This window comes from Vitis riparia, chromosome 17 (genome assembly GCF_004353265.1).
Source record: "Vitis riparia cultivar Riparia Gloire de Montpellier isolate 1030 chromosome 17, EGFV_Vit.rip_1.0, whole genome shotgun sequence".
Classification (NCBI taxonomy): domain Eukaryota; kingdom Viridiplantae; phylum Streptophyta; class Magnoliopsida; order Vitales; family Vitaceae; genus Vitis; species Vitis riparia.
This window is the reverse complement of record NC_048447.1, coordinates 11109426-11177519: the sequence shown is the minus strand read 5'-3', so window position 1 is coordinate 11177519 and position 68094 is coordinate 11109426. Positions and strand designations below refer to the sequence as shown.

Genomic DNA, 68094 nt, shown 5'->3' with positions numbered 1-68094 from the left:
TTTGTTGTTTATATTTTATTTGTTGATGGGAAATTGAGTTGCTTTTTTATCTACTTATTGAGACAACAGAGGAAAAAGAGGAGAGAATTGATTGTTTTCCCCTTTCAATTTCATGTTTTATTTATATTTGGACAATGAGAATTTCTTTTTGGTTGAGAAAATGGAGGAAGGGTTTATTTGATTTGTTGCCACACAAATAAAGGAACGAAAGAGAAAAATAATTTTAATTCCTTTTTTGGTCGATAAAAAAAAATGAAGATTTTATGCTTGGTTATTGAAAAGTGGGGTAATGTTGAATAGTGGTACTATTGAAAATACATTTATTTTCAAATCAATTTCGACCATCATCAAAGGTTGAAATGAATATAAGAAGTTATTCATACTATTGATTCCTAAGGTATTTTAAAACATAGGAATGGAATTTGAAAAAATTCATTCTGATTCTACCATAGGAAGAATTGGAAAGAATATCCATTTCTGATCTTTTATTGCACCTAATCAAATAAATGATAATATTCTAATGGTTGGACTTATAGCCATTTGATGTGGACTGAATCTATTGGGGCTAAATTCTCGAGCACATAGAAATATTGAAATCACCAAAGCTTAGAGTACCAAGGAGTCTTTGGACCAGGGATCACAATCTCGATCAAGACCGGTACGACTCGGCCATGGTGGATACTAGACCGATACCTGAGTTCATTATTTGGTTGTCTTGCGAATAGGCATGATTGAATTGAAGATAAATTAACCGTCTTGAAGCAAATCACGCAGCAACTTTGAGACAACTCAAAGATTATGCCGATATTGATCTATTTGAGTGCATCTGGGTGATAGGTGATGGACAAAATGGTAATGGTGGAGCAAAAATGTGGAGAAGAGGAGAAGATCAAAACCCACAAAAATAAAGAACTATGTATGGAGAGTTCGAACCCTCTACATCTTCATCCTTATATTTGCATCTGAAAAACCTATGTTCCAGTAGGGTAACACCCAAAGATATATGAATGAGTGTATTTTAAAGATTTTAATATAAGAATTGAAATTTTTATTCCAATTAAACCTTATAAGAAATTAGGAATGATCAATGACAATTTAACACATAAGATCAAGAGGTTTTTTATGTGGAAAACCCTCATACTAACTGTGGGGATAAAAAACCATGGGGTTTAAGACTTGAGATCTAAATCCATTATATGAGACTATGGTACACAATTTTATTTGGTTGTTTACCCTAAGACTTACTATCCAATGTTTTTATCATGATCTACGTTTGCTATGTAGTACCTTGAATGCTCTAGTGGATTCGAATGCTTCGGTGGATTCACCTTAGCTCCTAAAGGGATGCAAGTCTCTTCAACAACTCAGAGTTCATTCAAAGAACCTTTGAGAACTTTTGAGAATGGTAGGACAAGTTAAGGATGTTTTCTGAATGAGAGCATCCCTTAAAACACATTTAGGTAGGAAATAGAATTTAAAAAAAAAAAAAAAATCCCAATTTTCCAAAAATTAATTAAAACATTTTAGCTCAATTTTAAAACTTCCAATCCAACCCTACCTCATCAAAAAACTAACTTACCTTTACTCGAACCTTTTTAGACCTACCTATGATGGTCTAGTTGATGAAACGACAACCTCAAATCTTCAATGGAAAGTAAGTTACTGTTTAAAAAGACCTTATACTATAATGCAAAGGAACAAAATTGCCAACAACAAAAACAAAACAGTGTCCTAACGACATCTTCATCCTTCAAACTTTGCATCTTCATATGGTTGCTTTGTCTAGTTTAGAGCCTTCAAAAATGGGTATTGTGCAGAGAAATAAGGAGTCATCCATTTAGAGGTGAAATGGGTATCATGCAAAGAAGGGGATAGGTGTTTGATGGGGTGTATGGGTAATTTGATAGGATTAAGAATTTAGGTTTTGAATCATGAGCATTTGTCTTTGAATCATGGGCATTTGTTTTTAAGTAGATAATGAGTATTTGGTGGGTATTTGTATTTAAATGGATGATAGAAATTTGATGGAAATTAGGATTATAGCAAATGAATAATAAATATTTAGGTTTACATCAAATAAATAGGAAATGAATATTAATATAAAAATTAAAATTAACGAATATATTTGATAGGAAAAATTATGTTTATTTTTTTAAAGACGATTCATGGTTGTATTTCTTTAATAATTCAAAATATTTAATTTAAGCAAATCTGTTAGAAAAAAATAAGTTCACTTTTTCTTATTTTCATCTTCAATAAGAAATATTTACTATTAAGTAATTGAATTAAGAATTTTTAAATTTTAATATTGTTATAAATCATTCTAAAGGTATGCTTTTATCACAATTTGAATAATTCTATATGCAATAAAAATTTATTGTATTAATTTTTTAGTCTATCTATTTGTATTTATTTTTGTAATAATTTTTGTAATCTTTTTAAAAAAATTTAAGCTTTTAAACCAGAATCTTTTGCATATCATCCGATACCAATCTAAGATGTTGAGACTAATGTGTCTCAGGACCCTCAAGTTGGTGATTGATATTGTGACTTTCAACCATGCTTAGGACTTCCATTGAGGTTGTCGATTGATATATGGCATCCATCATTATTTTTGGGGCCTCTCAGTTTTCATAGAGTTTGGAATTTTTTACCTTTATATTTGAGTTGCAATAGGTTAGTGGCATGATTTTGGTACGCTTGTTTTTTTTAACCTTTTTCTAATCAAGCTTTTATCATCTGACAATAAAGATAAGGTCTACTCTTTCTTAAATGTTGATTTATTTGCACTTCTTTTGAGTACATGTACTGGAAATTACGGTTGTGGGAGACAATGGTTTTTAGAGAATGTTCTCAGACGTTATGAATTTCAACAAGAAGATTTTATAAGGATGCTTTTAGCATATAATTGTGTATACTTTTATTCTCAAATACTCATGTGATTTTCACTATTGAAAGTATAAATGCCATTAGATGGGAGTCTCCACGTATTGAAGTAGTGAAGATAATGTTCAATTATCTAATCAGTTGTTACATTGGCATACCAATATCCTCTGTTGTGTGTGCATGCTGACAGATTTGATACCCTGGAAGTTATATCATTGGTGAAGGAGATGTTTGAGGGCCACCATGAACTCTTGACGGGTTTCAACATCTTGTTGCCAAGAGGATACAGTATTAATTCTGTTGCACCTACAAAAGACCCACCAACAGCATTGGAAGCTCGTGTGGAGGCTGTCAACTTAGTAAACAAAATCAGGGTATGATCTAAGAACAGAAAAACAGAACCATTTTCACTTTCTATTCTCCTAATTTGAGTCAATGTTTTATGATTGCAGACCCGGTTGCAGGATGACAAGCTTTACAGATCCCTCGTTGATGTTATGTGCAAATATGGAAGGAATCCCCGTGTTAACATTCTTCTCAAAGAGGTGCTCACCATTAAAGATTCATGTCTCCCTACTTATATGTCATAGGTGTACCATATTCAAGGCCTGATGGATCCAGACAGGCCATTGTATCCTGGCTTTTAACTATTTTGTCCAGTCTGGGGATAAAACGACTAGAAACATACACATGTTACCTACACAAAGACAAGGGTTTCCTATAGTGATTATCGTTTTTATTTTTTAAAGAACTTGGTATAAAAATCACTACCACTCAAAAAAATCCTCACAAGTGAAATGAGGAGTAACTTGGTGAGGAACTTAAAAGAAGGGGAGGAATCCCACTACCCTTATAATTGTCACGGTCAGACTCATGTCATGAGGCAAGTAGCACTTACTTCAATATATACTTGTAAAATCCTCCGAATGCTTTCAACGAGCTCTCTTTTTAATCAGTACATTTAGCATTGCATTTGCAGGGCTTGCTGGGGACCTGTTGTGGGTGCCATCACCTAAATCTTTTTACCTCTCAAAAGTGCAGAAATCTTTGGAATTTGGAAAATAAAACGAGGGAACAATAGGAAAAACAACTATACTTCTAATTTCTTGAAATTCATACATCTATATATCCAGGGGGCATGCTACTAATGGATCCTAATGAGGTTTAACCCCCTGTAGGGTGTTAAACAATGGAGTCTCTTTTATAACTTATCAACCTAAATCCTAGAAATCAGGGTTGGATAAGTCAAGTAATGGGAACCCATCCTCACATCTGATATATATCTAGCCTATTTTGTTTGAACTGTTTGCTTAGCTTTTTTCCTTGTTGCAGCTACCCATCCTTTTTCAAGACCATCCAGATTTACTTGCGGAATTATATATCCGCTACCCAGAGACAAAAGGACAAGTCCCAGAGAGATGTACAGAAGGTTCAGAAACATGACAAAGGAGTTTTATGGTTTAGTGACTTTCTTGTTCTAACCTGCATTGTTATTGATTACAACTTTTCTTGAATTGGGGGCTGGGTGGGGCTTTAATTGGTTGCAATATGCGAGGTTCCATCAATGACAGCTGAAACACATGTGCCACGGTCTTCTAACACTTGTTGCTTCTTATATGGTTTTGGTGATTCTCCATGTTGAAGTAGATCATTGTGTTGTCTGGTAGGTGAATAAAGCTTTTGTGCAGTTTAGTTGATCCTGTTTAGAACAAGGAATGAGTATTAGAGGATAGCGGCTTTCACTTTGTCTCTCCTCATAACTCTGCAAATTGCATTGAATAGTTTTGAAGCTGAATTTGTTACCTTTTTAAAGGAAATGAGAATCAGTTACAGGTATGGTATCAATGTGAATAACAGGGTGTATATGGAATGCAACTTCAACAAATTATTTTTAGTTACACTCTTTTTGGCAAGTGTAGTCTTTTTAGGAACGTGTTTGGAACATCGGAATAGGTAATTAGAATAGAAAATCTATTTCATTTCCCATTCATTGAATCATTGTTGCACTCGGGTGACCTGTTCATTTTCATTGAACTTAAAGCTCTTTTTTCTCCTTTTTAGATTTTGATCCTTCTTTTTTATATTTCATCCTCATTTTTATTCCTACTTCGATTCCTGCATATTAAGCGTGCGTTTGACAGTGATTTTAGAAAGTGTTTCTAATCTTTTTAATACTTAAATTTTTTTATCTTTCAAGCATAAAAAATACTAGAAACACTTCCTATAATCACTACAAAACGTATTCTAAATGTATCTTAGATATCATAAAATTTTGTTTTTAGAGGTTATTTGGATTATAAAGAATCCAAATCTTCAATCTTTTATATGATGTTGCATCATGTTTTTCGGGTTTGACACCAATGGTGATATTCCAAAACGACTTGATTGGAATAAGAGAGGCGGGTAAGGACTCTTTTTCTAAGCATCTAAACGGGATTTTTCTAATTAGGGTGACAAAGTTTGATATAACTCGACATGGTCTTAATTTTTTTCTAAATATAAAAAGTAAAAAATTTTAACGTTAACTCCATCTGAATCATGCCATGGGATGTTTTTTAACGTCCACTAAGAAGAAGCCACGTAATCAAGGGAAAGATACGTGTAAATAAAAAGAAAATATCTCTGGGTTTTATATACTGTTGTGGCGGAGCGCCATGCTATCATGTGTGTCTCTCATCTCAGCCACACGCTGAATAAACAAAAACACTCATACGTAACGCCATCCTTCGCCACTTATCAAGCTTGGCATGGGCCGCACCCTCAACCGTACACGTGTTTTTAAAGCGTCGTTTTGGGCCGGCAAGCGTGGCAAGGGAGGATAGTGAGTGAGTTCCGTTTTTTCTCATGGTTGAAATTACGAAATGCCCCCTAGAATTGTGTATCATTTACGAAACAATTTTTTTTTGTTTTTAAAAATAGAAGATAATAATGATTTCTATATTTTATATAGTAATTTTTATACATAAATTTAAAATTGTTTAAAATTTGAGATAGTAATAATTTTTTAATATCTGAAATTTTTAAACATTTTTTAAAAATTATTATTTTTAAGATAAGTTTTGAATAGTTCTTATATTTTTATATAAAAATTATTATTATTTTCTTATTTTAAAAATACAAAACTAAGAGATATATTCAAATGATATTTTAGTAGAATGATTTAACCATTAATAAATGAATGGAATCTCTCTAAATGCATGAAAAGTACAATTTTTGCCAATTTCATTTTCTTATCGAGTTTTGATTAAACAATAAGTCAAATAAAAGTGGAAAGCCAAAATTAGCTCGATCAATTGATCAATTAAGTGAGTACATGCTTTTGCAAGGGAGAGAGAGTTATTTCACCTCAATTGGTTTAGTCTAATCGACTTAGTCGGTTTCTCCTTACCTTGTCAAATATGTGAAATATCTCACTTTGAAGTTTGATACCTTTAATAACTTGTATTTCACTTTGAATGTCGTTAAACACGTAAGTTGAGAAATATTTAGACTCGGATTTTAATAAAAAACATGAAATCATCTAAGTTATAAAATAATTTAGTACTTTGATGATTTTAGGCTTGTAAGTAAAAAATTAATTACACGATCTTAATATGTCAATAACCTTACACAAAGATTCTATAAAAAGAGTCTTTATTATTTTTTTCTTTAAACTGTTTTTATTCTTCTTGATTATCTTCAAGTCGATATGTCTTTAATTATTTCATATTGTTATTTAACATTATTTATGAGAAATCATTAATTTCAAACTTGGTTTTGTTACCACCAAAATTGAGATTAATATTAAAATAAAAAACATTACATTTATAACATTTTAAAGGTTTTTTTAAAAATGATTTTCATTTCCGATTTTAAACTATATACACTCTTAATCGCATTAAATTAGGTGAAGTAATAGGGGTGATCCACCATCTTTTAGTCCAAAATAAATATTTGTCCTACCTATTTTTAAGCACCACAACACACAAAAACAATATATTGTTCATAAGTCTATTAGTAAACACAAGAAGGTTATTACATTGGTTTTATTGGGATTTATATCAAATAACTAAAAAATTATTTTTAAAATTCAATAATAATTTGTATAAAATTCATTAATTTTACCAAAAATTAATATTCATATTCTCTTTCGAAAAGATTGAAAATACCCATAAATACTTGAATTATTTGGAAATTTTGAAAAGTTCCCATAAATATTATCTATTTTGGGATGTATTAGATTAAATGTAATATTATTTTCATTTTTATATTCTCTTTCAAAAAAATTTGAAAAGCACGTATAAATATTTTCTATTTTGGTTTCAGAAAACATTACAAATGTTTTTTTAAAGTTATAAATGATTTTTTAGTTTTTTATAAATATTTCGTAAATTGTGTCAAATATTTAGCTCTCTTTATTAATTGTCTTCATAAATAGTTATAAAAAATAGTATTTGAGAATATTCTTAAAAACCGATATTTGATATTTTGTAAACCATAAATTTATTTGAAAATTTGAAATGTTTTAAAATTATTTTTAATATTTTAAAATACGTTTTATTTTTAAAATGTTTCATAAATTGTGTCAAATATTTAGCTCTTTCATAAATAGTTCTAAAAAAAAATAGTTTTAGAGAATATTTTAAAAAATCGTTAGTTAATATTTTGTAAAACAAAGTTTATTTAGAAATCTAAAATGTTTTAAAATTATTTTTAATATTTTAAAATACGTTTTAAAATAATTTTTATATCCGGTGCTTAAGATTGTTTTTTGTTTTTAAAGCATTATATTTTATGTTTTTAAAAATAGGAAACATAAAATAGTTTTTAATTGTTAAAAGTGTTTTGTTGTTTTTTTGTTTTGGATAATAAAACATTGTTCTAAAAAATAGTTGCTAAAAAAAAAAAAAAAATTTTTAGACTAAAAACGCTTCTTACCATTGTTGTCAAAATTGATTTTAAATGAAAATTTTAAAATCATTAATTAATAAATTTTTTTTTTTTGGATATACACACATTGATGCTCATTTTTTTTTTAACAATATTTGAAAGTTTGAATTTGGACAAAAATATCATAAATAGTCCGTCGGACCCACTAAGTGACGTTATGTCATTAAAAAAACTAATAAAAAATATTATCGTTAAACATTAATTTCTTAGATATATATGTTCAGTTTTTAAAAATATTTTAAAAGTTCAATTCGGACAAAAGTAATCATAAATATAGCACGATTTTTGTGGATGTGTTAAATTAAGTGAAGTTTAGAGGATAATAGATATCATCAAGGTTAAAAAAATTGTCATAATAGATGAAGATAAGGGTTTGTTTGATTATTGTGTTTTCTTTTTTAATTTATTTTTTAAAAATAAATATTTTTTTATATTTAGTGTTTTATTTTCAATCATTTTACATGTTTATATAATTATTTTTTAAAACGGTCTTTAAAAAACAAGTGAAAACAATATAAAACAATTAAAAGATGTCATAAAAAAATATTTTGGATCTGTTTGATAATTGTTTTAAAAAATAATTATAAAAAATAGTTTTTTACAACAAGTTTTAAAAATTGTTTTATTGATTTTAATAGAACAAAAGTTTATTTAAAAACCTAAAATATTTTTAAATATTTTGTATATCCAATGGTTTATTTTTAATAATTTTATATGTTTGTATAATTATTTCTTAAAATAGTTTAAAAAAAACAAGTGAAAATAATATAAAAGAACTAAAATATATTATTTGAAGATAAAAAACAATTTTTGGTTGTCAACAATGTTTTTTGTTATGGATAATAGAAAACTATTCTAAAAAGTAATTCCCAAACCGACCCTATTTTCTGTTCTAAAATTATTTAGAATCCGTGTAGTAATTTTAGGAAACGTTTTTAAGTTTTTTAATACTTCAAACATTTTTATATTTCAAGTATTAAAAAAAAAAAAAGGTAAAAACACTTCTGGGCAAACACTCTTAATTAATTATATTTTGAATATTATTTTAAAAATAGACTTAAATGAAAATTTGGCCATATTATCTTGAGCAGATGGTAAGAAAATTGAGGGTGAAGAGATAATCGTGTAATAATTACATTAATTAATGGCATAATCCAAATTTAGTACAACAGGAAGGCAAAGACAAATAAAATAGAGAAAAAGGTGCCACCAACCTTAAACGCCCTCACAAAACGACGTCGTCTCAGTGTTGATATGCGATTTCCTAGGAATTTTTGTGCCCATAAGAACATGAGAAATCAAGCTTTCAACAGAAGGGTAGCTCGGAAAATTAGTTGAAAACCAGGGGTGGTTTGGTAACTTAGCTACTATAAATTCCTAAATCGGAGGGTTTGATTTGTTGGTCTGGGAAAAGGGGTTGAGCGAAGCAGAGGAGTTTCCGTTATCCATTTTCTATCTAAATTTGCTCTCTAAGAAATTGACGGGATTTTTTCTCGAGAAAATTAGGGTTTTTTGGAATTTCCGTTCTGTGAAGGCGACTCGACTCAACCATGATTACCGATTCGATCACCAGCGCTGCGGCCTCGATCTCTAAGGAGTTCGGCAAGAAGAAGAGGGTTAGAATTCAATCTCAGTTTCTTTTTCTCTTTTCTAAATTTGTTTTGTTTTGTTTTGTTTCTGGTTCTCTTCAGTTCAGTTTGTTTTTGTTCCTCGCAATCTGTCTGTGTTGTTTGTCCTCTTTTGTTTGACGTGATTTGTTTGTTTTCTGTGGTTTTCAGACGAACAGGACAGCAAAATTGAAGCAGTGCAAGCTCGATGCTCGCCGCGAGCAATGGCTTTCCAAAGGTATGCGGTTGATCTCTCCTCTCTGTCTCTATATATGTTTAGGCATGCATGCATGCATTTATATCTTCAACTGATCTATTATTTTGATTCCGATTGATGGCTGTTTTGTACAGTCAAGAACAATGGATGTAGGGGAGAATCGGAGGGTATTCCGGAATCTTCAATGCATAAGAGAAATGAAAGCAATGAAAGCAATCGTTCGTTAGAAAATTTAGAGGTGAGGCCGAGAGGGGGAGAAAATGATGGATCCGTTCACCATGACAGTGATTCGGAGTCCCCTGCAAACAGTCCCACAAGTCATATTAGTAGCATCTTGGGCAGTACTGATTCAGGAACGAATTATCATGCGAGCAGCAGTAGCAGTAGCAGCAGTGGTGGGTGTTGTTCAGGTAGTATCACAGAAGAAGAAGAAGAAGAAGAAGAAGAAGGGAATGATGAATGTTTGGATGATTGGGAGGCTGTTGCTGATGCTTTGGCTGCCGTTGACAAGCAGAAAATCCCAGTCCAGGAAGGCCATGTAGAACAGGAATCGCATGTAGAGCAGAAACCTGTGGTCCGTTCGGGTTCTCCTGGTGGAATAAGTAAGGACACTGGCTTAGGAATTGAAATCCACAAACCAGAACATGTGGGAATGGTTCCCAGGGCCCCAGCAAATGGACAAGCGTGGAGGGCTGATGATGCTTTCAGACCTCAGAGTTTACCGAATTTGTCCAAGCAGCATAGCTTTCCCATGAATTCAGACCGGCATTGTGGTCATGGAGGGGTCCCATGGGCTCGTAGCAGTGTTGCGGCCATTCCAATTTCATGCCCCATATGCTATGAAGATTTGGATTTCACGGACTCTAGTTTTTTACCTTGTTCTTGTGGGTTTCGTCTTTGCCTTTTCTGCCACAAGAGGATTCTTGAAGAAGATGGGCGCTGTCCAGGTTGCAGGAAGCCATATGATTGTGATCCTGTTGAGGCAGAGGCCATTGTGAATGGGGGCAGCCTGACATTCCGGTTGGGTCGCTCTTATAGCATGATTGCAAGGTCTTAGGAAGAGTCGTTATGTTTGATCAAACTATAGTATGTCTGGTCCATCCTCTTTCACATGTCTTGCGTGTTCAGTTACTCTTAGGTTCTTTTTTCCGTAGAATTGGCAGTGGGTATAGGGTTGTCATACTAAAAGCACCCGGGAATTGAGCTGTTTCTCTTATGAGTTTGGTTCTTATTGATATGGTGCATTTGCTGATATAGAGGATTCGTGTTGGTATGTGAATAGATAAGGTGGTATAGAAATTGAATACATCAAAACCATTTACATTACATTCTGCTCTTCTCTGCCTTTTCTTCCTTTTCTCTAGACATTTGGTTGAGTGATCAATCGTTATTTTTGAGGCGTGCTTATGCATGCTATAATATAGTGGATTGAGCAAATTTATAAGTGTTGTCTATTTATAGTTTCTCCTCGGTCTAAAATCTTAATTTACTTGTACACGACCATTCTTCTGACTTGACAGATGCATCTTTTCTGGATGTGTGAGGCTTTTAAGGCTATGGTTTATGAGATTTAGACATTAGGCTCGGGTAGAGAAGACAATGAAATACATTATAGGTTAGATTTTCAGAATAAAGTGGCTGGGCTATTTAAAATACCATTGAGGTTATCCCTTGAAGCTAAAATTTCTTAGAAACCACCTTAAATGAGCTTATTCCAATATAGCCTTGGTTATCAACATTTGCATGAGTCATCAAGGACATGAATCAGGAGTTAGCCCTTGGGGCTAAAATTTTTTTGTCACTTAAAACAGGTTCGAGTTTTTTACAATATTAGAATCTCATTCCTTAAGCTTTGCTTTTTCTATTTCAAGCATACAAATGAAATATTTGTCAATTATTTTTACAAGGTGGTGCAGTGAGCTCACAGTTCTCTTCTAACTCTGCCACATGGCTAAGAATTTGTTTTGATAGCTGATGGCTGTGAATATTATGTCATAGCTATTCTAGGTCATCTTATTTATTTGAATTTATTGCATTTTGAACAAAGCAGCTCTCAACACGAATATAATTTGCTCTTGCCTTTCCATATTGTTTAGCTTTTCTTTGGTGAGATTAGTAAGTTTTAGGAGTCACTTGCTCCAGATCATTTTATGAAAATATAATAAGGATAAAGCATCACCAATCGAAACTCAATTTAAATATTTCAACAATATATTATGCAAAGTTGACTTGGTTGCATGAATTTTAGCTTTTTGCTTTACATGAAATTAGATGGAACCTAAATGGCTGAATTTAAACAGCATGGCATTATTTTGTTATTTATTATGGTGTATTAAATGTAATACTACATGGAGGTTTGGCCCATCTGCTGGTTAGCATAAAAATTGACTGCAGAGCTGCTCTGATAAATCTAGCTTCTGCAGCTTGTCTTATTGTGTTCTCTTAAAAGGATTTATGATAATTGTTGACACAATGAATCGCATCATCCATTGTTGCATATGAAAAAAAGGATATATGATCTTTGTTATACTCCGTATCGAGATTGTAATGAGTGGTCTTGATCATAGCTTCCATTGCCTTAAATTTATTTTTCATATAATGGTTTGGGACAAGAGAGATTCAATGCTATTTGTACATTTCAAAATCATTTGCAATATCCTTCTCTAATTGTATACTATCTCTGGTATGCCCTGCTCAATGTTTGTGGAGAAGGGCCAAAAAAAAAAAAAAAGAGACAATGATTTGGCATTATGTTTGAGCCTCATGTATACCGAGGCCTGGTTCCTTATATCATGGTTTTTCTCCCTCTAATGCTCTATGCCACTGCGCATACCCCTCTTAAGAAACTGAATAGAGGAAATTAAGTTCTTGTTTGGTTACTCCTCTCCCTCTTCTTTACTGGTGACAGCTGAACTATGTAATGATTATGAGGAGCATCAGAAGGTTGGTAATCCAATTGTTGTTGCCTCTCACTGCACTATAATGGTGCTGTTCACTTGCATACCTTTACCTTTATAGTGCATATCTTTAACTTTACATTGCATACAAGCATAGTAGTACTCTTTGCTTCATCGTGAGGACAATTTGAGTTCAAGTATTAATTTAATGTTTCTGTTGCCCTTAATTTGTTTTCAGGATTCTAAGTAATCTGTAATGACTCCTTGTCCATTACTATTTTGACTGCAAAGGAGATCTGGGGAATCATGGATCCATTTAGTTCTCTGGGGTAATTTACTTTCATAACAATATTGGATCCAACATTATATTTCATGAAATTAGTTAGAATTCTTTGCTTTACATGGTTTTAGTTGGGTCTTTTCTTTGGTATCTAAAAATTGTTCTTATTGCTAAAAACTTCGAAGGAGATTATTTGAGCAATTTTAGTTCATGCATCTAGATCTTATTTTCTTGTTTTTTCATGACTGGTGGAAGTAGATGCCCATGAGATGTGTATTACAAAAATGAGAAAATTTAGCATGCGGACATAGACATAGGCAGGTCATGTGCCCATTTGACATTTTGTTGTCTATCGTTCTCTATTCCAAAATCAGGATTCTTTGTCTAATGCCTGGATACCTGAGACATCTAGTAAACAGGAAGTCGTCTTTGTAGTGTTAACATTAAAAAGTTATACATAGATAAAGGTTTGATGCCTTAAATTGATTTTCATGATTGGTTGGGTTCTTGCTAAGCAAGGGAGTTGTTTTTTTTTTTTGCATTCTCTCATGTGGCTATTCCTTGCTTCTGTTTTTTTTTTCTTTGTTTTTGGTTTTTTTTTTTTTCCCTAGTGGTGGGGTGGGAGGGCTGGGGGCAAAGGGGGTGGTGTTGGGTTTTACCTTGGTGTGCTGCTTTGCTTTTTTTTTTTTGGTGCTTGTTAATAAATATATATTTTGATAACCGAGGAACCTTCCATGGGCTAAGTCCTTAGGACTCTCCATGGGGACCTAAACCTTGGGGTGCTGACCGCCTTCAACAATCAACACCGGGTAAATTTAGGGTATCATTAGTAATAGGATTCGAACCTAGGATCATGTGCCATTTACTAGGATCACACTTTTTAGTGTTCGCCTTGATCAACTGGTGGCAGGTATTGCCTATCAAAATATTAAGAAGTGCTGATGATTGAAATTCTTTTCTACATCTGAGGGAGGATCTGAACGGAAACTATTTAGGAAGAGACCTCCTTATATTCCTGTTACAATTCATTATTTTAAGTGTGGATGTTCTATGTTTGCAAATAGAGAACTTATCCAAAATAGATGTTAGCATTTAACCAAATTGTTTGTTGTGATATCGATATCAAAATTCTCTGAACTTCTCCTGAATCTAGAAGAGTATCTTGTGTTCTATTGTGCCATCCTTAACAATGTTATGTTTTATATTCTATAAATTCGGATCTACACTGAATTCCTCCTCATTTTGTTGTGGTTGTTAAAAATCTCTTCCAGTTTGTAATTTCTCAATCCTGTATTTGATATCAGGACATGTGGGATGTTGGATTTGGGAAGAATTGAAAAACAATCCAAGGTTTTAATTAGTTAAGATTTACCAGTTGAAATCATAGAATGATCTTAATTTTCTTGGGCAAATTATGTTTTTTCCTATTTATTTATTCCTTCCTTTATCAAAGTCATTTAGAATCATTTGCTTTTTGTTGTCAAGGTTTTATTCACTAGAAGGAGAGAAGCTGAAGATTATAATTGGCAGAAGGAATATATTAGGTATTATTCATAATTACTGATGTTCTATCAGAAGGTCATAATTATTGATCCTCCTTTATCAAGAGGACTCCGTATTATATGTTCAATATTTGAATGTGCTACAAGATGACCTCTTACTAAAAAATTTCTCTTTATTGGCAGACATATTTTACTCATGAATCTAAAGGGCACATGTTCTCCCAGGATAGTGTGCAAAGGCACCAGAGGCAATTGTTCCCAACCATTTAGGATTAGATTTCCAAATTTCAGTTTGTAAATAAAGACACCAGCGGCAGTTGTACTCAACCATTTAGGGTTTGATTTCCTAGTTTCAGTTTGTTTTAATTTCAGTTCTAAGTTTAAATTGAACAGAAATGCAAAATGAAAAAACTGGGTTTGTATGTGAAAGGGTCGAAATGATCAAGTTCTTAAAACTGTTGAGAACTTTCAACGAATTCAGTATGAAATGAAATTTTTTTGAAGTTTTATCTGAAATCTTTGGACAGTTGTCTAAGGATCAGATTTTTATTCATTTTAGTATGCTTCTTTAACTAATATTCATGGCAAAGAAATGTTAGTCAAACTATGCCTATCAACAAAAAGAAATGTTAGTCATTGTAACATCTGTTGTAAGTACTTTGCCTATCAAAAAACAAACACCCTCTGTAATTACCTTTTATTGATAGTGTCAGCAAATTTATTGTTAGAATGTACTTCTCTGAAATCTTAAAATCTATATTAGTTTGGATTTTGAAATCTGGTTATGTTTTAATTCCGTTAGAGATGTGTCGTCTGCATTTTGTTCCAAAGTTAAATGTTACTAATATTCGATTCTCTTATTGACCTAGCTTGAAATCCCCATCCTCACTTCTGATATTTTCTGTCTTTTGCACTAGAAGATTAAAGTTGTCAGGTTTCATAAAACCTTCTTGGGGCATCATTAGTATATGTAAATGTTAGGTAGAGCCATCAACTTGGGATCATCATCATTTTGATCATTGTCATTTGTCACTATGTTTGAAGGTTCTCATGGGGGAGGTGGAGTTCGGTTACTGAGAGAAGTGGAGGTTTTGCTGTTTCTGTGGATTTGAAAGAGGAGATGGGCTAGGTATTGGAATATGGTTGAAGAAGGCATCTGGGATGGAGAGGCATTTGGGTTTCAACTGGAAGTTCTGAGGACAAACAAGGACACATCTTATGGACTTTTGTTTTAATAACAGAGGGAGGTTCATCAAGTTGTTGGAATTTGCTACAAATCAAAGAACCAAAATAATGGCAATTCCTGTGGGTGATAGAGGCAGAGGTGTGAATTACTCGGGAAGGTGATTTATTCAGTAATGGAAATCCCATTCAGGGTTCCTTTGATTAGATGAGCTGAGGTGGGGAATGATGAGAAGGAAATGTTGATTTTGGTTGGGTAAAGTGCTCTTTCGCTAGTGTTGTTGTTCGAGGGGCCCCAGAAAAGGTGCTATAGTTGCAGTGGTGAAGTGGGCTAGAGCAGTAATTTGTGAAAGTAAGGTTGGTTTGCAAGATTGGGTGGGAGTGGGTAGAGTAATTTGTGAAAGTAAGGTTGGTTTGCAAGATTGGGTGGGAGTGGGTAGACCGATTGCCAGAAAGTTGGGCTTGAGGGGGTGGAGTGTCCACGACCCTTTTTGTTTTTCAGAGGGTTCTTCTTTGTGGATTCCCCTGAAAGGTCTGTATGGCTTCGTGAGCAAGGGAGGGTTTCAGTGAAGGGAGGTCCTAGTATTACTTTTAAGAAGATGGGTGCCAAAAGAAAACTCAGAGATCCTTGGAAAATTCAAGTAGGGTTGGATTGAACTAAGGGGGTGTTTGGTACACGGGAATAGGGAGTGGGAATAGACATCTCATTCATTTTCTCCCTTATTCCTATGTTTGGATAAATGTTAAGAAGGCGGAAATGAAATAAAAAATTATTCCGGCAGAAATCAAATCCAAATTATGAGTCGGATTTGCATTCATTAAGGGGGTGTTTGGTACACAGGAATAGGGAGTGAGAATAGACATCTCATTCCTTTTCTCCCTTATTCCTATGTTTGGATAAATGTTAAGAAGACGGAAATGAAATAAAAAATTATTCCGGCAGAAATCAAATCCAACTTATGAGTCGGATTTGCATTCATTAAAAGTAGGTGGTATTCTGATTTATTAAACTTATTTGATAATATAAAATAACCTAAATTACTATTTTACCCTCTTATCTTGTTCTTCAAACCCGATGTTTATCTTATTTGTAAAGGTAGAGATCCATTCATCATCCACTTCTTATCTTCTTTGCAAAGTTAGAGACCCACTCATCATCCAATTCTCTGCAACAAGTGATTCTTCCAAATTGAATCAATTAAACCTTCTACAATATTTAAAAAAATAAAAATCAATTTCTAATTTATAGGGTTTTGGATGTTCATTTTGATTGTTGGATCTAGGATTCGTCATTGTTTGCTGCAACTAGGTTTTGAAAACTCCCTTCTACATCTTCGATCAGGTTTACCTTATTTTCTCTTTCTTCTTCTACTTCTTTATATGTGTTTCTTCTTCTCTATAAATTGATTAATTTTTTTTTATTAATTTATGTTTGGAATCTTTGATGTTTCTTTATCTTGTATTAATGGAAACTGGAGAGAAAAATTGAAATGGTTGGAAAAAGAATTTTCGATTTCACGTGTTTACAATATTGAAAATTTTTAATGGTTAGGAAAAAAATAAAAAGAAAAAAACAAATAAAAACAAAACTTTTGGTTTTTTTTTTCCCCTTTGTTTATTATTATCGGCGTCTTCCTTTCCTAGTTAAAGCTATGGATTCTGCTGTCTCTCAGAAAATATATATATATTGAGTATATATATATTTTTTAGTCTTATTATTTAATAACAAAAAACCTCTCAAATTTTATTTTTTTAAAATAAAAGTAAAAATAAAAAAATATTTTAAATTATATGTAAGGATATTATTGTAAATTTATTTCTTTTTCATTTCCATTCCTATTATTATCAAACATTAGAATGGAAACAAATAATCATTCCAATCTTGCATTCCTAAATTCATCCAAATGCTAGAAATGGAATTATCAAATTCATTCCATTCCACTAAGAAATAGGAAAGGAAACAAAATATTATTTTCATTCCCTATTCCGACGTACCAAACACCCCCTAAAAGTAGGTGGTATTCTGATTCATTAAACTTATTTGATAATATAAAATAACCTAAATTACTATTTTACCTTCTTATCTTGTTCTTCAAACCTGATGTTTATCTTCTTTGTAAAGGTAGAGATCCATTCATCATCCACTTCTTATCTTCTTTGCAAAGCTAGAGACTCACTCATCATTCAATTATCTGCAACAAGTGATTCTTCCAAATTGAATCAATTAAACCTTCCACGATATTTAAAAAAAAAAAATCAATTTTTAATTTATAGGGTTTTGGATGTTCATTTTGATTGTTGGATCTAGGATTCGTCATTGTTTGCTGCAACTAGGTTCTGAAAACTCCCTTCTACATCTTCGATTAGGTTTACCTTATTTTCTCTTTCTTCTTCTACTTCTTTATATGTGTTTCTTCTTCTCTATAAATCGATTAATTTTTTTTATTAATTTATGTTTGGAATCTTTGATGTTTCTTTATCTTGTATTAATGGAAATTGGAGAGAAAAATTGAAATGGTTGGAAAAATATTTTTCGATTTCATGTGTTTACAATATTGAAAATTTTTAATGGTTAGGAAAAAAATAAAAACAAAAAAACAAAACTTTTTTGCAAATAAGAAATAAGTATTTGGTAGCTTTGACAATTTATATGTTCTTATATTTTTTTTCTTAGTAAAATATAATTCTATAGCTTTTTTTGCATGACAAATTATTTAAAATTTTGATAAAAAAAAATGAATATTTAAAATTTTTTAAGGTTATGGATTTTATCGAATATGATACTTGTTGAAAATTAGAATAAATTTGAATTCTTTTATTTCCTCTTTTGAAAATAGGAAAAACATTTGCTAGCTTTGAGAATTTAAATATTATAATAAATAATTTTTTTTTGAAAAATATAATTTTATAACTACTTAAGCATGACAAATTATTCAAATTTTTAATAAAAATAATAATTGAATATTTGTGCATTAGGGTTATACGATTTTTATGGTTAATTTTTTATTTATTGAGTATATATATATTTTTTAGTCTTATTATTTAATAACAAAAAACCTCTCAAATTTTATTTTTTTAAAATAAAAGTAAAAATAAAAAAAATATTTTAAATTATATGTAAGGATATTATTGTAAATTTATTTCTTTTTCATTTCCATTCCTATTATTATCAAACATTGGAATGGAAACAAATAATCATTCCAATCTTGCATTCCTAAGTTCATCCAAATGCTAGAAATGGAATCATCAAATTCATTCCATTCCACTAAGAAATATGAAAGGAAACAAAATATTATTTCCATTCCCTATTCCGACATACCAAATACCCCCTAAGGGTTTTCCTTTCCATCTATATGGTCTGAAAATCATTTTCGACATTTATTGAAGTCATGGGAGAGGGGGTTACAAAGATAGATAATCACACCTCGAAGCTTGTTGATTTATGAAAGGCTTTGTTGAGAGTGGAGATCAATCCAAATGTGGTGCTACCATCACTCTTGGACTTTGGAGGTTAGAGATGGAGCTTGGATCTTCACTGTTTCAGTTTCAGTCATTGGAGGGGAAGAAGAAGGGTTTTAGGGGAGGTTTGAGTCACCTCATAGTAGAGGCGAGTTTGACTCAGTGGGAGGTGGTGTGTTTCCAAGGCTTTAAGGCATTTTTGGGCTTTCGGGAGACGTCGTTGTGCCAGGGAGAAGATAGGATATAACTGTCCTCTTAACTCCTTTGATTTCAAATTCAAATTTTAATTCAATTTCTTTTGTAAGACAAAATGGAGTCTTAATTCTTAAAGAGGAAGGAAGCCTGTTATGGGGGGAAGGGAGGCCCATTTCAGAAGGATGGCCCTGCTATTCTAAAGCCCAATCAGTTAAGGAGGAGTCAAGTGGCGACAGGCCCAGTGCTATCTTAATATATAGGGCTCAGTCTGGTGGAAGCTCAAAGGATGGAAAAGGCTCTGGGCCTCTGTCTCAGCTTTAGGGAGGCGAGCTCACTTAGGATTACTGCAGATAAGGGCTTGTGCTGCAAATTAGGTCAAATGTTGTTGCACTTAGATCTCCCAAAGAATCAAGGTTTCGTTCCCATGGCACCGGTGCCTCAGCTTTCCAGAGTCATCCTTGAGCTACTGCTTCCAAGGCATGTCACAAATTTTCCTAGTTCACTCGTAAGAAGTTTGCCTCCATCTTTCCAAGGATCGTCTTTGCATAAATACCGTGGTTGGTGTCGCTGTAAAGATTAGAGAAGGTCTTCATCTAGAGAGAGATACTATAATGGAGGTCGAGAAATCCTTGGGAAAGGAGAATGGTTGCTCTGTCCCATTGGAAGCAGTAAGGTCGTCAAAGGTCCAATGCGTGACTGTAATGGCTGGGGGTGAGTTAAATCACAACTTAGTTTTGCCTAGGGCAGCTTCAGGCGTGGCTGAGGGTAGAGGGGGTGTTCTCCACTGGTTTTCCAGCCTAGGTATGTTCTTCTAACCCACAAACCATTAACAATGGCCAGATTTTAGATAGGGCTTCTGATGTGCCTCCCAATCCCCTCACTCTTGTTCGGTCACTGACTCATTGCCCACTCTGTTATTTCCTTTTCGGTCAAATTGTCGTTCCTCAGTCACCTTGCTCGAACCATCAGTGATTAACAATGTTTTGTTTTCCTCAAAGGTTGGTTATCCCATTTCAGAAGGTGTAGAGTCTCCAATAGTTATTCCTGGCCAAGAGTCAAAGGGTGTCTCTTTCCATATGTCACCACATAGCAACCCTAGTGAGCCTCTCTCCCCAGTTAGACGTTTGTCTTTAGAATCAGGTCCTTCTCAGTTGGAGGATTTTCATGTAGAAGGTCTCACTCCTAGTAAAATGGCCACTATTCAGTCTGTTTTGGGTGTCGAATGTAGTGAGAATGACATTCAAATGGGCAATGACAGTGCTCGTTCTTTGGATAAGGTCTACTCTAGGAGGAAGAACAAAACCTTATCTGACATTTTAAAGCTTTCTTAGGTTCTGTTCCTGCGGTTTTCTGGGCTGTAATCCGTACTTATTAAAATCATTAGTATGAATATTAGAGGTCTCAGTTCTAGAAAAGAAGGGTTGTGAAGGAATTTCTTGACCATGAAAATTCGGATATTGTAATGTTTTAAGAAAAAAAGAGCGAGTCTCATGATAGGTGGTTTGTGGGCAGTGTGTGGAAAGTTAGAAACAAAGAGTGGGCTGTTCTTCTAGCTTACGGGGCGTTGGGAGGGGTTGTGATTATTTGGGATGCATTGAAGTTCAGTTGCTTAGAGGTGATTCCAAGGTCATTCTTAGTAACAATAAAGTTGAAATTAGATGAAGAAGGGATTTTTTTTTGGCTTACCTTGGTTTACAATTCTATTAATTCCAATCTTAGGAAGAATTTCTGGATGGAGCTACAAGACCTTGTAGGTCTAACTTTTTTGAATTGGTGTGTTGGAGGGGATTTTAAAGTTATAAGAAGAATTTTTAGAAAAGTTAGGATCTTCTAGATTAACCCCATGCATGAGGGTTTTTTATGGATTCATAAGAGAAAGTGAGTTAATAGACCCCCTCTTAGAATTGCGTATTTCACATGGTTAAACATGCAAGAAAATCCCCGTTTGCAAGAGGTTGGATAGATTTTTATATTCAAATGAGTGGGAGCAAAAGTTGTCTCAAAGCATTCAAGAAGTGCTCCCTAGATTGACCTCATATCACTTTCTGATTGTCCTAGACACCAATCCTTTTAATTAGGGATCGAGATTGCTTAGATTTGAAAACATGTGGTTTCTACCCACAAATTTCAAGGAAAGATTTGGTTTTTGGTGGATTGAGTTTCAGGTTATAGGTTGGGAAGGTCATAAATTCATGAAAAAGTTAAAATTTGTCAAATCAAGCTGAAAAAAATGGAATAAGTCATCTATTGAAGATTTAAAGGAGAAAAAGAAAAATATTCTTACAGACACTGTTAGCTTTGATGCTAGGGAGCAAGAAGAGAATTTGACTCCTGAACTTTTAGCAATGAGTGCCTTAAAAGGAAAGGAGAATTGGAAGAGTTGTTGTTAAAGGAAGAGATGTTTTGGAGGCAAAAAGCTAGGTTCAAGTGGATAAAAAAAAGAGGATTGCAACTCTTAAGTTTATTCATAAGGTGGTCAATGGTATGCTGAATAGGAAATTTATTAAGTCCTTAGTGTTAGAAGAAGGGATAATTCTAGATAACCTAAAAAACATTTCAAAGGAGATAAGCATTTTTTTGGAAAGTGATACTCCAAGCCTTTGGGTTGTTTGCGGAGGATAAAAGAATTGGATTGTTTCCCATTTTAGTAGAGAGTGCTGAATGGCTAGATCACTCTTTTTCAAAAGAGGAGATTCACAATGTTGTGTTTCAATTAAATAAGGAAAAGGCTCTTGAGCCTGATGGATTAACCATTGCACTGTATCAGGAGTGTTAGGATGTGCTTAAGGATAATCTTCTAAGAGTGTTTCGAGAGTTTCATAATAATGGGAATGTAAACCAAAGCACCCATGCTACCTTCATTACTCTTGTGCTAAAGAAGAGTGAAACCAATGAATCTCATATTTAAGACCTATGAGCCTGGTCATTAGTTTGTACAAGAGCATAGCTAAGGTTTTATCAGGCCGTTTACACAAAGTCCTCCATGATACCGTCTACAATTCATAGGGAGACTTTGTTGACGGGTGATAGATTTTGGATGTTGTTTTGATTGGCAATGAGTTGGTGGACAAGAAACGGAGATCAGGAAAGGAAGGGATGGTCCTCAAAATTGATGTTGAAAAAGCCTATGACCATGTAGATTGGGGTTTTTTGGACCATGCACTAGAGAGAAAATAGTTTAGTTCAAAATGGAAGTTTTGGATGAGGGGATACCTGTCCTTGGCAAGTTTTGTGGTCTTAATGAATGGAACCGCCAAAGGTTAGGTTAAGTCATCTAGAGACTTGAGAAAAGGAGATCCTCCTTCTGTTTTTCTTTTTACCATTGTTCTTGATGTTTTGAGTAGGATGCTATTGAGAGCGGAGGAGAGGTTTATTTGAGGGTTTCCTAGTAGACAGAAATAGGACTACAATGTCTTATTCACAATTTGTTGATGACAATATCTTCTTCTCTAAAGCTTCTATGGAAGATTTGCAAACTCTTAAGCTAATATTGTTGGTTTTGGGGTGTTTATTAGGGCTTAGGATCAATCTAAACAAGAGCACTCTTTCTAGCATTAACACAAGTCAAAATCAAATCTCCAGGTTGGCTATGATGCTCGAATGTATAGTCTTTGATTGGCCCTTAATGTACCTAGGCCTTCCATTAGGGGGGAATCATAAATCAAGCATGTTTTAGGATCTAGTGATTGATAACTTTAATTCAATCACTTAGGGGACAAAAAGCTTTTTTGTCCTTCAAGGGTAAAATAATTCTAATTTAGTTTTAATTGTCTCACATCCTATGTTATTTCTTATCCCTTTTCAAGATTGCAACATCATTAGCATCATGGATTGAAAAATTGCAAAGAGTTTTTTTATAGTCTAGGTTTGAGGAGGGTAAAAAGGATCATCTTATTAGTTGTGATAAAGTGTTTAGGTCTAGGGAGTTTGATGGTTTGAGGTTTGGAAAGATTTCTTTGAGGAATTGTGCTTTATTAGGAAAGTGGCTTTGGAGGTTCCCTAAGGAAATTATGCCCTTTGGGATCAGGTTATTTTAAGTATCTATGAAACATTTCCTAATGAGTAACACCAATAATATAGTTAGATGGTTACATCGGTGTCCTTGGAAGGCCATTGCACATATTCTCCAATTTCTTTCTACGCACACTTGCTTTGTGGTGGGTGATGAGACCAAAATTCGTTTTTGAGAAGATTAATGGTGGCGGGATCAACCTTTGTGTTCACAATGTTCAAGACTTTATAAAGTCATCAAAGTTAGAAACCTCTCCATTTCAACTATCATTAGTGATGCCTCCTCTTCTTCTTGGAATCATATTTTTTGCAACAACCTAACTAAATTGGAGATTAAGGAAATGTAAGGAATTTATTTCTTGTTCTTCTCCAAGGCAAAATGTGTAATGACCCGTTCCTAATTGTATGGATATTGTTCGCTAAAAGCCTAGAAGATCTTCACACCTTTAAAATGCATCTACACATTTAAGAGAAGTTCATACATATATAGTGTTATAAACTTTTTCTTTTATTTGATATTGGATATTACAATTATTTCCTATACAGATACAACATCCTCGTCATGTCCCATGATTTCGAGACCAAACAAACATGCATCTTTTGTGAGCCTAAAAATACTTCCACACCAAGGTTGTGGATCAACTTTGATATCAATTGTAATAACTTGCTTTAAACCGTATGAATATTATCTACTTTGAGCTCAAAGTGTTGTCATGGTTTTAACATGTTTATATGGTTAAAAAGAGTTTAAACACATATGGTTTCAGGAACTTCTTCTCCTATCTGATGTGGATATCAGAATTACATTATCTACATGGAAGCATGTTGTTACAAAATGTGTAGCAAGCTTACAATGACATTGATTTTAAGGGCAATAGGATTTTGCTGAGTTCAGGAAGAAAATGTCTTATTACTACATAATGTTTCATCAAGTACATTTCGGTTATCAAGAAGCAGTCAATCCTAGAGCTTATTTATTGGGTGATTGCTATAATTGGTTTAGCAGGTTTTGCACAAATGCCTTCAGATAATATAAAGCCCCCTCAATCTTACCCATGGATGAGATTCGCAATTCTAGATGATTCAGGGTCTGATTTATACTCGAAAGGGAGGGTTTTCCACCATTTAACAAATGTGGAATCCTCCAACAACACATCCTTTCCTAAAGAGCCTTCATGAATCCATTCAATTAAATTTTTCTGTAGTTGCTGAATCTTCTGCTTAGTGTCTTGAAGGGATCCGTTGCCGCTAGTTTGAATGCAGAGCTCCTCTAGCTCAGCCCAGAAACAGGATTCTGACCTGGATCCAGGTGGCTTATTTTCAGCATGCTCGAGCCATCTTTGGGTGTATCTATATCGTTTTGGTCTCCCCCTTGTCACGTAGGTTCCTGTGTCTTCATTCTTCAAGTGTCGATAGTAGTTGGCAATATCTAGAGGCTCAACTATGCGGCGATATATGGTTGCAAGTTCTATTAACTCTTTCCTGTTCTCAAATTCATCTGGAAGTTCGCACCTTCTCAACATTTCAATGATCTCATCCCAGATACCAGCTAGCACAAGCCTGCTCACATTAGCATCGAAGTCAGCTTTTTCTTCTTGGTGCTTGAAGGCGTCGTAGTAACCCAGTTTGCGAGTCTCGGCCTTTTCTTGGTAGTCTTTCAGCTTTCTTAATTCGTCATTAATCTTTTGCTTATTATCATCAATCTTAACCTGGTTTCTTAACCTTCGGTTCTCAAACCCTCCTGCAGCTCGAAGGCATAACCTGGCTTGTGGGCTCTGCAATCCAAAACATTATAATATTAGCTGAAATTTACAGCCATACGGAATTTTCAGAACTAAATTTCTGTAGTTAGGCAGTAAGGTCAGGAGCAAGAAAGAAAGCTCACCAGGCCGAGGTCATTCAAGGCAATGTTAACTGTGGCTGGACCGCCATTGGAAGACAATGGAAGGTCTTCCAGACTATCTAAATAAACTACATTCTGCATTCCTAAGCTCTCCTGTAGTTCATTTTCGTAGGCCAAATGTTCATGTAGGCTTCTTTGTGCAATCTCTGCAGCTTCTTCTTGGCTCAACTGAGCACAGTAAAACAGTATCTGCAGAACTGCATCCGGGTTCTTTAAGACGACCAATTTTCCATTTCCAGTGCAGAAAATGTAAGTTCCGAAAGGTCTGTAAGGGCTGAGCTCAGTGAAGTTCCTTAGAGTTTCCAGTAACGGGTTTGTGCATCCCATGAGAATGCAGGCATCATGGATTGCAACCGAGGAAGCACTTCTCATCACGTTGAGATAGAAACCTAAAGGAGGATCAAGGGGTTCCCTGTAAAATTGAGATCTGGGATTGAAGAAATTGAGAATTTGTTGGTGCTCAGTGGATGCAGGGCCAAGCATAATACGAGGGATAACATCAAATCTCATTACAAAATGGATGAAGTGGTCGGACCATTTCTCCCGCCTGACAGCATGACCGAAGATCCGATCACCTACAAGGGGGGATCCGAAAGTGATGCAGCGGGGTGGGTTCTGATTGGGCCCTGCCTTCTCCAAGAAGTATAGAGTTGCCAGGATGGCCATTGCACCACCCCAGGAGTGGCCAGTAAAAACAACTTGCCTCCTATCTGCAATTACTTTTTGCACCTGAAAAACCAAACTCGAACATCAGCATTTTGAATCGACGCAAGTGTAATATAGATACATGCATAAATTGAAGTACCTCTCTCTCAAGTGATAGCTGATCTAAGATGGCTTTGAATCGCCGGAGGAAGGAGGCGTTGACCACAGCGACTTCATCGTTGCCCACACTTCGAAGAGAAGGAAAGGTACTAGCATCCATCTTTGTTTCTCCAAAAGGTGGGTGCGTAAACCAATCATCGGGAAGCCAAGATCCAGCAAACGCAAAAATAGCAAAGCCACGGGTTTTGTCGAGAAGAAATGGCCTGCCAGCGGAATTGTGAGCTCTCATGGCTTGAGAAGCAGCCCTGTTCACGATTTCTTCGCTCAACCTAATACGATTTCCAAGTGTTTCTCCCATATTCTCTCTCCCTCTCCTGTGTGTATCTCTCCTTCTTTCTCTCCCTCTGTGTGTGTAATTTGAAGGTCTTGGTGTGCTCCTTGTTTTGTAGGAAGGCAGAAGGGGAAGAGGGTGAGTTGTTTATGGGCTTTTTTGGTAACTACACAACCATTGACGAAGACTTAAGGTTGACGTGGACATTATCCGCCCTTTCAATCCACCTAGTCAGCGTGAGCATCAAAGACTCTTGGGATGATTAAGCGGAGAAGCCGTTGGATTGGAATGACAGGCGGCTGATGGGGGATTCTTTCCTTCATTCCAGTTGCGAGGAAATGAGAGTGAAGATGCCCACACGATTTTTAAACCCTGTCTGAAAAGGCTTTTGATTGTGGGAGGTCCATTTCCAATTTGAAAGTAGCTACAAGAACGTATCAAATACGACATTTGTGGATGGAGTTGTGGTATAAAAACATTTTAAAAAAAGAATTAGATTTTTAAAAACATTTTTAAAAAGTTAGAAAGTAACTTTGAGAGAGATTTTAAAAAGCATTTTTAGTTAATTCCGTTTGGTTGTGATTCTAGAAAACGCTTTTAGTATTTTTATACTTTAAATGCACTTTAATTTTTTTTTTAAATTTTTATTTCCTAAGACTCGAGTTGGGTTGACCTTATTTATACATTTATATGAAAATTCAAATTGTTGAGACAACATTTTAATTTAATGATAAAAAATAAAAATATTTAGTAAAGTAAAATAGTATAGAATATAATTCTATTTGATAGTTCTATATTATTGTATATGATATTATATTTGATATTTCTTCTATACTATGTTTGGGTTATGTTTGTTTTAAAAAAATTTGAGGGAAAGAAAATAAAGAGGAAAAGTAAAAAGTGGAAAAAAAAAACTTAAAATCAATATATAAATTCTGAACTCACTTTACAATTTACATATCTTCTTTTGTTAAATCAAGATTAAATAATTTAAAAATATATAAAATTTTAATTAATTTGTAATTATATTTGATTTTTTTGTTTCGTATTTTTTTTTAATAGTGAAACCAAATATGAGAAAATCATTTTTCTTAATAATTTTTTTTCTTTCCTTAGCATTTTGCTAATTTCCTTAATACATTATGGAACCAAATATAATATCATGCTTTGAGTGTTGATTTATTCTACAATTTCCTACTAGAGTTATGATTTTCTAGCTATAGATAAAGCTAATGATGTCATATATTTTAGACTTTTTATCAATAATATTCATAATTATTTGAAATTCTCTCTTCCAATTTCATTTCTTTACACTATATTCTTTTTAATCGGTGGACAATTGATTGCCCAATATCACCAAGGAGGTGTTTGTTTTCTTAAACTTTATATTGAATGCAATTTGTTTTTAGAATTTATATGATTTGTTTTTAATTTATTACTTAAAAAAAAAATTGTATGAGTAAAAAAATCCAATATATTTGGCTTTTAAATGCTAAAAACTAATTTTTAAAACAATCAAAACACAATCTAAACACGAAGCTCGTCCTATATTTAAGTAAAAAAACAAACATCACTTAAGTCTACCTTAATTACCTTTTTGAAGGTTGGAAAACATTTTATTTGAAGCCCAATAAGAGCTTGTATCTATGTCCAGACATTTGATGAACAGAAGTGATTATGTCATTAGAGAAAAGCTTAAACATGGAAGTAAAAACAAAGTTGCTTATTATGGAAGTCTCTTTCTAGCTTATGCACAGTAAAACTTCTATAACACCAAGATCACTCATTGGACTTCAGCTTTCACTTCTAGTCAAAGACAAAAACAATAAGTCATTAATCTACCTTTCATTTAGAACTTACTTTACAAATCATGTGGCTGACCTTAGGCTCAAATTGTAGCAAATTTCTAGTTTAATCCTTCCATAGTCATTGACCAATTGTTCATACAGAATTGTAACCCGTCTTCAGAAGTCATCCTCTGAATCGCTGGAAGATGTTGTCCTACACATATCTGACATGAATTGTAACTGCAAGTTTGTGAATCTCACTGCCTGCCTTGTTGGTGACAGTGGTGGGGATGATCCTACAGTCTTTGTCACATTCTTCTTCTGCAGTTTCCTGTAAATGTCTTGGCAAGCTTGATCAACCATGTCAAGAAAATCCTTCACAATGAGAAACAACTGAAGAGGTTGTCCCCCTTTGTCTTTAGAAGCTCCCGCTTGGTAATATTCTGTTGTTTTCTTCACAAGCTCCATTACCCTTGTTTGCTCTACTCTTACCACTTTAAGCTCCTCCTCACATTCCTCTAAAAACCCTTTCATCTCCTGCACAAACCTGCCCTTCTCACCATTTCTGCAGCGTGCCACAAGCAGCTGAATTTCAGCAACACGGGCTGTGAGAGTTGAGCACATGTTGATGAAACTATCATGGTCTATGACTGCAGCTTTCTTTACATTATAGAATTCAGTACTTAGCCCCCCTAACACTGGTAATCCAAGCATAAGGTACTCTTTCTCTTTTTTGTTCTCTTTCTCTTTCTCATTCTCTTTCTCTTTCTCTTTCTCTTTCTCTTCTTTTGGTGTCTGACTTACTGAATTTGGATCACTCTTTTTGCCTCTTTGACTATTACTTCTGTCCAGACTATCGTTCTGATTGATTGCACAACGCCTACCCTCTGATCGAACTACTTGTTCCACGACAAAGTGAAGTAAAGTAGTCTTTCCATCAATGCTCTTCACATCTGAAAGTCTACGAAGAGCACTAAGGTTGAAGCCTTGGGCATTTCCTCTGGCGGTTCCTGCATTCATTCTATTGCCAGCCTTGAGAATGGCTTCAAGAAGTTTTAAGAAAAGCCCACGACTTCTTAGCTCCTTGCAGGCCAATTCAAGTGTTTGCAAAGACTCCTTCAAGTGAAGGATTTCAGGGTCGTAGTTTGTTCTGAAAAGCATTGCATTGAAGCGCATGAACGCCGAAGGAACAACTTTCAGGATGTGGTAGAGAAAGGACTCTGCATCAGCAAGCTTAGTTGGGTTGCCATTGAATTGCAGGATTTTGGATTCTTCTTCTTGGGTTGGAGAAATTTTGGTCAGTTTTTCAAGAGTATCAGTGGTGAGGCCTTGACCTTCCAGGAGGGCATCTAGAATTTCTCTACGAGAGACTGCAAGAGATCTAAGTACAATTGCAGTGTTTTGTGATTTTCGGGGTTCCAGGATGAAAATTTGGGTTGGCAGGGCAGAGTTGCTTGAAGTCACTGGCTTGTTATTCATTTCAGGGGGTTTCTGGTTCGCAGTGTATCCAAACAGAGATTCCATAAGTTCATCATCAAACCTGATAGATTTATATAAAATCAGTAACAGGAAACAATAAAGGGATGAGAGGTAAAGGGGGAAATGTTAACAAATAAGCATAAGTTTCAAGGTACTTTTACCTGAAGGATCCATCATTGATCTCATCCCACACAATTGAATGATCAACATTAGCTATGACCTTATCCCAGTGCAATGGCTTCAGCTTCATCTGCCCAAAATCAGTTCCCTTGGAGCTTCCTTCAGTTGATGCCTCTGCCCTGTTATTACTGTTCATCTTCCCCCTTGGTACAGGTGGAGGTTTCAAAGCTGAAACCAAACCACCTGCCTTAGGTGGTGGAGGTGGTGCTGCAGGCTTCCTCCTTGTTGGGATTGGTGGCAGAGGAGGTGGTCCAGGGATTTTCTTTTCAGGAGGAGGTGGTGGAGGAGGAGGCGGTCCGGGGATTTTCTTGTTAGGAGGGAGTGGTGGAGGATGTGGGTTGGGAGTTTTCTTTATTGGAATCACCTGTGGAGGCGGTGGAAGTGGCTGAGAGGGTGGTGGTGGTGGAGGTGGAGGAGGAGATGGTACAGAAACCTGAGGCTGTAGAGTTGGAACTTTCAAAACTGGTTTGGCCTCTTTCTCTAGGATAATCACATCTGATGGCTCATGAAGCAATGGGATCTCTTGAATTCTCTTTGATTTTCTGGGTCTATCTACCATACTCTCCACTATCTTTCCTCTTTCTTCTTCATTAGGAATATTCAAAACCTTAGAGAAACTATTCCTCAATTGCCCACCTTCAAGTTTCCTCAGATAGAGGACCTCCACTCCATTATCATCAACAATCAATCCTTTCAGAGTTCCACGATGCTTGAATTCCTCATGCATCACCTCAGCTTCTTCACGACGAAAACTAGATTCATTTTTATCTCTCTGGCGTTGACGAGCAACAAATTTTCTGAAGCAGAAGAACACCCCAGCAACAACAACAGCACTTGCAGCTGTTGCTCCAGCTACCTTACCAACTTTTTCATGTGATGCTGCTCCTGGAATTTGTGGAGAGATTGGAGAATTATTAGGAGAACTGGGGATGGAACTTGCAGGTGAAGAACTTGGTTGAGAGAAACAAGGGAGACAAAGAAGAGAGAAACACAAGAGAGAGGGAAGAATCCATGGATGACCCTTCACACCCATGAACTCTGAAAAGATAGAATCACAGAGAGAGTGGAAGAAATTGGTTGGTTTTGGCTGCAATGGAAGTAAAATTCTTCTGCCCTCTGTGTTTTGAATTTTGGTTGCTGAACGTTTCAATGAAGGTGGTTGTGGCTGGTTGCGGTTGTCCAACTCTCCCAGGGCTTTCCTACCATTCATTGACTACAATACCCTCACCCCCATCCAAATGCCCCAACCAGAGGTGCCCCCAAAGGGATTTCATAGTAAATTCACTTGAGTTATATAGTATAACCATTAAGTCAGACGTTGGCTGCAATAGTTTACTCCGCCCTACGTCTATGCTGGTATGAAATTGCTGTCTTGGAGTGCTATTTTACAGTATATTCCTCATAACTTCTTCTGGGCCATCTACAAATCAACTCCAGCTGTTGAATTCAAGTTCATTGGGGTCATAAAACATTATTATTCATCAACCCAACAGTCGGCATTCCTGTGATTAATTTAATATGAATGGCATACTACCTCGGGTTTGTCAGGATCTTGATGTTTCATTAGCTTTTACCTTGATATAAACAAAACCGAAGTAGGATATTCGCTTTCTAAAAGACACTAATTAATCGGATCTTTCTCATGTTTTTATGTGTTCTTAATCAACTTTTCAGTAACAGACCTGCATATGCCTTCGGAATCGAACCATCAAAGGTTTTGCTGTCTGGTTGCACAATCATAGTAACCGACCTTGAAACCTCCATGTCTTACTGTAACTCTGAAAAGGAAGATGTGAATTTGAATGGTGGGGATGTTAATGAATGAGGCAACCCAACCGTTCCATTTATGGCTTGGTTTGTTGGATTGAGGTTGCAAGTCCTGGAAGTAGGAGACCTCGATCGTGGTTTTGTGACCGCATTGGGAGGAGCAGGATGATAACAATGTGGCCCCCTGAAATGATTGGCAAAGGGTAATGTAGAAGTTGAATAGAACCCTCTGTTGGCTGTTTAAAGAAGATGAATTTTCAACCACTTTGGAGGCGGATCCACAACATGCTAAGCCACATACAGCTCAATTAGTAAATAGTTTGTCTTCAAGTAGATGAGACTAAATCCCATGAGCATGATTCTTGTCTTCCCTAGCCGATTTCTAGAACTTATTGCAGTGTTTTTCAAAGTGTTCATGAAAATGTTTCTTTATTTTTTAAAAGCATTTTTAAAATCCAGATAAACATCCCATTTCTTTATTTTTCTTCCAAAACACTTTTCAAATTAGAAGCGTTTTTTAAAAACATTACCAAGCAGACTCTTCTTAGTTGGGTATTGTGTTTGGGGTTGGCATTGTCTTGGCCATAGAGAGATCACATAACTACACCCAAATGAGATCTCTGGCTATGATACAAGGTTCCAGCCAGCAATCCAGGCATAAGCCTATTAGGCTGGGTACATTGCTTTGCTCTGATTTTAGGCATATTGTAACTACAGTATGAAGGACCAACTCCAGCCTCCAGATGTGGCTTCATATGCAAAACCCATCATTTTAAAAGGTTGGGATAGAAGTCACACTAGCATTCATGTAGTTTAACATGGATTACAATCCTATTCAAGTGGCCCAGAGTACTTAGTACCAATTGAAATGGATTGAAGTAGCATTAAATGTATAAAAAAGAAGCAAAGTAGAGAAGAAACTCAATTAGGACCATGTTATGATATGTGCAGAGATGGTGTTCGGTACTTGGAAGTGACCGATCGGCCAAGTGATCCAATTATCATGTATAATACAAAGCTGGAGGAGTTGCAGACTGAACAAGAGTTTGATGCAAGCGATATAACTCTGATGGAATAAATTTTTTCATTAACTACATCATCAGAGAGGAAAAGAATTTTTCTGGACTTCTCTCATGTTGTGGTTCTGGTTTTTAAGTTTTGGGTCGTAGTGAAATCTTCATTTCAGTAATTTTGCACATTTAGTATAAGATTCAAAACAGAACAAGAAGTAACCTCCACCAGAGCGCGCAGCTACAATGCAGACACCAGGTGAGGCTGACAAAATAGGCCCACTCAGATGAGAAGTCACAGCAACTCAATCTTCAACCCACAATCTAGGTCGCTTTGAAGGACACTCTGGAGAAGAAGAAGAAGAAGATGGTAGTAGCAACGAGGATATCTCACAATCAAGTGATGGTGCTGGTGACAATGGGGGTGAGATGCTGTAATCATCTTGTAGCTTTCTCTTATGGTTCCCTTTCTTCCTATTTTCCTCTCCCTCTTCCTCTCCTCTCATTATGAAATCTCTCAGGCGTCTCACGTCTGCCAGTTTTACTGGTTTCACTATAAACTCCTCTGCACCTTCCTCTAAACACCTGTTATTCATTGAAAACATATGCTGTTAACCAGCTAACAATACAAGCAATCCTTCAACACAAGAGCACATGTAGAATAAAAAAATTCAACATATTAGTTTTACTTCATGCTGATAGAGGCCATATTGTTTCCAAGGCCACAAGTTAATGAATGTGTTCCAGAGGTTTAAGGAGAACATATTGATATTATTCAGTTTTTAAATACAATGGAAGGGCAACTGGCATTGGAATAGTTGGCACATTGATGCTCAATAATCGATATACAATGAAAGGTTTCATCCAGTTGAACTCAGAATGTTGAGCCAAGGCTTTGTTGAGTTGGATTGAGTTAAGGAGGATGATTCGGTTGTTTCCGCTTGTATTCTTGAGATTGTTTTAAAAAATAATGGTATAAAATGGAAAATGATTGAAAATAAAGCATTGAAGATAAAAGTTATATCTAAGAAATATTTGGAAACATAGACAATACATTGAGAACATTCCAAAACTACCATCTCAGATAACATCAAAAAGCTGTTTTCGAAAACTGTCCTCAAAACCTGTTTTTGAGAACATTCCCAAAAAGAAAACATCGGCCAGTGAAGGTGTTGCCAAACCTTGACAATTTCATCTCCTAAATCCTGAAATTTTGATATGGGGTTTCATATTGGTTTAGATATCAAGAACATTTGCTTTGGTTGAATACATCTGCCATGACACCTCAGATGTCGATCCCAAGTTCAATTAAGATTTCATATGCATTCACCTACTTTTCTATTTTCAAATAGGAAATACATAAATGAATCACAGTGACATTTTTAAAGCTCATTAAGAGCCTGTTTCTGCTTTAGGTTTGAAGACACAGAAACCTTCATTAAAGCAAATATATTGCAAATTCAGATTCCTGCATACCTGTCAATGCGAGTCAGGATGTTTTCTGAAGACATGATCACCACTGGTATCTTTCTGAAAGCCTTTGACTCCTGCTTAGATTTAAGATAGGGAATCAGTCCGATAGCACTCAGATATATCTGGGATTTTAAGTTCTTGTCTACCTTTTGGATGCTGAGAAAATGTAGGAAAAGAAGTCAAAATTTTGAATGTTTCCATTGTTTGGGACAGAGGAAAATCAAAACCTCAACTCAGGCTTAAGATAAGGAGAGCTTTCAATTTTTTTGAATTAAAAAAGAAAAACCATAAAATGGAGGAACCAGATTGTTTTTCCTTTCATGGGTTTTCCCAGCAACCAAGCAGACCCACAAGAGGCAATTTATCAAACGGCAAATATCGAACCTTGATCTTCTTGAGCAACTCATACCCTGTCATCCCAGGCATAGAATAGTCCGTCATGATCAGATTCACCTTCAAACCCTTCAAGGAAACCATTGAGATATCAATCATCCAAACAATATTAAAGAAATCTTTGAATTTAATCAAAAAAGAAAAAACAAAAAGACCTCTGTTTATTTGCAGGGAAAAACGTAGGAAAATGATAAAAATTAAATTCTGCTCTTTTAAACCAAGATTTTAACACTTTCTTTTCATTTTTCTTCGCAACCAAACAGGGGTCCAAACGAATTTCCAAGCTCATTCTTCTTACATCAAATCCAACTGAGTTCTCCTCTCCGTCCAACCCCAGAAACTGCAGAGCCCTCGTTCCACTCTCCACAGCCGTCACTGAAAATTCCGTTCCCATCGTTTTCAGAAAAGAAAAAAAAAAAAACCCAAATCTCAAAACCCTCCAAGCTCTAAAATCGACAATCGAGACACACACAAACACACACCTTTACAGGAAGATATCTTGAGCAGCCTCTCAATCACCTTCCGATCCACATGGCTATCATCAACAGCAAGAACATGGAGCTCCTCCGACCCAGCAGCGGAGTGATCAGAAACCCCAACTTTCTCCGGTAACACATGCCGAAGAAATTCGCCGGCGGCGGAACCCATAACCAGAAATGTGCGGGGAATCTGCTTCCAATATTTATACAGTGGTGGAGGAAACGAATGGAGCGGAAGTGACTTGTAATGCAAGTTGTGGGCGATTGACGAGAACATCAAAAATACTGAAATAGTGTGGTGTAAGAAGATGAAAAGGACCTGGAGGGTACGAAATCAGAAGAAAGAAATCAGAAATCTAGCTTTTCTAAGCTAAAGAGGTAAAGCTGAGATTCTGAGATCTTGGAAAATCTCCTCGCATTATCCCACTTGTCTCTTTCCTCTGCATATTCAATGCCACACTGCCTTTCTATATGCCCCCCTGCATGGTTTTGCGGTTTGAAAATGACTTCTTTTCTTTGTATTTACTGCTAATATAATAATTATTAATTTCTATTTTCCCCCACAAAAATTTAATAATTATTTTTTCATAATTTTAATGTTCACCCATGATCTGGATGGGTACGATTTTTCCTAGATTCTTATCTCAAATGTCTAATATAATTTCGGAGTACAAGCTTGTCTTATCATATGATTCGGTGGTACATTTATTTTCTAATGGTCGGACATGCAATGTAAAGCTTTATTTATGAAGGATGAAAGCCATGGGGTCGACCAGGGGTTCTGTGTAAATTGTTGAGGGGTGTTGACCAGGGGTCAAGAGGAGAGCAGCAGACATGGGGGCGGCAGACACATCTGAGAGCGGCGGCGTCAAAAGAGGAAAGCCGCCCTGAGGAGTGACTGCAGGTGAGTGGTGTCAACTCCCAAAAATATATTTTGGTACGGCAATATCTACGTATACGGGTCGCACCTGGGCCCACCTCCCCTGCTATTTTAATTAATATAAAAAATTTATTTATATTTAAGAAAAAAGAATTTTCTTTCTTAAAAGAAAATTTGAGGAGAAATGGGAAAATGGGAGAGAGAGAGAGAGAGAGAGAGAGTGGGCCAGTGGGGAGTGTGGAGGGAGGCATCCAGGTGGGGGCCATGGAACGGAGGTGGAGGTGGTATTATGGTAAAATTGTAAATTTTGGTTGCTTCGCTTTAGCAAGGAAATCGTATCTGAAAGATGTGATGAAAATACGAGCAAGGTGAGCCATCAGATGGGATCGGATTGGATTGGATTGGACGGAATGATTTTTGGAAAGCTTTGGTGGGGAAAGTGGGAGGAAGATTGTATTGTTGTTTCATTTCGGGGTGATTGAGATTTTCAGATTTGTGGGTCCCCTCACCATTCCACTATCATTCTCTTACCATCTCACATTTCACTCTTTTTATAATTATGCCATTGTTCCTCGCCAAATTCATTGGGTCTCATCATTTTTTTCCATTTTTAATTATTTGCTAGTGGGTCAGTGGGTGTGCACCCAGATCTTGCCTGGTTTATAGCTAATGACATGTCGAGACCAAAATTTCTTTATAAGTTTATGGTAATTGGTCGGGTTTACACTACCGTATCTTAGTTTTTTGGCACCACCAATCTTATTGTTACAATATGCTTATTCGCATATTCTTAAATTTGTTTGTATCTTTGTTCCACAACCTAAATCTCATCATACAAATTAAATAATTTGAATTTTTTATTCTATTGGTAAATCAATATTTTAAAATTTGGATCGAATTGATTGGTTCAATCAATCAAACCGTCAATTGGATTAGGTTCAATCGAAACCTAATCTAATTTGGATCATCATTTGGGTCTGATCAAAGCTTAATCCGATCTAAGTCGTCATTTGGGTTGAACAAGCTATTGAATCACTATTGAATCGGACAAACTAACTATCAAATTGCTAACTTCGTGGATCAATTTGTTAATTTTGGCATGGAATCCTTTATTTCCATTTGTTTTTTTTTTTTTTTTTTTGACAAAATGGATTGAGTTTGCTGTCACAATGTGGATGAGCATTCACCTTAACCTCTTTATGGTTCATAATGATATGGGTGGATAGACAATATAAAGCCTATTTTATTTTTATCAAATTCCGATGTAATGCTGATGGGAGGGTGACTCAAAAAAATTCATAAAAGTAGGATGCAACATAGTAACACTACTCTTTCCTAGGGCAAAGCTCCTTAGGAGAGAGCCTCATAATGTGATGCTTCATAGAGCATAATTTTAAGTCCTATCAAGTAAAGCACTAGAGGAGCACTATCCTGATCCATATGGGTCAATCAATTACTCTATTTCAACCTCACAAAATATCACATGCATTTTTCGTTCTTTCAAAAATTGAAAGGTATAATAAGAATATTAATCAAAACAAAGCAATAAAAAAATCATGTATGAAAAATTTCACCTAAGTTATCAAGTACCAAGAGAACATTAAAATATTGTATCCATTAAAATTAGGGTAAACTCAAATGAGGTTGTCGCAAGAATCTCCTTCTTGCGCTCTCACTCTTTACTAATATTATACTTTTTGAGGGCCTCATTGTATCCATTATAATATCTTTTTATTTTACCTTCTTAAAAGCTAAATACACTACCACTTCTTTTCTACTTAGAACTTTGCCCCTAATTCAAAAAGAGCCCTCCTTTAGTCGCTCTGCTTGATCATTTTCATTCCTCAGTATTTTATACATCTTTACTACCCTTTCTTTTAGAATAGTAACTTGACATTCGACCATGCACAACTTCTCAAGGGCTCAAAGAGATTCCTCTAATTAGCACTTTAAAGCTTCCTTCTATTTTTTCTCCTCCTTCTTCTATATTCCCTTGACTTGGTATTTAAGCTCCCTAACTCGTCTTCTTAGGTTAGTAAACTCGATTGTTGTTTCCTCGACTATCTTATGTCTTTTGCCTAGTTTAAGAAGGAATGTTCCATTATCAATGAATATTATAAAAGTCAAGTACAAATAAGAATAGAAAAGTAAAAAATAAAAAGCAAAGAGAATAGAAATCATATTTCAATGGAATTACACCTTGACACTATTCATTTTCTTCATATCTGTCTTATTAATGGAATTGCACCTCAACATTATTTATCTTCTTCATATTTGTAAACAATGTAGAGGTGACCAACTTCATTATTAGGTGAGCCGTGGCTACTCTAGATAGGGTCGGAGGGTATAACAAGTTTAGTAGCAACAACAAGAAGCTCGAGTTTCACCATAAAATCAATAAATGAGCTAATGTCAAAAACTTTATTTTTTTTCACTAGCTTCTAGCTTTCCATTAGTGCTTTTACTTTTATTATCCTTAGTAGCACCTTATTTTCTCTTGCTCAAAGACTTCCTTAAAGTCTCTTCCACAAGTATAGGTTCTCGATCATTTTTTTTCTCTTGTTCTTTAGATTGTTTAGATTTAGAATACCTTAAAGTCAATCAAAAGAATTTCATAATCATCCCTTGATGTCTTACAATTAGGAATTTTAGGATCAATGTAGGGATAAGAGTTATCAAGCATCATTTGCAAGCTCTCTATTGTTCCATAGGATATCAAATAACTTGATACGATCATTCAGGCCAACGAGGACCACAAAGTGAAAAGCTCACCTATGAGACCTCTTATTTAGTCAAGCTTGGTGTCGAGGAATGAAAGGGCATTGTTTGGACTCTTTGCACGAGTATTCATTAATTAAGGTTATCGCTTAGTCACCTAATGACTATTCCAAAAAGATATGCATACATTTGCTAAGTAAAGATATTTGAGAGAAGGTAACTTAAACGAATAAAAGAAGTGGACTTTCTAAACTACAAGGGAGATCTTGTATCACTTATCTAATACCACACAACTCATTAATATCCTATACAAGTTAGGATGTGACAAAAATAAATGCACGCCTATAAAATGTAACTCTTGGACAAGAGCAAAAAATAGTCAACTAGAGACTTGCTAAAAAATTCGCATGTGCAACGAATACTTCATTTGGACTCAAAGAGTTTGTATAAGGGGATTTTTTCAATTGGTGAAACGTAAGGTGGGTAACATCATCATCATCATCTTAGTCACGGAACAAACCCTTGATAGGATGCTTTAACTGTTTTTCTGCCAACTCATCATATTGACCACCTAGAGCCAATTCAATGGTTGAGAGAGTAGTTTCAAAGCCTAGACTATGCCTTTCCACCATGGCCCCTATAAGCCAAGCAAAATCTCTGTCCATAGGTGAAGAAGGAATCTTAGCACTCTTCATAGAATGTAAACAGGAACTCAGAATTTATGACAAAAGATAGAATACCATAAACAATTGACCATGGAAGAAACCTTAGGAACTATTGATCCTTAACCAAAACACCTTAGTCACATAAGTTTAAACACATGACCATTCGTATAATGAAATTACAAAAACCTAGAAAATTTATCAAACACTTCAATAGATAAAGTCAAAGAAATACTAATGCAAGAAAGTAAAAATCCCTTACAACTAAGGAAAATGAAAATTTTAAGCTTAAGAATTAAATGTCCAACAAGCATTGTTAGTGCCTAATGTAAAAAGAATAAACAAAGCTCATTTTTTTATATGTTACTTTCTTTCCAATTTGAGATGATGCAATGATAGCACGTTATTCTCAATAGCCACCAAAATTGGCAATTTTGCCATCGAACACACCTTTCATGAAAATGTCATCTTTTTTTCATTCACGTTTTCATTAAAGTAAAATAAAAGTGGAAATGATAAAGGTAAATGGAAGGGTGTTGCCATGTGTCAATTAAGGTGCTTGAGTAGAGCATCTCGAGTTAAGTACTATTATAAAGTGACATTGCTCCCATCATAGTATTTTGAGTTAGGTGTGAACTATGAGATACAATCTTGACATTCTAACTCACATTTTCCCTTACCACCTCGCTATTGAGATTGAGCCCTAAAAAACATAACATGATATAACATATTAAGATCTGTTTATAAATTTATTTATCAATGTTTCTTGGTTTCCCATTTGTTATCCCGTATGCATTAATTGGTTAGTTGAGTATATACGTTTACATCATTTACATTGTACATGACTTGGGTATATCATAAGTTGCGTAGAAGATCCAAGTCATGGATTCCTTATAGAGTGATGAGTATAGTTGGTTCGTGGATTTTGACAATCCATCTGAGACTGTAATGCATTTACCTTCTAATTGGAAGGATGACTTTTCTTGGTCATTGAGATGATTTTTCCATGGTAAGTACACTAGTTTATGTGATACACACTAAACATGACCTATGGTGAATCATGATGTAAGATTATAAGTTGTCATGATTCATTAAACTACTATACTACATGGACTTTCAACCTTGAGAGAATATTAAGTTTGTGTCAAAATCAATAGGAGGCTTTGATTTATGAGTGAGACCCTAAAGTGATTATATATTTTTATGGATTGGTTTACTGTTGATGGAGACTTGTAGCGACAAATATTATCAATAAAGGTACCATGATATCTCATGGTATCAAGATAGTATATCCCTTTGGGTTATCCAAAGGACATATGATCTAAAAGACTATGATCATAGCATTTCACTTAGTGAAATTTGATATATGCTCCTTAAAACTAGATCATGTTAATTGGTTATATAATAAGAAGGATCTCTAACTTAAAGATTGGAGAGGTAATCTTGATAGGTACATTACCTTGTTAGATTATGAACACCAATTTATAGAGAGTTTGTATGTAATGGATAATAGGTCACAAATTCGAGTTTTGTTTCGTTATTATATATGTAGAGTATTAGAGTATAGTTGATTCTTTGTAGTGGAATGTTGAATCAATTTCAGAATTTTGAGGGAGCCAATACTATCCAATGGGTCCTATTGGTCCCCATTTTAGCTCATCAATGACATGATTTGTGAGGGTTGAATAAATTTTAGGTTTATTTATATGCATAAAGGCATTTTGATAATTACGCAATGTTACACAAGGGTAGGTGAACAATATCTCTTAATTAGACTAATTAATGAATTGGACAACTATGTTGGGTTGATTAATCAATTAGGACCCTTTTTAGGCTAGATTAATTGACCCAATACTTTAATGAGCTTAAGTCATTTAAGCTTAGTGGGGAACCCTATTAATACCTCTTTAAGGGTTAGGATTTTCATAGTCTTTTTCCATTTCAAAGAGTTGAGAGAACTTTAGTTTCCACCTTGCCAAACACCCATTGTTTGGAGTGCCAAGGTTCAAGGTTGAGTCATTGGGTGAAACATTGTAAGTTTATGAGGCTTCCAACAATTTCAAATTTGATCTTCTCCGATTGGATTTGATTTGGGAACATTTAAATCAAAGGTAATGTTTTTAATGCACAAATCTAGATTCTTTAATTGTTAAAAAGTGTATTTTTGCTTCAATTGTATAAAATCTAAAAGTCTTAGGGAGTTTTCATGCACCTAACTTGAGCATGAGAGAAGGAACAAAGATATTTGGATTTCCCTAGACTTGCCTTTAAGGAAAATTTATATTGTTAAAACTCCTCCATGTAGAAGAACTCTTCATCCTTGTCTATAACCACATTTGGATGATAATAAAGATTAAGAGCATTTGGAAACGATAATTATGTCTTGATCTTATAATGTATATATTTATAAGATAAGTATCAATTAATATAAATAAGAGGGAAGTGACCAAAAGAGACTGGTGGGTGTTTAACAAACACTTAATATTTATTACTTAATAATTTAAGTTGATGATAAATTAAACTGTTGTTAAGTTGTTAACTTAAAACTTATTTTTTATTTTAAATATTAAGGTTTTTTAGTAAAATTAATTTAATATTTATTATAAATCATCAAATTAACATATTTACTCTCATTAATTGTAACTAATATTTATATTTTTACTAATTTTGTGCAACAAATTTATTTATTAAATATTTATATTTAAAGTATTGTATATATATAGATATAATAACTATAAAATATTCATTAGAAAAGATGAATTATGAATATAGAGTCATAATTATAAAATTTACTTTCACTAAACATGAATAAATAAAACAAAAAATATTTAAAATTAAGAATATATTAACTATTTTAACTTAATACTTAAAAGTTATTTTTTACTTTAATTATGTATTAAGTTATTAAAATTAAGTTTTTAGCTTTCAGTTTCCTTGAATTTCATGCCTTATCTTCGACATGTTCCAATGATACGGCGTGGTTGTGACAACAGCATAGGGCCCCATAGCCCAATACTGGCAATAAAATAGAGGCCTCATAAAGGCCCATCCCAGGATCAAACTGGGCTAAGAAACCCAACAATTCCAAATAGGTGGGCCAAACCGCAGCCCATCCCCCACAAAATTCCCCAGCGTCGTTACGTCTTCGTCCTCCGAGGAGTTCTCGTTGATGGAGGAAGAGAAAGCAGCTGCGTACTACGACGAGCTCACTCGGAAGGGCGAAGGGGCCGCTAGATTTAAACAAGGGCTTGGTTTCAGCTCCCAATCGTCCACATCCACCGCGCCTTCGAAGACCCGTTCATTTCTCAGCAACTTCGTCAGGGCTTCCAGTCCCACCAAGGCCTCCCAGCTTGAGAAGCAAGCTCAGCTCGAATCCATTCAGAACAAGCTAAAAAAGAAACCCAAATCATGCGAAGAAAACTCGTCTAAATTTTCCGACAGAAGTGAAAGAGATTCTAGGGTTTCTGACAGGAATGATAAAGTTTCAAGAGATAGGGATCGCCATTCGAGCCGGCGAAGCCGGAGCCGTGAAAGGAGAAGCCGGAGCAGGGACCGGCGGAGTAGAAGCCGAGAAAGGCGGAGTCGTTATCGATCATCTAGTAGGGATAGAAAGAGGAGGAGTAGAGATGGGGATAGGGATAGTGATGGAGATAGAGAGAGGAGGAGGAGGGGTGGGTCGGATGAGGTGGGGGGGCGGCGGAGGGATAGAGGGAGAAGTAGGAGTTCATCTCCGAGGGAGCGGAGATTGGTGAAGGTTGGGAAAGAGAAGAATGGTGGTGTTGACTATGCGAGGTTGATTGACGGATATGATAAATTGGTATGTTTCTTGAATTCGCTTGGTTTCAATGATAATCTTCGATTAAGCTGAATTTATGTTCATGTTCTTGATATTGCCTTTCCAAACATTTCTTCTGCGCTCGCAGAAGTAGAAAAGCAAAAAAATCTGTTGGGAACTCATTGATGTGAACTAATAAAAATAATAATATCTTTGAAATTGGGAAATAAATTAACACAAAATGCAACAAGAATTGCTCTCAGTTATTAGCAATATGTTTGAGCTTTGGCTACATGTGTTGCATTAGGTTTGATTCTTTGAAGGACCAAAACATTAAACATAACTGTCTCTGAGTTTTGAACTTTAACTTGGGTCAATTTTTTGGTGGAAGTGCTTCATGGAAGCTTGTGGAAGAATAAGTTCTGAACTGAGGGTAAGCTCTGGGGAAGACCCCCTATTAGCAATTGAAGGCTAATCCATGTTAAGGTCATTGCGTTTGCTTTATGCATCAGTAGACAAAGTTTGGCTTGAACATTTTGACCTTATAAAACCTCACCCTTATATCAGGTTTTTTTTTTTTTTTTTGTTAGGCAAAAGAGGAAAAGATATATTAAAGAGCCAAAAAAGGCTACACCAAGTACACAGGAAATATACATGTGCGCACCAAATAAAAAGAAAAAAAAAAGAAAACCCTCCTCTTATTGGCAACCTCACCCTTATATCAGTTATTTGCTTAGTTTTGATGGACCTAAAACCCATTATCTTGATGCCTCTTAAACCGTAGTAAAGTGTGGGTGTCAGGGTTTTTGGATGCATGGTGCATACATATTCTCTAGTGTTTGCTGCTTAAGATTGCAATGACATTGCTGGGATCTGCTCCTCAGAAAGTGAGAAAATTCTGTATTTCAGTGTTCATTCTAGAATCACCTTGAGAAGCAATTTTTCCCTATTAATAGAAGCCTTGTTCTGTCCCAAATTTTACTGGGCAACATTTCAGTAGTAAACTCAAAGTAAGTTCCATACACATCCGGGAATCCAATTGCCTTCGTTGTTTCTAATTAAACTCCTAGCTCTTGCCTTACCCGGGTTGCTCAGCAAACTCTCATCTTTATAAGTTATAACAATTTTGGCTCACATTTCTCACTGAGTCTTGCCTCTTCTTGATATAGTGAAATAATTGTATTGAGTCGGTGTTTGATATGCTGATTAAGGTTTATCATGGACTGGATTATGTTAGTTGTTTTTTTCCTTTTTCTTTGTCTTTTTTTTCTTTACCTTCTACATTCTTGATATTGATTGTGAGATAAATGATAAAGTGGTTTTTTTTCTTGCAAACAGACACCTGCAGAAAGAGTCAAAGCCAAGATGAAGCTTCAGCTTTCTGAAACTGGTAACTTGTTTGATGCTGTAGTGCAATTTCTGTTCATTTTCCTCCTAGTTTTTAAAATGGTTCCCATGATTTTTGCTTTCTTTTTTTATCAATTGCTTGGTTGTGATTTTCTTTGTAATGTGAGATGTTTATCTCACATGAGGTATGACAAAAAGGTATCTTTGGGGTTGAAATGTTCTGATATAACAGTCCATATAAGCAAGAGTTTGAGATTGATTCATCTAATTAGCAATGCTGCATGATGTTTTTCATAGCATGTTTAATAATGTTTAATTTGCAGCTGAAAAGGATGCAACAAAGGGCATGGGATCAGGATGGGAGCGGTTTGAATTCAACAAGGATGCCCCGCTTGATGATGAAGAAATTGAAGGTTAAACCTTTTATCCACATGGATTTTTCTAAAATTTTTCAATAGAGTAACATGTTGGTTATGCTAGTGCTAGGTTTGTTTTTTCCTTTCTCTTCTAATGGCTGATGAGTGGATCCTGCATTTTTCCTTTTTTGGCTTTTCTTTCAAAACTTTTGAAGTGAAATTAGCTGCTCTTATACCCATTCTTGATTTAGTTTGAGCATCCAGTAACTGGAATTTTCCTTGCAATATAATCTTTGGATTCTAATTAAAGTTTTACATTTATGTTTAAAATATTATGCATTCTGGTCTTGTTTTTGCTTTGCATTTGAAGTAAAATGCAGATTTTGTGTTGTCTTCAAAAAACTTTGTATCTTTTTGTTTTCCTTTTCTTTCTTTCTTGTGGTAGGCAGTGAGGTAAAAACATTCCTGAAATCTTTTAACGGTTTGTACAAGTGCCTTAAGTGTTACCTTCTTCATTTTTTGATTTCTGTATTTGAGTTAAGTATAAAAGAAAAAGACCTTGATCGACTGTCTCCCACCTGTCCTGTTTAGCTAATTGGCTATTACAAACTTCTTAACTGTACGAATGACATGAAACTAGTTGCCACTCTAGAACTCTGTAAGGGTCTGAACAATTATCGTCAGTAATGCTAAAAAATTATTGTAGGTAAATGCTACAGGGTCAAGTTTGAAGTAAAAACCCTAGCTTTGGGAAACTTTTCTGGTTTCTCTCAAAACTGAATTTTGCTAATGTTTCCAATAAATGAAGTTCTTAATTTTCCAAATGCTTGAATGATTCTATATAATTTCATTAAATGGTTTTGCACTGTTTTGTCTTGCCACACATGAATCAAAATGTTTGAATACTCCAAATAAAGGTTTTAATACTCATAATGCTTATTTTTTACATAGGTAGCATTATTATTAGCATTAGTATTTATTTATTTGCTATCATCGTTGTCATCATCATCATTTTGCTTTCCCCACCCCACCCAAATTCCATGTTTACTAATTACTACTACTATTATTTATTTATTTATTATGATCGTCATCTTCATTTTGCTTCCCTCACTCCACCCAAATTCCATGTTTACTATTATTTATTTATTTATTGTGATCATCATCATCATCATTTTGCTTTCCCCACGCCACCCAAATTCCATGTAACTTCTGTTACTTGTAATTTTCATGACATGTGATGGAAAAGAAGCTGATGTGGATTATTATTAGTACTGCTATTTATTTATTTATCATCATCATTCTCATCATTTTGCTTCCCCCCCCACACCCAAATTTCATATAACTTCTGGTACTTGTAATGTTCATGAAATGTGATGGAAAAGAAGCTGAGGTGGATGGAAGGTTAGCGTAGGAACCATTCACATGGTCATAGGTCAGGTTGAAGATGCCAACCACCCTTGATTTTTTACTTTGATAATTAACTTAGTGCATGCTGAGCTTTCTAATTTACTGATTCAATTTGCATTAATTCCAAGTGTGAAGCAAACTTATCCTTGCTCACATCAGTAGGGGTGTTTCAACATTAGGAATCTTTTTTTTTTTTCTTTTTGGATAAGAACATTAGCAATCTTATTAGGACACCATGCCCCTGATAAAGCATGTTAATCCAATCTGCAGCTGCCGAAGATGATGCAATGTTAGTTAAGCATGTGGGTCAAAGTTTCCGGTTCTCTGCAGTGGAGGTATTGCACTTAATCCATTTGTTATTTTCCCTGTCTTACGTGATGAAGTTGGATCTGATAAAAAACAGGCTAATTTTTTCTTGGAAAGACACAGTTAATTAGTTTCTGATTTAAGTTATGTGACTGTTAAGACAAGAAGGGAGGAACAAATAAAGGCTGCCCACGATGAGGCCATATTTGGACGATCCTCAATTCCACCATCCAATTTCTCAGACAATGAACCAGAGGTGGAGAATGACACAAAGGAGAGCAATGAAAGTAGCCTTGGTACAAGTCTCATAAGTGAAAAGGTAAGTAATTTTAGAGAGAGAACTCTGGCACAGCATTGCAGGTACTTAATAAGCCCCGAGTTGCATGTTGTAGGTACTTGCCAAGCAACAGGGTTCTTGGCGTGATCGTGCTCGTAGAGTGTAGGATCAACAAGTGGATATGAAGAACTGGTAAGCCTGGGAAAAGAATTCGTCATTCATGACTACAAGTAGCAAATGATTGTGGGGGGAATTCTTTTCTGAGCAAACAAGGATTCAGTGTTAAAGCCAAAAAGAGAAGCTTTGATCTCCTCGGGAACCAGCCCAGAACCAAGAACTTCCATGGCAATTGGTGTTAATGCAAGCATCTGGCAGATGCCAATGAGTGAAGTCCAGATTGTAATCAGCCATCTTGGTGGTTACACTTCTATATTTAATCATCAGGATTTGGAGTCTGAAATAATGTAGGTGCATCCATTTTAGGTCTCTCTCCATATGCTAATTGAGAATTTAACATGGAATTAGAGCTTTGCTTCGCCAGAGTTCAAATCTTATCTTATTTATTTCCTCTGTTGAATGCCATATCACGTCTCCCAGAATGCTATGAAGTTGGGTGATGTAAGTGTGTGTGTGGGAATGATTTTGTGAAGGTTGGAGGTGCTTCCTGACTTAGTTGGGAGTACTTCTAAGATGTTTGGGTGCAATTCCAAGATGGATAGAAGCATTTTCTAACTAGCTTGAGAGTGATTTTAGGAGGATAAAAAGTGCTTTTTCTAGAAGCCTTTCTATTGTAAAAATGACATGACTTGAAAAATTACTTGTAAAAATTTAGAAAATCGTTTAGGCTTTTTTAATATAATTTTCATTTTTTAATTAAAAATATAAATTTTTACTAAATTAAAATGAAAAAAAAAATATGGATTTAGTGGGCATTTGGTAAATCACTCTGAAAAATATAAATTAAATAAACAAACAAGTAATAAAATAAATAAAGAAACACTAATTCAATAACACCAAGTTCAATATTCAAGCATATTCAAATTTGAAATTTATGCATAATGCAAATAGAAATAGAATGAAAATGAACAAAGCAAAATAATCCCAAACGGCCTTAAGGCAAAGAAAAGCAAAGGGAAAAAAAAAAAAAGAAGAAAAGAAAAGGAAAAAAAGAAAAGAAAAGAAAAGAAGAAAGTAAAAATAAAATCAAAGAAGTAAATAATAAACATAAATAAAAATAAAATAAAAGAGAGAGAGAAAAGGATTGGGACACATTTTGGGGGTTTACACAAGACAGAGATAAAAAGTATAATATATTTGTATTTATTTTTCAAATTAATAATATCTTTTTAGAAATAAAAATCCAGGTTTTCATTGGTGTGACATTATATAAAAGGTTATTTTCTTGTACAAAAATGAAAATTTAATTTTTGAAATTCAACCTTTTTTTTTTTGTCTTTGGACAAAAATACTCTTGTTATTACTTTTTTTATTTTATAAAAATAATATTTTTTTTCAAAAACCTACATATCAACATTTGAAACAAAAAATGGTATTTATATTAAAAATATATTATTTTTCAAGTAAAATAGTATGAATGATTAAATTCATAAATTTGGGATCATTCCATCTCTTTTAATTAATTAATTTTTATATAAATAGGAGATTTCCAAATTCATCCACAGCGTTATCAATGCATCGAAAAATTATAATTAATTAATAAATGAATAAATAAGCTTACAGACTAGTACAAATCGAGAAACCAAGACGAGTGGGTCCACTATTCACAAGAATCAGACGGTGGAAATGCTTCAAAAAATAAATAAAGCAAAAAAAAAATATGAAATTAATTTGAACTCAACAGTAAATAGTCAGTAAGTGCAAAAAAAAAAAAAAAAAAAAAAAAAAAGTCAATAAAATAAAAGCAACCCTATTCAAGACTCAAAAATCAAAGATAATTCTTTCATTGGTAGCCTGCTTTTGGACTTCATCTCTCTCTCAAAGCGAATCTCCGATGGCTTCCTCCACTATGAATCGATGGCTGAGGCCTGAGGTCCGTTCAGATCCACCCTTGATTTGCTCATTACAGTTCACAGTCCGATCTGATCTTTCCATATCCCTTTATTTTTTATTCGACTTTTGTGTTTTTATTGATCTAATGTGGACATGGATGTGCGTGTGCAGGTTTATCCGCTCTTCGCAGCCATGGGGGTTGCCGTTGGGATCTGCGGATTCCAGTTGGTTCGCAACATCTGCATCAACCCTGATGTCAGGTCTCTCTTCCTCTCCCTTTCGTAGTGTGTTAGGGTCTTGTGCATGTTTGCTTGTAACCAACGCCTGTTTTGTGACAGTGATTGGCTGCATCATTTCTTCTGATGAATTAAGGAATTGGGGTTTTTCTTTCTTTTCTTTTCCCATTTGATTGTTCTGATGGTTGTATGGGTTTTTGTCTATGGAAATAAATGTTTACGGTTTTAGGTGGCTCTACGATTAGGTTAGACTTAGATTGATTTGTTCTTGGTATCACTTTTCGTGCTTTTTGAAGCTGAGAATGGCATTGATCTTAGCTTTTTGATATGTCTTCCGACGAGTTCCTTGGTTAACAGATTTATGTCCTGAAACTGTATTCATCATTGGGTTTTTTCTTGGCTTGTTTGGTTGTGGAGTGATTGTATTTGGCTAGATGTTTGAATAATTTGTAAACTAGTTAAGTCTTCCCTGTTTAAAAAGAAAAAAAACAATTGTGTTGACAAATTTTTGGTTATCTGTGTTGCAAATTTTTATCATCATTTTAAGTCCCGTTGATTAAGAATAGATATCAGATTAAAGGGATAACTCTTCTTGGGACAGTCAGTAGCCCAGCCAAGCTTAACTTTTGGGTGCGATGTAGGCAGGAAATGGTACGTCTATTCAATGTTCAATATTGAATGGATGAGTGGGAAGCCAAGAAAAGATCAAATAGGAAGTATAAGATGCTAGAGACACCTGTTGAGGACAAGATGAAAAAAGTGGGATAAGATGGTTTAATTGAAATGAAACCCAAATTGTTGCATCAACAAGATGAATCAGTTTCTTTATTTTTTTTTTAAAAAAAAAAAACAAGATGAATCAGTTTCTTTCTGGTTGAGAGCCCTAGAAGGACAGAAAGGATATGTGGGGGATATGTGGGTTAATATTGTGCAAAAGAATATACCGAGTCTATACTTTTACTGATGTGGTTTGAAATTAGGTTTAAGAGTAGTGGAATATGTTCATATAGTCACACTTCTAAATGGGATGAGGCTTTGTTAAGTGTAATTCATCTTTAGTTGGACTATAGAACTTGTTTGATTATAAGCAATGGCACCAGTATACTATTTTTGCTTATTTTGGGAAATTTATTGACTTAAGGTTTTCATTTATTCCTTTGGTGTGTGTGTTTTGCTTGTAGCTGTTGTAGTAAGTTCTTCATTAAGTGATATTTATTTCACGTTTTTGATTGACCTCCTTTCTGTGCCACTCTTCTTATGCTATTTTTTCTTCTTTTGGGAAATTAATGACTTGAGTGTTTTTGTGTGTTGCTTGTATTTGTAACTGTTGTGGTAAGTTCTTATGTGGCTGATCTTTATTTTGCTTTTTGAGTGATTCCCTTCCTCTTTTTCATTTTCCTTTTTTTCTTCGACTAATTGCACTTCCAATAAAAGATTATTTGTAATAGCCACCATATTTCCGAATCAAAAATAGGTTTTAGTTTCCACATGTTTAGAATGAAGTAAATGAAATCTTTATAGTTTTGAATGTCTGCGGTTGTCTTGATGGATTTTTTGGATGTTGGAGTTGTCATATGATTCTCTCTTCCTTTGTATTTGAAGGCTTGAATATGTATGCTAGAATGAAACAACTATCAATTAAGAATCATTCCATGCAACCTAGATATTATCCATTGCATTTAGTGACATTATTCGATTCATATTCTTTGCTAAAGCAAAAGTAATCCATTTCAAATGGCTTGTCAAACACTGAACTGAATTCATTTTCATTGGATGTGTCAGTGCCTTTTCAATATTGTATCCTAGTTCACTTTCATTTTTTGTCCCTTAAAACAGGGTGAGCAAAGAAAACAGAGCTGCAGGAGTATTGGAGAACTTCACCGAGGGACAAAAGTATTCTGAGCATTTTCTAAGGAAATATGTTCGCAACAAGTCCCCAGAAATCATGCCATCCATCAACAGCTTCTTCTCAGATCCAGAGAAAAATTAAAATCTTTTCTTTCTGCATACTAAGATACAAACTTCTATTGTGATTTTTCTACTCTAGCTGTGTTTGTGACTGACTCTCGGTTGGAATGGTTTTGAGGGCCTTCCGCCTTTGTGTCTCTTGCCCATCTTGTTCGCGTATTTGCGGGATCAACCTCAACAGCAGGAACCGTCCAGGGATGTAGTTGAATTGACTAAAAAATAAGCATCGAGTGGATAATGAATCTAGTCTTATTATGCGATGAAACAATAATCTTTTTCCACAAAATAGTAGTGATACTCTCATTCCAGACCACTTTTTAATTGCTTCAACAAAGACAAATGATGAAATGTATCTCCTCTTTTAGACAAGTAGCACATGAATCCTGAGTTGTTTATTGTAAAGGCCTAATGTCGTACTTCATCATTAGAGGTCTATCGTATGCATTGACCTTCCTAGGTGAGGTTCCTAGGTGTGTTTCTGCTAGAGTCGATCTCTTTGCTAGGCTTCTCAACCAAAACACCTGTTTTGCTTCTAATTAAGAGGTTGTCATTGTAAGCTAGTGAAGATACAAAAATCTAGTTCTCCTCGTTATCGCTTATTTTTCTTTCTTTTTCATTTTCCATTTGTCATTGACGTTAGTGTCAGACACGATCATGGGTTGTGTTGGCAGCTTCTTCCACCAAGTGCCAGAGGGCAATGGCTTTATTGTTTGATAGTCAGGTCTCACATTTTACCTTATGTGGTGGTGGTATTCCACTAAGGTGCCTATTTTTAGAGGTAATGGTTAAGGTTAGGTTTCGAGGTAACTCCAAAGCCTAAAATTCTTGATCCATTATTTGAATGATCTTATCATGAGGTGGACTCATTTCGCAACCTGTCTTGTATGGGAATAGCTCCTATGTCACAAGTCAATAGACAAATTCAATTGTTTAGTTCATATGCAATCAATGGAATTTGTAATGCTTCCAAAGTAGATGGGAGAAAAAGATTTAAGTTAAGTTCTTTATTGGAATTGACTACTTAGGTTTTGATGATAATTCAACTTTTTTACCATGTAGCTTGAGAGTTTACATAGCTAGTACACTCCATCATCAGACAAGATTAATATCACGGGTTAATAGCCTTGATTGGCTAAATGCCAAGAGTTGGTGATATCTTCTTTTTAGGGTCAAGTTTAGCAGTTCACCAGACCTTGAGGTAGGTTGCTCCCAAGTTACCCATCTTTGGGTGGGTTGACTTCAGGTAGCTCTTATATGGAAGCTAGTCTGCTGTAAGGTTTACCCATACTCAGAGGAACAACTCAACTTAACGCATACAAGTGTGACTTATACTTGGGGGTATGGCGATCAGCTTAGCAAAGTAACATCTTGAATTAGAACAATTAACACAAAGAGGTGGGGTTTTAGGTTAATGTTTTCTTCGAGGTTCTTAGAAAGGATACCTTAAGATCTTTTTTGGTGGTTTGGTTTGATCGTTTATTTTTGCTAGGCTATTAGTAAGGTGGTGTTTGTTTTTTGGCTAAATAGAAAAAGCCAAAATATTTGGCTTTTTATATTAACCAGTGAACTGGTTACTAATAAGTTTAGTTTAATTATGTTGGTTGATGTCAATGAGTTACTTTTAATTAAATAGAAAAAGTCAAATATTTTGGCTTTTTCTATTCAACCACCTAAATCTTTGTTTTGAGACTAACTTGGCTTTGGATTTTTGGTTGGAAAGTTTTCCAAACTTGTAAGGTATCAATTTTTCAACATTTTTTTTTTGGTAGAAGAAAATCAATGATCTAAAGATCATAAAATAGATGTGTTAGAGAAGACTCATTTAGACTTTAGTTGACCATTTGTTAAAGTGCATATACAAGCTAACACCAAGATCATTCTCGTGCCTTTTGATGGTTCCTTGTTGAGATTGGGTAAATCGGATGACCTCTTAAGGTGTACTTGATTTTTTAACACCCAATGTGCCTCGAAGTATGCATCTACCATATGTTGCTAGCGACTTTTATAGCCTTTTAATCCTATATGAGTGCCTTCAACCAAACATAAAACCATGAACAAGTTTTACCCAAAAGAAAGAGTCATACATTTCTAACACGTGTATGCTAAGCAAGTGGGAGGTTAGGCAAACTCCCAAGCAAGTTGGACAAGATACAACACGTCTTGGGTGGTCAATTTGATAGAGGTTTAGTTGTCAACTGTGAGCATAGGTGTGCTGGATGACAAGTGCAAGTTGGTTTGCTTTGTTGGTCTTTGAGAATGAGGTACCTATAGTTACCTGAGATGAAGATTGTCTGGTTAGCCAAGGAGGGGATTGTTTGGTTTTTTGTATCATGAGCTTGCAACTAAGTCGTTGGCCACTTTCCAATATGCAATAGTTGTTGAATCAACATGCTCTAATTTTTGTACTTGATTATTTTTTATATGCAAATATAGATAATGACCATGGATAAGGAGGGGTATGTCACAACATCTAAGGCTTAGGTCATGGAACCTAAGATTTTAGGTAGATATACCCTCTCAAAATTTTGTCATATGGAAGAATTGTTCTCCCAACATGAAACAAAGGGGTCTTAAGATGCAATTCCAATCCATACTTGATCATCTTTAATCCCATATTTTTGAAGCTTCAAATCTAATCTTTTCTTAAATATCACACAAGACAGAAATGATTGAAGAAAGAATTTCAAAGGGAAGAGAAATAAAGGAAAGCTTTCTTGGAAAGATTCAAGTTCATTTCCTGTCCTTTGCAACGACTTTTTGTTTTAACCAAGTAGGGCTTAGAGATTTCCCATAGATGACATCAATGAAGATGCTCAAAGATTTCCATGAATAACTGAAAATTATTATTCTTCTTTTTTGAATACAGAGTGGGTTTTTCATGAATAACCTCCCTTCCTCTTGTTGCCTATAGCTTCCCTTATAAGCATTATTCCCATATAGATGCAAGTAAATCTTGTGAAGAAACAAGTTTTTTGCATGCTTTGTTAACTTTTGGGCAAATAAGGATAAGAGTAGTTGAACTTGTCTTTTTAAACATAGGTCGGTCAGTCAGATCAACCTACAAAGAGGTCGTCCCTTTTTATGGTCTTTATTTTGGAGTGAGGTGAGTTTGTGCACCCTTTTTGAAGAAGACCACTCTTCTAGTGATCTGATTTTTTGTAGTTCCAAAAACTAATTTCAAATCCACCTATTGCATTACCTCTCTCATATTTGAACATTAAAAATAACAAATTTTTGGATATAAATCTCTTTCAATATTTCTATTATTTAATTATATTTTTTAAAGAAAAAGTTATTTTTACGAGGAAAAAAATAAGAATATTTTTGTTAAAATAAATATATTTTTGTTCATAAAATGTGAAGAGTTAGATTTATAAATTGAGGGTTATTTTATTCTTTTAATCAAATAATTCTAATTATTATTAGTAGGTGAAAGTTGTTTTTATCTAACGAGTATTATTTCAATCTTTATAATTAAATATTTTTTAAAAATTTTGTGTGGTAATATACATACGAAATTTTTTTCTCAGCTTCGAAGCGCATGAGGCTCAATGTGATCGGGGATGTTGATACTGGCAAACAGACTTTCGTCTCTACGCCCAACAAAAACCCTTCTAAAACCCATATCCTACAACTACAACCTCACAACCACCACATCACCACCGTCGCCGCCGCAAGACGCCACCATCGTCAACCTTGTGCTGAAAACTGACTCACAGACCCTGACGCGAACCCTAGAAAGATACCCAGTCGAATGGACCCCAGACCTCGTCGACAGAGTCCTCAAGCTCCTCTGGAACCACGGCCCCAAAGCCCTCCAATTCTTCAAGTCCCTCGATTACCACCCTACCTATGCACACGTCTCCTCCTCCTTCGACCACGCCATCGACATCGCTGGCCGTTTGCGCGATTACAAGACTCTCTGGACCCTCGTCGACCGTATGCGGACTCGTCGGCTCGGCCCCAATCCCAAAACCTTTGCAATAATCACTGAGAGGTACGTCTCCGCCGGCAAACCGGATAGGGCTATTAAGATATTCTTCTCGATGCATGAACATGGTTGTGTTCAAGATTTGAATTCGTTCAATACAATTCTCGATGTGTTATGCAAATCAAAGCGCGTGGAAATGGCTGATAATAAATTGTTTAAGGTTTTCAGGGGTAGGTTTAGGGCTGATACTGTTAGCTATAACATAATGGCAAATGGGTGGTGTTTGATTAAGCGAACCCCCAAGGCATTAGAGGTTTTGAAGGAAATGGTGAAGAGGGGGTTGAATCCCACCATGACAACGTATAATATATTGCTTAAAGGGTTCTTTAGGGCTGGTCAGTTGAAGGAAGCTTGGGAGTTCTTCTTGCAGATGAAGAAGAGAAAATGTGAAATTGATGTTGTCACTTACACTACTGTGGTTCATGGATTTGGAGTTGCTGGTGAGGTTCGAAAAGCTCACAGGGTTTTTAATGAGATGATTGGGGAGGGGGTACTCCCATCGGTTGCAACTTATAATGCCTTTATTCAAGTGTTGTGTAAGAAAGATAATGTGGAAAATGCAATATCGGTTTTTGAGGAGATGTTGAGGAAGGGTTACATGCCCAATTCAACCACTTACAATGTAGTGATTAGAGGGTTGTGTCATGTGGGGAGAATGGAAAAGGCAATGGAGTTTATGGCCAGAATGAAGGATGATGAGTGTGAGCCGAATGTTCAGATATATAATGTTGTCATTCGTTATTTTTGTGATGCAGAAGAAATTGAGAAGGGTTTGAATGTTTTTGAGAAGATGGGGGATGCAGATTGCTTGCCCAATTTGGATACATACAATATTTTGATTAGCGCAATGTTTGTGAGGAAGAAATCAGACTATTTGTTGACAGCAGGAAAGTTATTGATTGAGATGGTTGAGAGAGGGTTTCTGCCTCGAAAATTTACTTTCAATCGGGTTCTGGATGGGCTTTTGCTGACAGGCAATCAAGATTTTGCAAAAGAAATTCTGAGATTGCAGAGCAGATGTGGCCGTCTTCCTCGTCGGCTCAAGCTGTGAAGCTGAGCAGCATTCAGATTGGTTCATAAACAACAGGGATTTTATCCCCAATGCACCTTCCTTGGCCAATCCCCTGATGTGATAGTAAGTTCATTCCTCTGCACAATTGTGAGCCCATTATCATTTGAAGGTGTTTCTACTCTTATTGAAGCTGCCATGTTTTATTCGGTTTCGAAGATTTTCATGTCTGATGGCTGTGACCACATTTTGAACTCTATGAAACTCTCTGAAACTCTGATGGTCTAATGGTATATTGAGGATGAGCTGCTACATTGATATTGGATGAATATTGTCAATTGATGCACAACTTGGCTTGGCTTCGAAAGGTTACTCTATTGCTAGTGCTTCACAAAATAGGACTTTTATTATGCAAGCTGTGGACAAGAAAGGTTATGAATGGGACGGTTCAATCTTTGGAATCTTGAGACCCTGGGATGGAAGCATTCATCTCTGCTGACAGGAAAAAGAAACAAGGTGGTTTTAGCTCTTGAGAAGAAAACAAGACAGCTACTGAAGTGAACAGTTAATCAATAGATGGTTTGATACTTAAATAACTATCAATTCTCATAATAGCTTATTCTTATATTAACAGTTGATCAACAGAAGGTTTGGTACTTAATTAACTACCAATTTTCTGCGATAGATTATGCTTTGTATCACCTTATTTGACTGTTGGTTTTACCATACCGAGACCGACAAATAAGAAGGTTAATAAACTATGCATTTTTTACCTCCTCTGGTTCGTTCTTTTTGTCAACATCCTTCTCTGTCAATTCCATCTCTGCTGTGCACTTGGCAAGAGTTTGTATCCCTATCTTTTAATTAAGGTCTGGAATTGCCTCATTTTTTTATCTTTAGTTGATGTAATTGTAGAATTATTCCAAGTGCATCATTGTTGAAAAAGAGGACAATGCTATTAGAATGTTGAAGCAGAGTTACTTTGATGCCTATGATTCAGGCTAATTCCTCTGTTGTCTTCTGAGGTTTATGAATTTGGTGCAGCCATTGTTGTTTTACATTGTGAGCCATTACAAATGTTGATGTCTGGAACTGATCGTCTGGAACTGATCATCTGGATGATAGTATAAGAGTTTCTTTTAATCCAAACAGCACATACGAAATTTGGGGAACACAGAGCTGTTGCAGTGAGCTAGAATTGATCATATGCTTGCTTTGACAAACTGTTATGCTCAATTTTGTTTTGATTGCTTCACCTCTATGTGATGAATTTCTAGACTACATGAAGGCTATGGGATTTTGATAGGAAGTGAATTCAGATCCAGTGAGACTCAATGTTTATGATATCTGCATGGCATCATTAATATATACATTTTATATATCATTAATATGAAAATATTTTTTAAAAATAATTATATATAGTTTAATATTAAAGATATTCCAATTTTTATTTCTAATATTAATATATTTAACTTGTAACAAAGATAAAGGCTAATGTATTAATATTCTTAATTTTATAATATATTTAAAAGTGAAATAAAATTTTATCATTTAATCATATTTTATTATTTTTACTATTATAAAAATTAGATATTTTTATTTATATTATTTTTACATTTATCATTTTTAAAGTCGTGTTTGATTTATGTATTATTAGAAAGACACAGTTTTATTTTTAGTTTTTCGTTACTAACCATTTAAATTTTCATATAAATAAATAAAATAAGATTTTTTTTTTAAATTATGTAACTCCATCAATCCGATCAACTTGAGTCTATTCCTATCAACTTAGACACAACTCGAGTTTAGAGAAAGAGATTTGGGTTGAGTATCTTGTATTATATGTCGGATTAGGATTAATTGTTTTATAATTTAGGATAACTCGAGTTTAGATAAAGAGATTTGGGTTAAGCTTGTATTGAGTATTTTGTATTACATGTTGGATTAGGATTGATTGTTTTATAATTTAGGTTGAGATCGGGTTAGTCATCAACGGATATTAGCATGGGAAAACCCTCAACGAAACAGGATTGGAGCTCATCTCAGGTATTAATGGGAGAAGGCGCCCTAAAGCTTGTGACTCAATAGGAATTTTTCTAAATTTAAAAGAAATTTAAACATGCGTTTCACTTTTTACCAACCAGGCAAACGGCGCAGCCGTTGCTGTTGAACTAAATTACCAACAAATACCCCCCAACGGCCAGATTGATGAGAAGATGAAGGGCAGAATGGGAAATTGGAAAACAGAGAGGCGCGTCTTGGAGAATCTGAATTCAAATTCCCGCTAACGGATAAAATATTCAAACTTGAAAAAGAAAAATAATCCCTCCAATCCTAAAACCACGTCGTTTTGAAATTGAATTCAACCCCCGTCCACCCGCCAAAGTCAACAATCTCTCATCTCCCTTCTTAACGGTCTCTTCGTCACCCCTTTCCCCCCCTCTCTCTCCAACCTTCATCTGGTACCAGTGAAAGTTGAATCCACCCGATCCAGTTGGAAAATGACATTATCTTCTTCTACGATTCAAGAATCCGCATCTCACCATCGCACTTACAGTAGAAAGCAAAAATCTCTGGGTCTCTTATGTTCTAAGTATTGCTACTACTACTTTCTCTATTTGTTCCCGTGGGGAAATTTTCACTTTACTCGCTTTATTTTAGAAATGTGGTTTTTAGATCTGGAAGGCTGCCATTCTGAGGTTATCTTGCCTGTAAATGCTTTTTGTGCAGTTTCTTGAGCTTGTACAATCGGGATGGGGTGGAACCGATTGGGCTCGATGATGCCGCAAGCCGACTAGGTTTGATCTGATTTATGGTTTCTGTTATTTTCTATGTGCGTGGGTGGTTGTTTGTTGGCTGATCTTTTTGAGGTTGCAGGAGTTGAGAGGCGTCGGATCTATGACATTGTCAATGTTCTTGAAAGCGTTGGAGTAAGATTTGTTGTGCCTTTCATTTTTTCTTGCTATCTTTGGTTGCTGAGAAGGTGCGAAGAAAGAAAAGAGCTTGAAATTTTGAATGTTGGGTATTTCACTGTTTAAAACCCGGGAGAATGAACATTCAGAAATATTATACTCCTTTCATTCGTCAGTTTTCTTAGTAATCAGACATGCCTTTTGTTTTGTTTTGTTTTTTTTTTTTGGGAAATTTCTTAGTTTTGTTTTGTCTTTGATTACACAGGTTCTTGCAAGAAAAGCAAAAAATCAGTATTCTTGGAAAGGGTTTGGGGCAATTCCTAAGGCCCTAGAAGAACTTAGGGTAATTCATGTTTCTAATTTTGTGGCCGTGAGGTTGATGTTTATAAAGTAACACTATTTTCTGTTTTGATGACATGGTAGGAAGAAGGTTTAAGGGAGAATTTCCATACCTTTGACAGCAACAACTCTGCTAAAGTAGGTTAATTAGGGTTTGAATTGATCTCTCTCTCTATAATTTGCATTTTGGTTACTTCATTATTGTAATTTGCCGCAGGGTTCACAGTTATTTTTTCTTTGTTTCAGATCTCAGATGACGAAGATGAAAGATTTTCCAATCCTAACACTGGGAGCCAGCAAGACAAATCAAACCCTAGTTCTGTTCTTAAATCAATCCTAACACTTAGTGCAATAATTTTGTAACCTTTTTGGCATTTCCCTCATTGAAAATTCAATTGTATGTTGCGATTTTGTCACATTGATCTGCATAAGAACTTATTCCTAGAGGGATTTGGACAAAGAACGAAAATTGAATTGCTCCTTTGTCTTCTTTGTTCATAGTTCTTTATGCAAATCAATGAAAAATGGCAGCCATAAGTGATAGTTGAAAGTGAGCTAGTGACATCCAGAAACTAAATCTGAATGTTTTCTTCACAGACAACAGAAGAGAAAAATCACTGGGACTTCTTACACAGAATTTTGTGAAGCTATTTCTCTGCTCTAATGTAAGCATTTTTAATTTACTATTATTTCCTCTGTTAGTGACTGCTGCATGATTAGTCAGTAGTTTGATTGGTTGAAATCACTTTTTCTTTAGGTGGATTTGATTTCCCTTGAAGAAGCTGCAAGGATATTGCTTGGGGATGGCCAGAACTCCTCAATAATGAGAAGTAATAAATCTTTCTTCCCTCCCTGCCTGTATCATGTTTATCAGTAGAGCTCTTTGACTAACACTCTCTGTATAAGATAACTCTGCAGCAAAAGTTAGACGGTTATATGATATTGCAAATGTGCTGTCTTCCATGAATCTCATTGAAAAGGTAAACATTACTGCAAACTCATACTAAATGAAGAAATTTAATCAGTAAAAATAAAGTGTATTTGTGGGTTCGTTTGTGTATGTGTTTTTTTCTTTATTCTCTTTTCTTTTTACAAGTTATCTAAGTTCAAATTTAACTTGATAAGGTTTTTCCCTGATGTTTAACTCTTAAATTTTTCTTGAATTCTATTCAGACTAATCAGACGGAAAACAGGAAGCCTGCATTCAGGTGGTTGGGGATGAGAGGAAAATCAGAGAATGGATCTTTTAGTGTTTTGAATCTTAATGAGTCTAAGAAAAGGACATTTGGTACTGAAATTACAAACATCAGCTTTAAAAGGAACAAGATGGCTTCTTCAGTTGAGGGGAATTCAAACCAGAATACAAAGATGCAATGGCAAATGCAAGTAAAGCATGAGAGTTTGGAAAATGGGATTGAAAGAAGTGATGTTGAGAAGGGTCCAAAGCAAAGTTCAAAAAGTTACCAGTTTGGTCCTTTTGCTCCAGTTAGTGTTCAAGACACTGTGAGACAGGTTCGTGATTGGGAAAGTCTTGCATCTACATATCGTCCTCAGTACCACAGCCAAGGTACCTTTTAATGATTCATTTGGAAATCATGTGAAATGCCCTAAATATATCATCATGATTGATGACCTCAGCACTTGAAGATGGGGTTAAGATGTTGGTACAAATTGAACAATATTTTGGAACCACAAACAATTTCAGCCAGTTAGTTATTTTTCACCCGTCTTTGACTCATTTACAAAGTCGTATAGTAATCTGGCAGCTGATGACTCCCAAATAGAACAAACTCATACTATGAACATATGTTGATGATTTATTGTTTGGAGATTCAAAATCACACCAGCAAACTGACAAAAGAAAAAGTTAATTACAAGTCATCCTCAATCTCTACTGATATTCCCATTTTCTGAGAAAAAAACTTTCCTTTTGTTTTCTCAACTGAAAGAAGCTTGTAAATTGGTTGATCTCTCATCCTTCTCATTTAGACCAAAATGCATGAGAAACTTAACTTTCTGAAGTATGCTTGGGAAAACCATTAGTCATTTGTTGATCGTCACCTGGCATTGAATCTGCTTTTCAACCCCTGATTGCTGTATCATATTGATATAATCAAAGCAATAAAATATTGGTATAAAGTATTGACAGTTATATCAAAGCTAAAAAGCATCAAGTTATCAATATAAATATGCTGTAGTGGAAGTATATTCTGACATATTTATAGACATTGATCTCTTGTACTACACTACTGTTTATCAATATACTTAAGTGACAGATATAGTAAAGTTGGTAGATGATTAGAAGCGGTGACATAGGATTCCCAATTATCCATCCTTTTTCTTGTTTGTCAGGTCTTCAGCTCTAAAATTGTTATTTTGAATGGTTGAGGTCCTTCATGTATGATATTTTGGGCAAAAACCTTTCATGTTCAAAGGTCATAAGAAAAGTCAGTCCATGCTTGCTTAAATGTTGTCTTGTTTCGTATCTTTTGTTCAAAGTGTTGCAGCAAAACATGCTAACAGAATAATGGTTTGCTATTTTATTGCAGCATTAAGAGACCTCTTTGCTCATTACATGGAAGCTTGGAAAACATGGTACTCTGAAGTTGCTGGGAAGGAGCCAATACAGATTTCTTGATGCTTCTTCCTTCCATTCAGCTCTTCTTCACAACCGAGTACACAACCACAGCATTAACTGTCATTCATTTTTTTTTTTTTACAAAAAAAAATTATGGAAAAGATGAGATGTCTTTGTGTTGGATGTATATTCTCTATGCACCAACTAGAATGGCTGTCCTCGAGAGGCTTTATGCAAGAGTGTTTGTTCTTGAGGACATCCTTAAGAGATACACTAAATTATTTTTTTTCTTTTTCTGCTAAAGTAATTTTAACACATGATTTGGGATATGTTCTCTATGTCTTTCGAGTTTACACTGACCATAAATGACAATCTTTAATGCATCCCCTACTTGAGAAATTTCTAGCACATTCCTGGAGAGTTCAGGACTTTGGATTCTGAGTCCAAAAAATTCTCACTTGGAAACATCAGGCACCAGGGGTTGTCTTGAATCACTATTTGCTTTCAAGGAATACATGGTGAATTTGTTATCTTTTAAGATTATCAAAATGGATTTCTTTAAAAAAAAATCACTCGTTTAGAAAGCATGTTTCTATGGTTACTGAGGAAAAGAAATGTTAAATATTGTACAAACTACAGAGAAAAAGTAATGGGTAATAGGGATAAGGTAGAATCGTTTGATTTTAGGTAATGTAGCCACTGAAAAGGTCATTTAGACCTGAAAGAGCCTCCTACAACCACCCAAGTTAAGTGAAACCTCCAACTCTGGCAAATTTACCTCTTAGGCTTTTATTTTTAGTGAGAGTCTCTTCACAACTTTTCTGATTTGCAAGTAGCAAGAGCTTGGCATTTTATAGTTTAAAACAAGCCACTTGGAGAAGAGGGTCACAGGATAATCTATACCTGATGTGGGTAAAGGTTTGTGTAGATGGGAAGCCTAATTGTTCTGTCTTGCTAGTATTTTACAGTGCAAACTGCTGGCAATGCCCCTTTTTTCTGGTATGACAAGGGAAAACATAAACATGGGGTTCAATAAAATGCCTTCCAATAAGCTGTAGATTTATTTTTGGTGTGAGAGGCAACTTAACCTGCTATCACATTAATTAACCTAAAGGGTTTTATAAATGCCATGCTGTATGGCAGAATAGTAGATTCATCATTCATCCACATCTACAATGCTATATGGCAGAATTGAAGAAATTGAATTTCTTTTATTTTGTACTTAGAAAAGTTAATTTACGAATGATGGAGAGAGAGAGAGAGAGAGAGAGAGAGAGAGAGAAAGCTGCTTCTATTGCAGAATTATTTCCTCATAAACGAAAGGGAATCGAGGCTGCCTCGATCTATTATAGAATTATTTCCTCCTGAACACTAACATTGAGAGTCTTGTTGGGGAGGACAATGCTATTAACCACCACAACTTCATCTTCTACTGCAACTGCTTCACCTAAGATTCAGAAACAGTGAAACACCAATACTCAGATGTTGTTCTGTGTCTATCCAGGAATTTCTAAATAAGGAAATAGAAAACTAGTGGAAAAGATAAGGCATTAAGATGGTACCAAGGATTGTAATCCCGAGTTTTGCATTGAAATCTCCTCCAGCCTGAAACCAATATATCATAATTGATCAACAGCCACTAAACATAAGCAAGGAACTGAAATGCACTTTCCTATCTGGGATGAACATAGCTAGCTTTATATAGACATTTATCATCCTAAGATAACCCAGTGTTTGGACTTGCCTGAACACGGGACCATTTCCCTACTGAAGATTTCCATCCGACAATTGCATGAATAACGACTGCATTTTCCTGAGAAACAGTGTATACATAAATGTCAAGGTCTAGGTAAAGTATCTGTGCATTTCAATTTTTAGAGGAGGTTGCATACCTTGATTTCAACATCATCAAGAATGATACAACTTATGAGCCTTACACCTGCTCCAATGCGAGCATTTGCAGAAATTGAGACATTAGGACCAATCTGTTCCAATGTATAGCAGAAAAGTTAGTCTATTAAGTAAATATGACCAAGGACCAAAGACCCAAAAAAGGAAAAAAATGCATATTGAATAGTTCACCAATGCTTCATCAAATGTGTATTCAGAACTAAGTAATACCTTTGCAGTTGGGTGTACTTTTGCAGATGGATGAATATAAACATTACCAATAATGGTGGCACTCTTTGTACCATCCCCACTTGCCAAAAGATTGGGAAAGGTGAACTGGTATTGGGAAAGATACAGAGCAGAACATTTCAAAGACATTCTGCAAGAGAATAACTCTAAGGTGTCACATAATGATCCCAACTGAAGGGGAAAAGATTATATTAACACCATACTTAAGAGGTTTGAATTATTAATTACCCTGGAGTTTTGATCTGTTCCCAAAAGCCCATGGTCTCATATGTATATAACTGCTTCTTGCCTGCGAGAGGCGACAGGATATCTTGATCCAATCTGACAAAATCCTTAGGAAGACTCCTGTTGAAGGAAGCCCATCAGTGTAGGAAATCAAAAGGAATCATGGATGTATAAAATCAAAGGTTGATCATTAGTGATACCATTTCAACTACTTGACGAACTATGCAAGGACCAAAGTTGGTTAGCAAGTTCATTTAAATTGATGATCAAATTCTATGCTGAAACAATACATTCAATATACTTTCACATAAAAATGAAAGGTTTGAGAGCAATTGTTTTTGTGTCAGTTTGCTATTTTACGTAATTCAACTGTGGTTGAGAATCCCAGGCTGCAGGAGATGAATATTCTATTAGATGACATCTCAACTGCTTCAATTACCACTTACTCAGCTAGATCCATTGACTTGGAGAAAATATCTGAGAATGGTAGTCGAAGCATGGATGCAATACAAAATGTGGTCAACATATAACCCTGTTACAGATTTCTCACCTATTGACCAGATACTGACCTTGTCAGCAAGTCGTTGAGTTATTTATGGCAGACAAATTGGTGCTAATGATATCAGGCTTTATTGAAAAGAAAAGGCACTGATAGAGGGCAACAGTTGCATTTTTCCAATTTCTGATTTTCAGATTCTGTTAACTACATAACTGACACTAAGCAAACAGGACAAAAGATTTATGTGATAGCCATTTATCAACATGAATTTTTCAAGTCAACAGCAACCAGAAAAGATACTATATAGATCTATGATCGTGAAAAATCAGTAACTTTCATCAACGTGAAACATATAGAATCAAGAATATGACAACTGGAAGTTTGGAACCAAGAGAAAGGCCGTACCTTGTTGCAGATTGGAGAGCTTCAAAACTGGATAAACGTCTGAGATCAGCTGTCAATAACAAAAAGGGATTCAGTATTAAACTTTTCCTTGTATCATCTCACAACCCAACATAAAAATCTATTGTTTGTTAGGAATATGCAGCGCTTGGAGCCCTGTTTGCAGGCTGCATACTAAATAGAAGACAAATTTGGGGAACTTCATGTGATTGCAACCTGAGCAGCTGGCCAGCACACAAATGACAAAAATAATTTCTCAATTCTCGTAAGTTACTTTCATGTAATCCTATTCTTTTAGTCCAGAAAATTCACAGCATCAAGTTTGAAGAGATGAATTGGATGATCAATTAGTCAAATGGATACCATCAAATGTGAAAGAGAGAAAGAGGCATATTTCCAAGTTAATAAGTTAGCAAAAATGTAAAAGGCAAAAGGCTACAGCTACAAATGCAAAGAAAAAAGAATCAACAGTAAAATTCTTACATAATAATAGCTTAGCTGCAGGAAATAAAATATGCAAATGTGTGATCGGTTAGACAACAATGAGTATCTGTAATCTATACAAAAATGAAATGTGAATTCTTGTTGAGAGTTAAAAGCATAGGATTTACAAATACATGCTTGGATGTTGAATGTGTGAAAAATAATGAGTCAGTCTTCAGGAACCTAGATTGACATTTGCAACCTATTCACATATATTACTAACCTCGTTCCTTCCGTTGGGTGGAAACACCCTGTATAGCGGTAAAAATATCTGGTGTGAATATGTAAACACCACAATTTATCCGGTCACTTACCTGCATATTTCATTTGCAATATTAAGTCCAGAGAAAGCAGGAACTAACAAAGTTAACATCCAAAGGCAAGCTAGAGAATAAGCTATCGAATAGTTGAATTGATGTTGTACTCACAAAAGTTTCAGGTTTCTCTGTGTAATGCAAGAGTTCATTGGTGACTGGATCAGCTACCAACTCCCCAAACTGGCTGGCTAACTCAGCAGAAACCTGTACAAAGAAAGTCAGCTAAATCCTCACAATGAAGAAGACGATGATGCAGAAATCTGTCTATGCTAACAGCTTGTGTATGTCTTCACTAACCTTGATAACTAGGATGGTCCCCATCCCACCATATCTTATGTGTGCCTCTGCAAATGTCAATGACAAGAGGAAGCAATTAAGTTCATGTGGACCCGAGATAAATTAACAAATAACAACCATGAAATATCAAAATCAATGCTATGAAGGTACGCAGAACAAGCAATTCATTCAGGAACGGCACAGGGAGCAATAAGCAATAAAAGATAAGATTGATATAATCAGTGAGAAAAAAGAAAGGAGTTCCCCTTTCTACCTAGCATTTCCGGGAGGGGGAAACTGCAGCAGACATCACAGTTCAGCAAGACGATATGCGACTGACAAGAAAACAAAGAGAAATTATCAACAAATGAACTGCCTGTTTCAGAATACTATGTGTGCCCTGTGCCTACTAATATTTCTTTCTATCACAGCAGAAATAACAAAAGAATGTACTTCAATGATTAAAAAAAAAAATTGTCAAAAGACCATGTCCTGCAATTATCGACTGAATTAAGAAGCAAGGGACAAAGATGTAAACCGGGTTGTCTTCCATGATCAGATCTCTGAAGTTATAAAGCCCACCAGCCGACCCATGAGGTTTGTCTTCCTTCAAATATCTATAGCACCATAAAGGACAAGAAAGAGCACCAAGATCCAAAGATTCAAAGCCCACACTAAAATTTGAGAAACAAAATACATAACTAGGAAGAAATGCAGAGAAGCAAGCCACCTGACTGGAACTCTAAGCTCACTGGAGATTGAGGAGACATATAGTGCGAATTCGCGCTCCTCGTAGAAACCAACAAGATAGATCTGTGCTAAGTTTGGAATCTAAAATAGAAATAATAATCCAAATTACTGCTCATCTCAACCAAACAGAAACTACAGATTCCCAGAACTAGGATTGTGAATATACCCTTTTACAACCAGAAATTGGATGATGAACCATGGGCTGTCCTGCCAAAGGGAAAAGTGGCTTTGGAGTATTCAACGACAATGGCCGGAATCTGGTACCTGTAAAATGGAAATCATCAGCAAAATTCAGTAGAATAAGAAGTGGGTGCCATTATTGGATCTAAAAATAAAAATTTCCCACAAAAACGAAACTATTTTTTTCCAAACAAGACACCATCCTTAATAAAGGGTGTTGTCATTTCCATCCAAAAATCAAGCCATACTTGCAAAGGTAATGAAGAAGTGAAAAGAAAACAAGACGGGTGTCTCACAATTCGAGCCGCAAACAACATTTCCCATGAGAATGAAACCGATTATTCAAAATTATCCGCATAATTTTAAAAAACCAACCCATTATTTCGATCCAAATATCGAAATTCCCATACAAACCAAATCAATAAATTCAAAACAAACAGAGAAAAGGGTCTCATGATTTCCATCAACAACCCAAAATTCTTCGCTTTTTCTGTACAATGCCATACCTTTAGTTGGTCCACCCACCATGATAACAGCAACTACCCTCTCCTCAGAGCTTCCCATTTCTCACCAGAAGACCAAAACCCCCAGATCTCTCAAACCTCCAACCTCCAACCTCCTGTCCTCCTATGTTACAGAGCTCAAATCTCTTCTTCAAAGTAGAGAGGAAAAGAGCATACACAAGGGACACAACCCAGACGCAAAATTCATGTGATTCGTCCACGGTTTAAAAAACCACTGAATCACTACACAACAGCTGGATTGTTGCCGTGCAAAATGGTATCTTCAGGAGATAGGAAAGAGAGAAAAGAGTGAAATAAAAGTGGTAGTTATGAGGTGAAGATATAGTGAAGCGTCGGTAAGTTGTAAAGTAACCACACAAGAGGACGAATACCACCACCCGCTACTGATAAGCACACAGGAGATGAGGCGGAGGTCGAAGTTTCCACCTCTGCTTCCTCCACTTGTACTCTCCCTATATCTCCCTATCCTCCCTCTCTCTCTATCTTATTATTGGTCCCTTTCTTCTCTCTCTGAATTCATGATTTTGGAGGTCTGTTTGTCATCGGGTAGGTGCCTGGCTGGTAGTGGGACTCCCCCTACTGACCCACTTCAATCATCACTCATTCTTGCTTCCTTCTCTCTCCTCGTCGCTTTCATTTTTGTGAATTTTTTTGCATCACCTTCTTTCACACGATATTATTACAGTATTAAAGAAGTATCTATCACAAGGTACGAAGAAGTATTTCGATTTTAGGCAAGTTTTTTTTTTTTTGGGATCTACCAAAAATATATCATCAATCAATCAAAGTATATATT

At 35.3% G+C, this 68094-nt stretch overlaps 10 protein-coding genes and 1 long non-coding RNA gene across 14 annotated transcripts in view; 7 read left to right on the top strand and 4 right to left on the bottom strand.

Annotated features, from left to right (window-relative positions):
• Positions 1 to 4722, top strand: part of LOC117904382 (paired amphipathic helix protein Sin3-like 3) — a 9169-nt gene extending 4447 nt beyond the window's left edge. For all 3 annotated transcript variants that reach the window (XM_034816967.1, XM_034816966.1, XM_034816968.1), the window contains exons 3-5: positions 3077 to 3260; positions 3339 to 3431; positions 4219 to 4722. In XM_034816967.1, the coding sequence (XP_034672858.1) occupies positions 3077 to 3260; positions 3339 to 3431; positions 4219 to 4329 (388 nt within the window). In that variant the 3' untranslated portion in view covers positions 4330 to 4722. The remainder of the gene's footprint in view (positions 1 to 3076; positions 3261 to 3338; positions 3432 to 4218) is intronic.
• A 4502-nt stretch (positions 4723 to 9224) lies between these two features.
• Positions 9225 to 11060, top strand: LOC117904790 (suppressor protein SRP40). The gene is made up of 3 exons (XM_034817553.1): positions 9225 to 9431; positions 9594 to 9660; positions 9774 to 11060. Exons 1-3 carry the CDS (start codon positions 9366 to 9368, stop codon positions 10694 to 10696), a joined length of 1056 nt encoding a protein of 351 aa, XP_034673444.1. The 5' UTR covers positions 9225 to 9365; the 3' UTR covers positions 10697 to 11060.
• A 12959-nt stretch (positions 11061 to 24019) lies between these two features.
• Positions 24020 to 26304, bottom strand: LOC117904504 (protein EDS1L-like). The gene is made up of 3 exons (XM_034817134.1): positions 25874 to 26304; positions 25051 to 25797; positions 24020 to 24940 (listed from the first exon to the last, which is right to left on the bottom strand). Exons 1-3 carry the CDS (start codon positions 26189 to 26191, stop codon positions 24215 to 24217), a joined length of 1791 nt encoding a protein of 596 aa, XP_034673025.1. The 5' UTR covers positions 26192 to 26304; the 3' UTR covers positions 24020 to 24214.
• Positions 25968 to 26625, top strand: LOC117904505. Its single transcript, XR_004649598.1, has 2 exons — positions 25968 to 26178; positions 26283 to 26625. It is a non-coding gene; the product is annotated as an uncharacterized LOC117904505 (long non-coding RNA).
• A 1302-nt stretch (positions 26626 to 27927) lies between these two features.
• LOC117905137 (formin-like protein 8) lies at positions 27928 to 31816 on the bottom strand. Its single transcript, XM_034818046.1, has 2 exons — positions 29592 to 31816; positions 27928 to 29491 (listed from the first exon to the last, which is right to left on the bottom strand). Exons 1-2 carry the CDS (start codon positions 30818 to 30820, stop codon positions 28129 to 28131), a joined length of 2592 nt encoding a protein of 863 aa, XP_034673937.1. The 5' UTR covers positions 30821 to 31816; the 3' UTR covers positions 27928 to 28128.
• A 523-nt stretch (positions 31817 to 32339) lies between these two features.
• LOC117905138 (two-component response regulator ARR5-like) lies at positions 32340 to 35168 on the bottom strand. Its single transcript, XM_034818048.1, has 5 exons — positions 34736 to 35168; positions 34552 to 34628; positions 34245 to 34322; positions 33864 to 33934; positions 32340 to 32972 (listed from the first exon to the last, which is right to left on the bottom strand). The coding sequence occupies exons 1-5, from the start codon at positions 35007 to 35009 to the stop codon at positions 32693 to 32695; spliced, it is 780 nt and encodes a 259-aa protein (XP_034673939.1). The 5' UTR covers positions 35010 to 35168; the 3' UTR covers positions 32340 to 32692.
• Positions 35169 to 42112: 6944 nt separating this feature from the next.
• On the top strand, positions 42113 to 47059 carry LOC117905224 (serine/threonine-protein kinase fray2). Its single transcript, XM_034818174.1, has 6 exons — positions 42113 to 42809; positions 44106 to 44157; positions 44438 to 44527; positions 46148 to 46212; positions 46344 to 46502; positions 46576 to 47059. The coding sequence occupies exons 1-6, from the start codon at positions 42162 to 42164 to the stop codon at positions 46624 to 46626; spliced, it is 1065 nt and encodes a 354-aa protein (XP_034674065.1). The 5' UTR covers positions 42113 to 42161; the 3' UTR covers positions 46627 to 47059.
• Positions 47060 to 48400: 1341 nt separating this feature from the next.
• LOC117934450 lies at positions 48401 to 50987 on the top strand. Its single transcript, XM_034856138.1, has 3 exons — positions 48401 to 48510; positions 48642 to 48730; positions 50543 to 50987. Exons 1-3 carry the CDS (start codon positions 48472 to 48474, stop codon positions 50694 to 50696), a joined length of 282 nt encoding a protein of 93 aa, XP_034712029.1. The 5' UTR covers positions 48401 to 48471; the 3' UTR covers positions 50697 to 50987.
• Positions 50988 to 54139: 3152 nt separating this feature from the next.
• Positions 54140 to 56732, top strand: LOC117904468 (pentatricopeptide repeat-containing protein At1g74900, mitochondrial). The gene has a single exon (XM_034817078.1). The coding sequence runs from the start codon at positions 54238 to 54240 to the stop codon at positions 55714 to 55716; it is 1479 nt and encodes a 492-aa protein (XP_034672969.1). The 5' UTR covers positions 54140 to 54237; the 3' UTR covers positions 55717 to 56732.
• Positions 56733 to 57933: 1201 nt separating this feature from the next.
• On the top strand, positions 57934 to 61884 carry LOC117904470 (E2F transcription factor-like E2FE). 2 transcript variants are annotated; one of them, XM_034817080.1, is made up of 11 exons: positions 57934 to 58267; positions 58405 to 58472; positions 58552 to 58604; positions 58852 to 58929; positions 59010 to 59063; positions 59172 to 59241; positions 59523 to 59590; positions 59683 to 59755; positions 59832 to 59905; positions 60099 to 60492; positions 61475 to 61884. In XM_034817080.1, exons 1-11 carry the CDS (start codon positions 58176 to 58178, stop codon positions 61561 to 61563), a joined length of 1113 nt encoding a protein of 370 aa, XP_034672971.1. In that variant the 5' UTR covers positions 57934 to 58175; the 3' UTR covers positions 61564 to 61884. The 2 variants fall into 2 exon arrangements, with proteins under 2 accessions (XP_034672971.1, XP_034672972.1); XM_034817081.1 differs by having other exon boundaries at positions 57942 to 58267; positions 59844 to 59905.
• Positions 61885 to 62615: 731 nt separating this feature from the next.
• On the bottom strand, positions 62616 to 67742 carry LOC117904469 (mannose-1-phosphate guanyltransferase alpha-like). The gene is made up of 15 exons (XM_034817079.1): positions 67281 to 67742; positions 66761 to 66858; positions 66575 to 66675; positions 66383 to 66461; positions 66119 to 66179; positions 65866 to 65912; positions 65680 to 65772; positions 65475 to 65565; positions 64772 to 64820; positions 63871 to 63987; positions 63625 to 63772; positions 63396 to 63488; positions 63248 to 63316; positions 63066 to 63108; positions 62616 to 62950 (listed from the first exon to the last, which is right to left on the bottom strand). The coding sequence occupies exons 1-15, from the start codon at positions 67336 to 67338 to the stop codon at positions 62850 to 62852; spliced, it is 1248 nt and encodes a 415-aa protein (XP_034672970.1). The 5' UTR covers positions 67339 to 67742; the 3' UTR covers positions 62616 to 62849.
• Between the last annotated feature and the right edge of the window lie 352 nt (positions 67743 to 68094).

What these genes read in the sequence shown, in the direction of transcription:
- LOC117905224 (XM_034818174.1), top strand. Translation starts at nt 42,162, where the DNA reads ATGGAGGAAGAGAAAGCAGCTGCGTACTACGACGAGCTCACTCGGAAG. An exon ending in GCTTCAGCTTTCTGAAACTG is followed by an intron (nt 44,158 to 44,437) that starts GTAACTTGTTTG and finishes TTTAATTTGCAG; the next exon opens with CTGAAAAGGATGCAACAAAG. An exon ending in CAAGTCTCATAAGTGAAAAG is followed by an intron (nt 46,503 to 46,575) that starts GTAAGTAATTTT and finishes TGCATGTTGTAG; the next exon opens with GTACTTGCCAAGCAACAGGG.
- LOC117904504 (XM_034817134.1), bottom strand. Translation starts at nt 26,191, where the DNA reads ATGGGAGAAACACTTGGAAATCGTATTAGGTTGAGCGAAGAAATCGTG. An exon ending in AGCTATCACTTGAGAGAGAG is followed by an intron (nt 25,798 to 25,873) that starts GTACTTCAATTT and finishes TTGGTTTTTCAG; the next exon opens with GTGCAAAAAGTAATTGCAGA. An exon ending in CCTTGAATGACCTCGGCCTG is followed by an intron (nt 24,941 to 25,050) that starts GTGAGCTTTCTT and finishes TTTGGATTGCAG; the next exon opens with AGCCCACAAGCCAGGTTATG.
- LOC117904468 (XM_034817078.1), top strand. Translation starts at nt 54,238, where the DNA reads ATGTTGATACTGGCAAACAGACTTTCGTCTCTACGCCCAACAAAAACC.
- LOC117904470 (XM_034817080.1), top strand. Translation starts at nt 58,176, where the DNA reads ATGACATTATCTTCTTCTACGATTCAAGAATCCGCATCTCACCATCGC. An exon ending in CTGGGTCTCTTATGTTCTAA is followed by an intron (nt 58,268 to 58,404) that starts GTATTGCTACTA and finishes CTTTTTGTGCAG; the next exon opens with TTTCTTGAGCTTGTACAATC. An exon ending in ACAGCAACAACTCTGCTAAA is followed by an intron (nt 59,064 to 59,171) that starts GTAGGTTAATTA and finishes TCTTTGTTTCAG; the next exon opens with ATCTCAGATGACGAAGATGA.
- LOC117904790 (XM_034817553.1), top strand. Translation starts at nt 9,366, where the DNA reads ATGATTACCGATTCGATCACCAGCGCTGCGGCCTCGATCTCTAAGGAG. An exon ending in AGTTCGGCAAGAAGAAGAGG is followed by an intron (nt 9,432 to 9,593) that starts GTTAGAATTCAA and finishes TGTGGTTTTCAG; the next exon opens with ACGAACAGGACAGCAAAATT. An exon ending in CGAGCAATGGCTTTCCAAAG is followed by an intron (nt 9,661 to 9,773) that starts GTATGCGGTTGA and finishes TGTTTTGTACAG; the next exon opens with TCAAGAACAATGGATGTAGG.
- LOC117904469 (XM_034817079.1), bottom strand. Translation starts at nt 67,338, where the DNA reads ATGGGAAGCTCTGAGGAGAGGGTAGTTGCTGTTATCATGGTGGGTGGA. An exon ending in CCCCCTCCCGGAAATGCTAG is followed by an intron (nt 65,913 to 66,118) that starts GTAGAAAGGGGA and finishes TGACATTTGCAG; the next exon opens with AGGCACACATAAGATATGGT. An exon ending in ACTCGGGATTACAATCCTTG is followed by an intron (nt 62,951 to 63,065) that starts GTACCATCTTAA and finishes TCTGAATCTTAG; the next exon opens with GTGAAGCAGTTGCAGTAGAA.
- LOC117905137 (XM_034818046.1), bottom strand. Translation starts at nt 30,820, where the DNA reads ATGAATGGTAGGAAAGCCCTGGGAGAGTTGGACAACCGCAACCAGCCA. An exon ending in ATCAATGATGGATCCTTCAG is followed by an intron (nt 29,492 to 29,591) that starts GTAAAAGTACCT and finishes TAAATCTATCAG; the next exon opens with GTTTGATGATGAACTTATGG.
- LOC117905138 (XM_034818048.1), bottom strand. Translation starts at nt 35,009, where the DNA reads ATGTTCTCGTCAATCGCCCACAACTTGCATTACAAGTCACTTCCGCTC. An exon ending in AGTTGCTCAAGAAGATCAAG is followed by an intron (nt 33,935 to 34,244) that starts GTTCGATATTTG and finishes AAATCTAAGCAG; the next exon opens with GAGTCAAAGGCTTTCAGAAA. An exon ending in ATCCTGACTCGCATTGACAG is followed by an intron (nt 32,973 to 33,863) that starts GTATGCAGGAAT and finishes AATGAATAACAG; the next exon opens with GTGTTTAGAGGAAGGTGCAG.
- LOC117934450 (XM_034856138.1), top strand. Translation starts at nt 48,472, where the DNA reads ATGGCTTCCTCCACTATGAATCGATGGCTGAGGCCTGAG. An exon ending in ATCGATGGCTGAGGCCTGAG is followed by an intron (nt 48,511 to 48,641) that starts GTCCGTTCAGAT and finishes GTGCGTGTGCAG; the next exon opens with GTTTATCCGCTCTTCGCAGC. An exon ending in TGCATCAACCCTGATGTCAG is followed by an intron (nt 48,731 to 50,542) that starts GTCTCTCTTCCT and finishes CCCTTAAAACAG; the next exon opens with GGTGAGCAAAGAAAACAGAG.